Source organism: Adiantum capillus-veneris, chromosome 18 (genome assembly GCF_014529385.1).
Source record: "Adiantum capillus-veneris isolate H3 chromosome 18, ASM1452938v2, whole genome shotgun sequence".
Taxonomy (NCBI): Eukaryota; Viridiplantae; Streptophyta; class Polypodiopsida; order Polypodiales; family Pteridaceae; genus Adiantum; species Adiantum capillus-veneris.
Window position 1 is genome coordinate 57857648 of NC_140948.1, and position 72089 is coordinate 57929736.

General features: G+C 41.7%; 2 protein-coding genes across 3 annotated transcripts; both read right to left on the minus strand.

Annotated features, from left to right (window-relative positions):
- Positions 1 to 15149: 15149 nt before the first annotated feature.
- On the minus strand, positions 15150 to 43755 carry LOC147435717 (uncharacterized). The gene is made up of 2 exons (XM_086487772.1): positions 42754 to 43755; positions 15150 to 15254 (listed from the first exon to the last, which is right to left on the minus strand). The coding sequence occupies exons 1-2, from the start codon at positions 43753 to 43755 to the stop codon at positions 15150 to 15152; spliced, it is 1107 nt and encodes a 368-aa protein (XP_086343898.1).
- Positions 43756 to 64836: 21081 nt separating this feature from the next.
- On the minus strand, positions 64837 to 67383 carry LOC147435718 (uncharacterized). Of its 2 annotated transcripts, none has more exons than XM_086488692.1 (2): positions 65634 to 67383; positions 64837 to 65487 (listed from the first exon to the last, which is right to left on the minus strand). In XM_086488692.1, the coding sequence occupies exon 1, from the start codon at positions 66706 to 66708 to the stop codon at positions 65710 to 65712; it is 999 nt and encodes a 332-aa protein (XP_086344818.1). In that variant the 5' UTR covers positions 66709 to 67383; the 3' UTR covers positions 64837 to 65487; positions 65634 to 65709. The 2 variants fall into 2 exon arrangements, with proteins under 2 accessions (XP_086344818.1, XP_086344817.1); XM_086488691.1 differs by having other exon boundaries at positions 64837 to 65500.
- Between the last annotated feature and the right edge of the window lie 4706 nt (positions 67384 to 72089).

The window sequence follows — 72089 nt, forward strand, 5'->3', positions numbered from 1 at the left end:
TGATGAAAATTTATTATAATTGAAACCCCTCAAGGTTTAGGATAACTGATGATCAGCTTATTACATGGCTTTATGGATTGCGTATAAAATACGCCTAGGAGATGGTATTCACGTGATGCACTACTTCATTCGTGTAATAGTTTCTATACTCATTCTTGAGTGGATAATAAACTAAGATATCGAGCCGGAGTTCCACCTTCAGTAATCCAAAGGTTTTGACTGGGTTCGCTGGGATCACGTTGGTGACCTTCTCCAAAAGCCAGTCGTTGATGGTTTGATTGGATTTGTCTGAAACAATCTGGTCCAATCGTGTAGGCACCAAGTAGAATATCTCTATTACTCTCAACTCTTCTCCCCAACGTATCTTCTTCAAGTTGGTAGCTAGGCATCCTAGCTTCCGAGCGTTGATGTAGTAAACCCCTCTTGGAAATGTCCAATCAAGTTCCCATCCTCTATCAATGCGAGTGGAGTGTGGCGTATAAGCCTTCAACAGTATCTCCATGACATCTCGCCTGAACTGGTAAACTGGGGATCTTCGAGCTTGCTCATAAATAAGCTCAAACACTTGGAACTTCCGATATTCAAGCACGGGGTCTTCCTGCAACACCAATGCAAGGAATTCGGATCAACTACCTATATACTTTCAGTTCCTTTAAGATGTTCAAACGATACGACTTTATTTCCCAGCCTAACCTAGGCTATGATACCAGGTGTGAGGTCCCCACCTCGTAGTCACAACAACGGATCTGATGGTAAACCTGGTGGCCACTAGATCTATAGTGGAAGCAACAAAGTGGTCTAGGTTCATCTAGCGGACGATCTCTCATCACAAAGTTAATTGAGTTCGAGCCTACTAGCAAGGAGATCTAGCTCCACCTCACAGGGGAAGCGTGATTTAACCTATGTAGCGATCCTAAGACCCACCTTCCAAGAGGAGAGAAACCTCGAGTGCCTTTTTCCCCATGTTTGAGAGGCACGTACTCTCCAGATTTCACCGCTCTAGGGGCAATGAGTATTACTAATATCGAAGTAAGCACTATGGGGACAGAGAGTTCCCGACCAATCGGGACCACCCATCTCGTAGGCATTGGCAACCTGAGCCAAGCCCCCACTTTCCACCCCCACACTCACACTTCTTTGTGTGACCTAATTACTACCACAAAGGTTGTTCAACATAAAGATTCCTTGTTTAATTCCGAATCACATTGTTCGTTAATACAGCCCTTCAACCAGTATTGCAAACAACACCAAGACAGAATTCTAGTAAAAATTCTACTCAAACTTATTCATAAAAGTTCCAATGTTCTGGAGGTACAACATCCCCCCTCCAGCGAGAGTTCACTCCTCCCGTTGTCGCCTAGCTGCCCATACAACTAGGTATGTCCACCTCATAGAAAGCACGTCATGGACACTCCCACCGCATAGAAAGCAAGACGTGGGTTCCCACCACATAGAAAGCAAGTCATGGGTATCCACCGCATAGAAAGCAAGTCGTGGATTCAAGAGCCCTTAACGAGGAACTCTGCCCCTTGTGATCAGTAGGGGGGTCAGGACTGATTCAACATTGGAATTAGAATGAACATGTCGAGCTAAATTTTCCCTAGCAGACATTCTTTCCTATTGCAAACAGCATACCCATCAAACATTACCTTCCTACTTTCGAACTTAATGTACAATGATTTCAATGCCGAGGTTTCCGTCGGATTTCTCCAACATGTTTGGGGATATGAGCATTCCTAACTAGCGTATGCAATGTTAATTTAAACAACTTGAATAAAAATATAATCTACCTCTTCCACTTCCTCATCGATGGCCAGTGAGATGGCCGGTATTTGTTCCTCCATAGGAGCTTTCCCCTTTTCGTTGACATTACTCGTTCCTGCCTCGCGATCGTGGGCACCACCGAAGCACGTCCTCTTAACCGGGGCCATTTCTCACTACTTTAAATGATTAGCTTGGAGAAAGAGCTAAGGTTCGCAAGCATCATAACAATCCAATGGGTAGATTAGTGACATCAATTAATTTCTCCTATACGAGAGATCTAGATTTCTTTCATAAAGCAATCATTAAGGATGGCACATAATCCTATGGGAACCGGCTCTAAGATAATTATTCGGCTTACATGATTAAGAATAATTAGGATTTCACTATTGAAATTACCAGAGAATTGAATTAAGTATGATTAAACTATTTCCTGGCAAATAGACGATGCAGATTTACCTTAGGCATATGTGTGAGGAAAACCAATTCTTAGAGTCTTAATGACAAATTAATTCCTCCTTAATTACATCTTAATGCATAAGAGAATGAATTTAATTAAGCTTCATTGTTAATGAGTGATTAAAAGAGTGATTCTCTTCAATCTACACAATTACTAGCTTACCGATTAATTACTATGCTACCTAGAGAGAGGAAATTCTGATAATTATGTTCTAATCATTAATCGAGAGTGATGAATGGCTGATAATTCAGCTATGGAATGATGATTACATAATAGAATATGGATAAGGAGAATTTAGAGAGTAATCATAGAGAATTACGACTAGGAATAAGCATAATAGACGAGAAATTTTTATGGTAATGAAAAAGGATTTGCAGAAAGCATTAATTAAACCGTGGTTACCGTGATTAAGGGCTCATAATCCTCTCGATTCTCTGATCTAATCGAGCTTCTTGAGGCGAGAATTCGACAACACCTCCCTCCTTGCTTCTCCTTCAAAAGGTGTGTGTTCCGACAGCACCTTCCCAGAGTGTGTGTAGGTGTGTAAGTGTGTGCACTGTGTGTGTGTGTGAGCATATGTGTGTGTGTGTGTGTGTGTGTGTGTGCAGGTCTTTAAATAGGCCTCCTCAAGCTGAAAATCGATCTGGGTTGCTAAATGCATCTGGGAGCTTCTCCAGTTAAGCATGGCAAGTCCAGTTCCCTGCCCACCAGGTGTCAGGTTGGCTTGGTTAACTGGTTCTGAGACTGAGCTGCTGGCTTGGAAACTCTCCCAGTACTCCCACAAAGCAAGAGAGCGCCCCCTAGCTGCTAAAGCTGATTTGGAGTGGGCTGGAACCTGTTCCCACACAGTCCTGGGCCCCCGGTACCTCCCCAGGCAATTTTGAGAAAATTTGATTCTAGGCTAAAATGTGTCATACGAGTCGGATTTTGATGCTGAAAATTGCTATAGCAAGCTCTAACTAAGGCGTACTGGACTGAGTACCTGCCATATTTAGCAGCCCTCGGGGTCCGAAAATGCATTTTTTTGAAATTCGGGGTACGAGTGCAGTTTTTCGAGACGATCAAAACTAGACGGGTCGGGTGACCAAAAACTTACTATTTTTGGAATTTTTTTACAAAAATTATTTTAATTCACATTTCAAAGCTTTAAAACATTCTAAACATCATGGCACTGACAGAATTTGGAAAACTGCTAAAAATAGTAACTTATTCCATTATGTTCATTTTATGGTACAATGGTGCTCTTTTGATCGGGGTCAGAGACCTTACAATAGTTTTTCCATTTGTTTTCCATGTTTTGGCATGCTTTAAGCCCTACTGGGTAGGCTTCCAAGGCGGCATTAATAGGCTCAAAAATTTTAACCAAAATGGATCCTCTAGATTTCACGGTCGTTTCTTTGAATTCACTTCCAGTTTCTTTCAACTTTTTTTGGAATAGCTTTTTTGATTTCTCCTCGATTTCTACCCGTTGTTTTTGTTTTCTCATCTCATATCTTTTGCTTGTGGTCCTTTTGATTCTTTGAGAAGAAACTTTTATATTTTCCAAATCATCTGAGGAGTTGTGTTTCTTTTTCTTGGCCTGGGCTCTAGTGATTACCTTGATTGGGACAATCGGTTCACTCTCTGATGAGCTACTAGGTATCACTTGGACTACGTTTACTACGGTTTTACCCTTGTTCAAACGATTTTTTGGACAATCTTCCGGAAAGTGTTCTCCCTTTTTGCAACATTGTATGCAATAGGCTTCAACTACTTTGAGGTTTTTGTCAGGCTATGGACATTCATTTTTCCAATGATCATCAGCACCATAGTTATGACAGTTTCCTGTTCTTAGCTTCATCATGGGTCTTACCATGGGAGGTCTGACACCTTGATTAGCTACATAATACATTGGTGCGAGCTCTAACGGAGCATAAGTCATTGATTCTTCCATATGTGGTGGATGTGAATTATACCAATCTCCTTCTACCATTACTGTAGATGGACTAGGCTCTGCATAGGGTGTAACAGGCACTAATGCTTGTTCATCTATGACTCCTTCAGAGTGCATGTTGTTACCATATACATGTGGTAGTGATGTGTGTGAACACACTAGGACCGCCGGGGCATTTTTTCCCTCTTTAAGAGGTTTTTCCCCCCGTGCATTGTATATACACCCATCACTCTAGGGCTATCTATATTTCCATTGCACACTAAGTAACATACTCTCTATTGTGTGCCTTGATCTTCCTTCGTCTTCTCCAAGCTGTGTGTGTTTCTCTGCAACCCTAATTCCAACAATTGGTATCAGAGCAGGTCACGTCCTCCGGGGCTTAGTCGCCAGCTGCTCCAGCATACGCCTGCTCACTTTCTTTGATTTCAGTGAGCTTTGGCAAGCGTTCGTAGGTCAACAAATATTTTGGGTTTGCAGTAGAGCTCGGTCTGCTCAGAATTTTGATTTGGGCTCATTTCGGCCTTCATTTCCACTACAGGCAGTACTGTACATGCTATTTTGTCATTTTGTGTAGAATTTCTATCAGTGTCATTTTTTGCATAACAGGTGCCTTATAGTCTTCTACGGTTTGTGCTATATAGCACAGGTTGTTCTCGCTCCGTTTCTCCTATTTCGGGTAGTTTTCACATCAGGTGCAACATTTACCATGGCTGACAACAACAACACAGATGTGTTCAAGATGTTTGCTGTTGAGGACAGGTTGGATGGGGACAACTACCCTATGTGGGCTTATATGATGCAACATGTTCTTGTGTCAAAGGGTGTCTGAAACATTGTGCAGGGCATTGATGTACGTCATGGTTCTGAGGATGTAGGCGATGTTGAGGATGTTGCAGGTCTTGCTGCAAGGATTGCCGCTGTTAGAGTTGTTTTGCCTACGACAGAACAAGCTTGTTGGGATGTTAAGGATGTGCAGGCTCATGCATTGATTGCGTTGTCTGTGAAGCGCACCATTATTCCTCACATCCGTTCAGCAAAATCTGCAAAACAGGCTTGGGATATTCTAGCAGGTCTTTATGCAAGCCGCAATGAGGCTAAAATTGCTTTGCTGCGTAAAGAGCTAGAGTCGAAGATTATGCATGAGGAAGATGATATGGACACTTTCCTTGCTAGTGTCAAGGATATCAATGAGCAACTCATTTCTGCACGTGAAGTCATTTCGGACAGTTCCCTTGTGCAGACTGTTCTTGATGCCTTACCAGATTCCTACCAGACTTTTGCTAGTACTTGGAGACTCATGACCCAAGGAAATCCTGAAGTTGTCAAGTTTGATGCATTATGCACATTGCTGTTGCAAGAGTCACTTTCTAGAAAAAACAAGACTAGGAAGCGTGCAGTTGAACAGGATTTTATTGCTTCTCAAAGAAAGGGTGGTAACAGTAATGCAGCCACTTCTTATGGTTCTGCTGCGAGTGGCAAAAATTCTGTTCCTAATGCTTTTGCTGGCAGCACTTCGTCTGGAAATTCTAGTGATAAGGGCAAAAAGAAGATGCGTTGCCATTATTGTAAAGCCAATGATCACCTGATCAAGTCGTGTCCTAAGTTGAAGGCCAAAGAGGCTAAGAAGAAAGAGGGTGGTTCCACTGCAAATGCTGGTTCCACTACAAATGCAGCCATTGTTGAGTTTTCTATGAAAGGAGATTGTGTTGCTGATGTTGATGCAGAATGGGCTTTTAGCGTAGAGTGCACTTACAATCCTGCTGTCCATGATGCATGCTTGTCAGTTGTTGCAGATTCACATGTGTGGTATTTTGACAGTGGTGCTACAAAGCACATCACCTCACATCGTGAATTGTTTACCTCTCTCTAGTCTGTACCTCATGGGAATTCAGTCACTTGTGCCAACAACGCCTCTTATCCAGTTCAGGGAGTTGGAAAGATTGTGCTCACTGCTGCGAATGGCAGTTCCTTCACACTTGTTGATGCACTTTATGTACCTAGGATCAAGAAAATCTCTTGTATGTATCCGCACTTGCTAGACTTGGACTTGTAGTCAAATTTGTGGATGACAGATGTACAGTTCATGATCTCAGATTTGGTGATGAAATTGTTGCATCTGGGCTTTTTTGCCGTGGGCTGTATAAGCTCACTTTGTATGACAAGTGTGGACAAAATTTTGCAAATGATATTGCAAATTCAAGGGCTATTTCAGATGCAAAACTTTGGCATGCACGTTTTGGTCATCTGAATTTTGCCAGTTTGCTGCGTTTGCAGAAATCTGATATGGTTGCTTCTTTGCCGCCTCTTGAAGCACCTGTCAAACATGTTTGTGAAGGCTGTATTCTGGGTAATATGCAACGTTCTAAATTTCCAAAGAATGGTTCAGTTCGGGCCACATGTAGGTTGCAGCTTGTGCATGGTGATGTTTGTGGGCCCATGTTTGTGGGCCCATGCAAACTTCGTCCTTGGGCAATTACCTGTACTTCGTGACTTTCATTGATGATTACTCCAGGCATGCATGGGTATTTCCGCTTAAAGCGAAGTCCGAAGTTTTTATGTGCTTCAAACAATTTCTGGCTATGGCTGAAAATGTCTAGAAATGTACTATGGGCACCCTCTGTTCAGATCGAGGGGGGGAGTATATGTCTCATGAATTTAATGCATTTGTGGCTAGTCGTGGGATAAAACACCAATGTACCATGCCTTATACACCTCAGCAGAATGGTATTGCTGAGAGGAAAAACAGGCCACTTACGGAAATGACACGATGTATGGTCAAAAATCAAGCTTTGCCGCATTCTTTTTGATTTGAGGCCATCATGTGTGCCACTTATGTACTTAACAGGTGTCCTACAAAAGCTTTGCAGTCTATTACTCCATATGAAGCATGGCACGATAGAAAGCCTTCTATTGAGCACATGCGTGTTTTTGGCTGTTTGGCATATGCTTTGGTGCCACAAGTGCAACGCAGAAAATTGGATGATAAGGCTGCCAAATGTATTTTTGTTGGTTATAATGCTGAAAGCAAAATTTACAGGTTGTATCATCCGCAAAAAAACGTATTCTGGTTTCACGGGATGTAGTGTTTGTGGAAGATTCTATTCAGCCCTTGTTGTCATGTACTAGAGACAGTAATGTAAGCTCAGAAGACATTTATGACACTTTGTTGCCTCTTTTCAGTGGTGGAAATACGAATGTAAGTTCCAATGAGGCAAATGTACAGCCTATGGGGGTTTCTGAAAATGTTTTAGGTCAGCCTATTACTGATGCAAATGTACATGATGTACTTGATGAGGAAAGGGCTGAAAATGAGCAAGCTAGAGGTATGCCAAAATGGCTGGTGCACACTTTGCGTGACAGTAAATTGGATGCACCTTTGTCTAGTTGTACTCGTTCAGGCTCTCGCCATGCATCTTATGCATCAGATTGTTATGCTTTGGCTGTGTCTAGTTTACATGATGTTGAGTAGCCTCTGTCTTTTGATGAAGCACATAATTCAGAAAATTGGATCGCTGCCATGCAATCAGAATATGATGCACTTATAGAGAATGACACATGGACTTTATGTGATTTTCCTCCTGGCAAAAAGGCCATTGGTACGAAGTGGGTTTACAAGTTGAAACGCAAGCAGGATGGTGAGATCGATCGCCATAAGGCTCGACTTGTTGCAAAGCATTATGCACAGCAAAAAGGCATAGATTATGAAGAGACTTTTGCTCCCACTTGTCGTATGACTACTGTGTGTTTTCCATGTGCATTGGTAGCTCATTTTGGTTGGGATGTACATCAATCAGACATTGTTACTGCTTTCTTGAATGGTGACATATTTGAGGAAGTTTATGTAACACAGCCTCGCTGTTTTGTCATTGAAGGACAAGAGGACAAAGTGTGCAGATGTAAGAAGGCTTTGTATGGGTTGAAGCAATCTCCTCATGCTTGGTATGAGAAAGCTGACATTCATTTGGTTAAACAAGGCTTTTGTTAACAGTCCAACAGAAAGCACATTGTATGTAAAGCGTGAGGGTGTTGTACTTATCATTGTGGTTGTTTATGTTGATGATTTGTTGATCACTCGACCAAATGAGAGACATATTGCTGAATTTAAGGCTGATTTGAATGCTACTTTCAAGATGAAAGATTTGGGGCTGTTGCATCATTACTTGGGTATACAGTTTAAGCAGTGTGATGGTGGTATTGCCTTGTGTCAGAAAAGTTACATAGAGACATTGCTATGTAAGTTTGGACTTGAGGATTGCAAACCTATTGCCACTCCCATGGAAACAGGTTTGAAGTTGAGTCTACATGATGCTGGCGATCCTGCTGATGTCACTCTTTACCAAACTGTTGTTGGCTGTCTCATTTATGTATGCAACACGAGGCCGGATATTTAGTTTGCAGTCTCACAGGTCAGCAGATTTATGCATAGCCCAGGGTCTAAGCATTGGCAGGCTGTCAAGAAGATTTTTCGCTACCTTAGTGGCACTTTACATCTTGGCTTGTTTTATCCCAAGGGGGGATCATTGCCGCCAGACTTACATGCTTTTTCGGACTCAGATTGGGCTGGTTGTTTTGACACGCGAGTTTCCACAAGTGGTTTTTGTTTCATGCTTGGCAGTTCATGTATATCATGGTTCAACAAGAAGCAACCTACTGTGGCCACTTCAAGTTGTGAGGCTGAGTATAGGGCAGTCTTCACAGCTAGGGTTGAGTGTGTATGGCTCAGACGCCTTATGGCTGATTTGGGTGTTGGACAGGACACTGCCAACACTATCTACATTGACAGTCAGAGCGCATTGGCAGTTCCGAGGAACTGAGTTTTTCATGCTCGCACAAAGCACATTGAGGGGCATTACCACTATGTCAGGGAGAGGCTCTCAGCAGGAGAGATCAGCTTGGCTTATGTGCCAACACAGGACAACCTTGCAGATCTTTTCACAAAGGCATTGTCTCATGAGAAGCTTGAAGCTTTCCGCAAAGCTTTGGGCTTATTCCCCTTTGTGGACTGATCCTGTCCTCAGGGCATGGCACTTCCCTTTACTCATGTGCTAGCTCTCGTTCACCACATCACTCCAGGGGGGATTTGTTACTATATACATGTGGTAGTGATGTGTGCGAACACACTAGGACCGCCGGGGCATTTTTTCCCTCTTTAGGAGGTTTTTTCCCCCGTGCATTGTAATACGTCCATCACTCTAGGGCTATCTATCTTTCCATTGCACACTAAGTAACATACTCTCTATCGAGTGTGTTTTTTTTGTAAGCTTCGGATTTAGAGTTTTTCTAAGAAATTTAGATCTTTTCTAGTTTTGAGCTTTACATATAGACTATCTAAACATTGTCTTTTCTAAAATAATTAGATCGAAGAAATTTTTCACCTTGTTGCATGAGGTTGCTCTTCTTTTTTGATACTATGAGAATGTCTAAGGTATTGATATTCAATAAATCCCGTTGGAAGTTTTGTGAACCCTTTTCACCATCTATCATTGAAAACCTTATGAGGTTTGTGTCCATCCAATATAAAACCTTGATTTACACTTACTACCGTACATGAGACTATGATCACAATACGATGTATTAATTATTGAGACCATTGATCTCATGGCCAACCCTGCAACATTTAATGATTTTGGGGGGGTGGGGGACGGGGGGGAGGCAATCCTACACATGCCGCAGAAGAGAAGAGAGAAAGGTGTGCAAAATTTTTTGTGCTTAAGGATGGGACTTCCTATACATATTGTTTTGAAATGCCTATGTGAAGCTTAACCTTGTTACACATGAACAGAAGTAAGGTCTTGTCTCTCTATTGCCTTGTGGCTCTTTACACCCCAAGAATCCTACCACTAAAATTCTATCCATTTCCACCATTGTGAAATAAATATATACTACCAAAAAACATGTATAACAATATGCAACCAAGTGCATATGATACATTTTCCACTAGTGAAGCCTTTTTTACAAGATTCATAACATTAAGGCTAGCACCTACCAGAAAACTCTTCAATAACTAGCATGAACTGATTGGGATCAACCATATTATATAATTTACTAGAATTTGAATTCATTACTGTTCAAATTAAGTACTTGTTGATAAAATTGGAAACTACTTGAGAGTTGTGCATGGAAGCACCTAGTCCTTGAGCATGTACAGTTTGTTCCATGGAATCCTGAAGTCAAAACCCAACTTGAATTGCCTCATAAGAAGCATATTTGATACATCAAAACGAGTTTTGATAGGTGCGACATTGAAAACTTTATCCCAGATAGAAAACAATTAAGTACCATGAGAGTAAACGACTAAAGCATCCATCACTTTCCAAAAACAAATAGTCCAATCGGTATTAGTATGCAAACCGTGTTTGATGAGAGTAGCCCTCCTTGCCATGGCATGTGATTTTATATTCAAAATATTCAATCCTCCCATAGCATAAGGCAGTGTCAATTTATCCCATGCAAACATTGTTGATGCATCCCTCGTAGTATTCCAAAGAAATTTTGACATAAGAAAAGTACATTTTTGAAGCATTCTATCATACTAGTCAAACAATAGGAGAAAGTATAGAAAGTAGGGAATAAGAATTGATTGCAAGATCCTAAGCCCAACATGTAAAGGCCATTTATCACAATTCTGGTTAGCTATCTTATTGAGAATCCTATCAAGAACCCACTATTACAACATTTTTTTAAAAGGCTTTCCCTCCAAGGGGATAACTTGCCGAGAATCCTATCAAGAACCTACTATTGCAACATGTTTTGAGAGGCTCTTACTCCAAGAATCCTATCAAGAACCCACTATTACAACATTGTTTTAAAAGGCTTCCCCTCCAAGGGGATAGCTTTCCGAGAATCCCATTGAGAACCCACTATTGCAACATTTTTTTTAAAGGCTTCCCCTCCAAGGGGATAACTTGCCAAGAATCTATTGCCGAACCCACTATTGCAACAATTTTTGAGAGGCTTTCACTCCAAGAAGCTTCCAATGATAAGTGCATTATGTTATAAAATATTTCAGCGCAAGTGTTTATGTAGTAAACAAAACAAACAAGCAAGGGCATGAGGAAAAGCCTTATCTAGCTAGTTGTAGACACATTGATTTCTCTTTTGGAGGGGCCCTTGGACTTGATTCCAATTGACATATAGTGGTAGATATTTAAGGGATACTCATAGAAAATTAATATTTAAATTCTTCCTTCCTTGAGGTGAAACAAAACAATTGAATGAAAAAATTGTTGTGAGTGCTACTAACCCATTGAAGCTATATTGTGGTAGATAAGTTCCAAATACTCTAGCATCTTTTTGACATTTCTTGTTTGTTGGTGTGTTGTGATTCCATGTTTAATCTAGGAGGGGCACACCACCCCATCATACAAAGTTTAAAACTATGGGAATTTATAAGGTAGGATATTACATAAAAAGAATACAAAATCAAAGCTTAAACTTTTCCATGTCCTAAAAATATACATCTCTTTTCATAAGTATGATTTGATATTAAATCATATCATCTTCCTCTTGTCCTTTGAGTCCATTCCATTGTTTGAGTCCATTCCATTTATTGCTTAGGAGAGTCTTTGAACATATGCAAGGGATTCTCCAAAGTTTCTTTGCACCCAAATCAACTGTGTGTGCCAATCCCTTTGGCAAGAATCTCATTGCTACTAGGAATATATAGCCCACCACAACACCTTCGAAGTGATTATCTTCATTGAGCTTGGCCATTTTACCTCCCAAGTGTTGTTTATTTTTTTAGAGACTTCTCTTCTAACTATTTCACCCTCCACAATTTGATGAGCAGAGTTAAACAATATCTCTTATAAATTCCACAGAGCTTCAAAGACTCTCCTAAGCAATAGCCTTTTAGCTAGGTTCAAAACATGTTGCACCACCATCTAGTACACATCCTTCTAATAGTAGTTGTCGTCATCCTAGAAATGTGCCAGCTTGGAGACTCCTTTGTTTCCAGTGTCCTCACCTAGTCAAATTTTTATATATATGAGGTGTGCACCTTTAGTGGTGCATTGAGGTGTCTAACCACTTTGCCTTTTAAAATAATCCCCCTCGACTATTTGGCGGAGTCAAACTAGTCATTTTCAATGAGTAAAATCAATCTTGTTTTTTTGTTGCTGCACTTAGGGACTGATGTAGTTGTAAGAGTTGGCTTCTATGAAGTGCAGAGGATTGTCAACAAACAAAGTCATGAGAAATTGTTTATCCTCGATAATAATAGTCCCTGAGTCTCCCTTTTGTAGAATTGACTTTGAGTGAAGACACAAGTGGATGTGAACGGCTAGCTGCAAACTGTCGTGGGGCAAGCGGGAAACCTTGCTTGATTGCTCTCTTCACTTCAAGCATTCCTACCACACCGTGGCCAACACGACCAACAACTTAAACATGAAAGCAGGTACTAAGGAAATATTGAGTAAATAAAAAAGAATCATTAATGTCAACTTTCAAGAAATTAATGTTATCAAACAAGTTAATCTTTGATCTTTGTCCTCACAACCTACCTTCTACCTTTCTACCAAACTCAAAGCCTATTGTTTATCATGTGCAAGTAATATTTTTTGGTTCACTTGGGGTCTCTCTCTCTCTCTCTCTCTCTCTCTCTCTCTCTCTCTCTCTCTCTCTCTCTCTCTCTCTCTCTCTCTCTCTCTCTCTCTCTCTCTCTCTCTCATCATCATCATCTTGTGTAATTTTTTTATGGGATGCTTGGCATTTCCAACTCTCATGCCTCCTGGCATTGACAGGATCTTGAGCATGCAGTTGACTTGCATGCCTCCAATGCTTCCTCCTGCCCCTAATTGCATGCCGGCGGTTTGAACTGTGCAAGGAACATAAAGCATTTTTTACTATCACTAGAAGAACATACTAGGGTAGCGATCACGTATATAAGTCTGCCCGTGTGTGCATGGATGAAATTTTTTATTTGGATTTTGCATGAAAATACTACGAGTATGCAAAAAGTGTAGTTTAATTTGCAAAAAGTGGAGTGACTTTATTTAATGAAAAAAAGGCATGGTGATAGATGAGCACGCAGCTTGTCTGCGTGCGCGTAGACGGACTGCGTGCTCATCCTTCAATGTGCCTTTTTGTGTGTAGTTCATGTCACTCTAAAAGGCAGGTTGAGAGATGAGCACGCAGTCCGTCCGCGCGCGCGCAGACAAGCTGCGTGCTCATTTGCCAACAGCCTTTTTTCTTTAATAAAATCACAAGGTTTTTTTGCAATTTTTAGCTGAAGTCCAAGTTGAAATTTCCTTTTTCTTAATTTTTCAACCTGCTCAAGCCTAAGCCGAGAGCATTTTTCCCGCCCCATGTGAGTTTATGCCCACCTTATGACAAGATCTTTGCAGTGATTCCATTGTGTAGACGATCACAGTTGATCGTCTACACAATTGATCGTTGAAGAGTGGTAGCACATTGCGACTACTGATTTAGAACGTGGACATTGCTAGTGAGGTCTCGTCTCACATGCTGCAGGAACATGTGCTTGCATTGTAGCTACTGCAAGACATTTGCTTGATGGGGCTTTAATGAAATGTTTTTAATATCATGAGCTCGTTGGCCGTCCGCGCGTGTGCAGACGGGCAGTGTGCTCATGCCTCCTCATATGCCCCTGCCTTGTCTTGCTAGCATGCAACAATGTGTGACAGGAACTACAAAGCACGGTAGGGCTTCCTCATAAAGCCTTACTGAAGCCTCCCCCGAGTCGAGATCAGGAAAGAGTCACCGAGTGTAGGGGCGAGAGTTGTAAGCATCACAGAGCAGACTGCGAGGCAGGCACTAGCCTTATTCATCCAGGACCCTCCGCGAGTGCTGATCCTAGGTTTCTCAGCCACTTCAATGGCAACCCGAATCATGGTGTGCCAGAGGCATCGAGGCACTAGCTACTACTTGTGGTAGCAGGTGGCACAAAGGGGCTTGTCGGCCACACACATGGTTGCAGGTGCTAACGCAGGCTTGCCTTCTTGAAATCCAAGAAGAGGCAACCTTGAGAGAGAGAGTTCTCGGTCAACTAGACATGATGACGTGTGCTATGCTCATGGTGCCCTTGTAGGAAACTAACTAGCTCTTGCCACCAACTTGGGCTACCTTCATGTGTCTCGTGCTACCAGTTCTTGGTTGTAGCACGAAGGCCGCTACACACACAGCTTTGCCCTCCCCTTGCTATACCGCAGTCCCTTGCCTCATAACGTCATGATAACATCCACTGTAGTTCAACTTTAACCACCAACAATTGATCAATCACCACATAAAGAGATTTGCTTAAAAAGTGAACTAACCTATTGGAGTTCAACTTCAATAGATGTTATGGCAACATGACCAGTAATTAGTAGGACGGAGGTTTTTTATGCAGTAGTTCTCCTTGTCAGGTCTTTTATATGTGTGTGTGTGTGTGTGTGTGTGTGTGTGTGTGTGTGTGTGTGTGTGTGTGTGTGTGTGTGTGAGAGAGAGAGAGAGAGAGAGAGAGAGAGAGAGAGAGAGAGAGAGAGAGAGAGAGAGAGAGAGATATTCTGGATTGGTTGTGGAGCTATGTCGAAGCCATTGTGAGTGTAATGGAGACTGCAGCAACGATGGTGCAAGCTTTATCGATGGTGACATCTCCATATTGTTGTAAAGTGTGTGGGTCTGACTGGTGAGTTCTTAACCCTTATCACCCTCCAAAGTCTCGTTTGTGTGTGTGTGTGTGTGTGTGTGTGTGTGTGTGTGTGTGTGTGTGTGTGTGTGTGTGTTTCAAACTCCCCACCAATCATGATTGCAGCAGGTCTTTGCTTTAGAAAGCATATGTCACAAAGTCATTGCGCATAGGTAAGGATGTTAGGCAATGGTCATGTGAGGCTTAGGTGGTGGTTTAGGGTGGGTTAGTTGTCACTAAGCTTCGAGCACTTCTGACATGTGCAGGAATGGCGCACTAGCTGTAGTGGGTAGAGAGAGGACGACCAAGGCGCAACAGGTAGAGAGAGGAAGACTTGAGCGTTGAAGCTCACCGACATAGTTTGATAACTATGCCTGAAAACGCAAAGTTACAAAACTAAGCAGGTCAAAAGCTACTGCTACAGAGTCGCTGTCAGAGCCTGTCGTGAAAACTAAACCATCACGTGACCACACCTTTAGTTATCAAGTTATTTGAACAAATAACTAAGTCTCATTCTTGGTCACACGAAAAAAGGAGCATTAAATGACTTACTAAGCCTACCCTTTGTAACTATCAAGAATTTGGCATATTTGTGAAGTTCAAGGCATAGTTGGGAGGATGAATGGGTAACTAAGCCTCGTGTGACCATGCAAGAGTCTTAGTTATTTATCAAATGCTTTGTTTGTTCATAGTTGGCATAGTCATCAATAAATGATAACTAAGCCTCGCGTGACCATGCCCTTATGGAGGAGGGACACTCAAGCTTGCCCAAAATATTACTTCATGGGATGAGGGTGCAGAAGGATTGATTACATGGGGCTCTTGTGTTTGGAGTACTTGGTTCTACTGATCATAGTGTGTCAAAGTCCATTGTTTCTAAATCAACTTAAATCATCTAACATGCAAGTGTATGCTTGCTACTTGGGTTACAGGTACATTTACAAACATTTTTTCTATTCAATCATAGAACCTTTGTTTGATAAACCTTTAGTAGGACAAAAATACATTATTCTCTTGATGGATGTATGCTTTGTTAATAGATGTTGGTGACACTGATGACATTACTCATCACAATGAATTATGGTAGTGGCATAGAAAAGTGGATGACATGCACAAATGAAGACGATGTTATCCTAGTGTGAAATCATTTGTCCACACCATACACTAGACGGGTTACAAAGATAACATATGTATGTCTACTGGATGAAAAAATTTTAGTGACTTTCTATCTTGCATAACACTTGTGTAAGGTGGTAAAATATGCTAGAAAGATTGGGTTGCATCTCCATTCATGGTGGATGCTCATGTGTGATGGTGGAAATAACATCCTTGCACAAGAGAGAAAATGTGTTCATAGTAATGTATCTTCCAATTGGGTTGTTTTATCAAAAGCACGTGGGTGGTGGTGTGGCACACTACAATAGCAAGGCTAGAGAGTATCTTTCATCAGAATTGTTTCCTACCTTGAAGAGTTGCATCATAGCATTAGTGACACGTATAGGAAAGAACTTTATCCAGGGGGTGGAGATTTGTTTCGAGGAGGACTGGAGAAAAGTTTTACTTTTTTATGATACTTGCATAGAATCCCACATATCCAATCACGTATACCACACACATGAATGCACATACATGTACTATCCTTAACTTGCCTTATTATTTCTTCTATTTGGTTTCTCAAAACTTTCATTAATGAAGATGATCACATACCCAACATTTACTGGATACGGATGGTTGGGCTTTGCATGCTCGTAGTGTTTCATCATTTCCTTATGCTAGAGAGTGATTTTTTTGTGTTTTCTATATATTTAGAGAAGAAAGTATGTGGTACTTCCCCTTAGGAGGACAATTAGTATGTAGAAAAGATTCAATGACATAGCTTGTTTTTTTTCTTTGCATGCAATTACTAACACATCATAGGAATTGTGTGTTTTTTCTCTACTCCTCAAAGGTTTTTGGCTCGCTCAAATAGGCATTAGAGAAGAAGGGATGAAGAAGTTCCTTCTCAGGGGTTTAATCCCATGATGTAAAGTATTGACTCACTGAAATTTTCCTTGATATGCTAATTTATGAAAGATTCCTTTCATTTAAGGAACTCATTAAGGTGCATTTCATGAGGTTGTTTTGTTTTTTTTTTTAGCTTTCTTTTCATTGTACATTGGCCTTTCACTTGTTTAAGTAGGGCCATTTGGAACATATAAGGAATTTTGTTTATCTGTGTGTAATAGACAATACAAGTTATAGTATAACACAACATATCTAACATATGACTGCAAGCACTCATTAAGATCTACTCCCATAACTCATTAACATCATGGGGTTTAAGATCTACTTTACATCATGGGGTTTAATCCCATGATGTAAAGTATTGACTCACTGAAATTTTCCTTGATATGCTAATTTATGAAAGATTCCTTTCATTTAAGGAACTCATTAAGGTGCATTTCATGAGGTTGTTTTGTTATTTTTTTTAGCTTTCTTTTCATTGTACATTGGCCTTTCACTTGTTTAAGTAGGGCCATTTGGAACATATAAGGAATTTTGTTTATCTGTGTGTAATAGACAATACAAGTTATAGTATAACACAACATATCTAACATATGACTGCAAGCACTCATTAAGATCTACTCCCATAACTCATTAACATGTCATTGTAAGCACTCGTTAACATGTGACTATAGGCACTCATTAAGATCTACTCCCCATAGCTCAATAATCTGTGATTGTAGGCACTCATCAAGATCTACTCCCCCCCCGTCGGGGCTTCGATAGGCCTTTGTGAGTCATCACCTTACTGAATTCATAATCATGCACCTGTATCATATTTCTTGGTGCTTAGTGTAAGTGGTATGATTATTGTGGAGATAAATGGAGACACAATTTCTTGGTTGTGATCATCATATTTTTGTTGTTGAGTTCATGGTGTATTGCTTTGATGACTTTATATAAATCTACTAGAAATGCAGCCATGTTTGAGGTGGCCTTAGGTATACATTTATCCACAATATACTTTAAGAAATATGAAACATTTAAAGAGACTCAATATCCAATATGTTATCAAGAATATCTTGAGATTACATGTAATAGATCATTGGGCTTGAGCATTGATTGTCCAAATGATAGCTCCCGATCTTATACTTTCATTGTTTATTTGCCTAAATTTGATCAGAATGTCTTCAAATTTAATATTTCCATTCATACTTTGGCTATATCACGCTTCATAGGCATCATAGCTGCATACAATGAGTCATTCAAGCAAAGATGACAACACAAGGTACATGAAAACACTTTGAAAAACTTGGATACTTTAGCTTGAAAAATGAATCGCATGATGTTGGCCCTAAGTACTTATTGTTTTGCTATAATAAATTGTGCAATCCACAACAAAGTTTAGATTAGACACAATTCGTTAGTAATCCATGGCACACAATAGTTTCCTCATATGTTAAAGAGGGTTTTTAAGCACTGAATTAAAAAAGCTACAAAATTATGAAAAAGCTATAAATAAAAAGCTCACATTTTTATTTTCCCCCTCTCTATTGTGTGCCTTGAGCTTCCTTCATCTTCTCCAAGCTGTGTGTGTTTCTCTGCAACCCTAATTCCAACACATGTACTTTATAGGCACTGCATTATGTCCTGGATACGGAGGTTGTTGTCCCAACATAGGTTGAGGTCTTTCCATACCCATTGGTGGTCTTTGAGCTTGTGCCATATTAGGTTGATATCTATACATGGGTTGTCCTTGTGGCCGCATGGGCACGTATTGAACATTCCCATCATACTTTGGTCTGAAGTAGCAGTTGTGGGTCTCATGGTTGGTCCATTTACCCTCGACTTCACACCATTTTTGTGGCCTAATTGGTTGTGCCTGTGGAGGTATCCCCTGTCCTGGTCCCCTCATAGGTGCTTTTTGCATGTTGTTCATCATGTCGTTCATACTTTTTAGCATATCTTTGATAGCTGAGAGTGGTGCTGCACCAGCCGTTCCCACTTGTGCTAGTTTAGTGGATGTTGTTTTCTTACTTTGGTTATCCTTAGGGACATCTTCTTCATTGAAAATTTCACAATTTCACAATTTCACAATTTCACACACATGCTTCTAGGGTTGTATGCCCTAACCTCTTGTTCCAACTCAATACCATGGTCATCAATGCAAATAGCATACTCCTCGTTAGGGTCGAAGTAAACCTGGGCTCCATGACAGTTAGTCTTGTAAAAAGATAGTATATGATTATAGCGCACTGTCCTTCCGGTTTCTGAGTGAGTCGAGTAAGAAGACATTTCGGATGTTGATTTTGAAAAAGTGTCTAAGACTTCTTCAAGAATTGTGTGCAAGGAATTTCCTTGTTTCATGCTTTCTTCGGTGGATACTCTACTGGAGGTTTCTCCGAGTATACCCTGGTTTCCTAGTACACGACCAGATCTAAGGTTCATATAGACTTATGAAGCCATGGATAGAGTACTCACCTTTGGATTGACTTGTCGTCAATTTTCACTTGATTCAATTGCAACTTTTCATTAAGCCACTGATTCCTCATCTGCCACCTGATTCCTGTATAAATTTGATCGAGTTAGCTATTCTTCTATAAAGACAATAGAGTTTTTGCTACTCTCGTGATTGGTCTCTGTGTATCACTTCAAATCGAGCTATGGAAGTCAAAATTTGACTTTCAGATTCGACTTTAGCAAAAATTCAAAGGTTTGATCTGCAAATCGGAAACTGAGTGTACCTATACCAATTTTGATCCGATTGAACCCAAAATTTCTCTGCTTGACCTTGTGGTATACTCAAATTTGCAAATTTCTCAAGTTTTGAAGCAGATGTAAATAATCACGATTATTTACTCCAGCTATAATTTTGCAACTTTTTGCCCCAACTTTGATACAGATTTGTTAAGCACCTTAAGTTAAGATCACTAGCCAAGTTTTATCAAGTTTGGACAATTTTTGATCAAATGGTCAATCAATTATTTGTCCGCAGACTAACTTTGCAATTTGGTCACAATTTTCACTCCAGTGATCCAAATCTTACTGGGCTTATTACATCATGCTAAAACTAGTGGTGTGCTGACTTGGTCAAAAAAGTTGAAAAATGGGACAGATGTAAATAATCACGATTATTTACTATTGATAAATTTTTGCATCTTTCTGGTCAACTGAACATGTACACATGTTTATCACATCAATATAAACCTATGAATCAATTTTCAACAAGTTTGGACAAATTTTCCCCAAATTTACACTCAAGATTCGAAAATTCAGTACAAACTTTAGTTTTTATCCAGTTTTTTGCCAGTTTAGTGATCCAAATCTCTTGGCCATTTACAAAAGTTTTTTGTACACATGCAACGAGTCAATGGTATGAACCTTGGTCAATTTAGAGCAGGAAGTTAATAATCACGATTATTTACTTCAGCCTTGAAATGAACACTTTTTTGTAATTTTTTCAAAGACACTCCTTATATGAGCTATTTTTAAGCCTATGAAGATTAGCATAATTTTGAGTTTGCATTAATCTAGGTTCATAACTTTACTGCTTGTGTTAGCATTCATAAACTTGTAATTTTTGAAGGATTAATCTTTACAATAGTCTAAGTGTTTTTTTACTTTATGATACTTTAAATTTGGCCATACATTAAACTCTAATTTTTACAACAATTTACCTTGCATGCTCAATGTACTTCATATTTAATCTCCATGACTCAACTTGTGGTGCTTAATCAAATGATTTCTCTTTTTGACAGACCTACCTCCAAGACATACGATTACATGCCTTCGTGACTGCCTTCATGGAACACGAGGACGTGTGCCAAATTAGGAAGGGGGGAGTGTTAGCAGCGGCTAACAGTTGCACCAAGCAGGGGATATGCTATGGATGTACACAATATTTTCTATTCACATTGTATAAGGTCTTAGGCTCATTTGGGAGTTCCAAAGTTGTATATACTAGCCAAAAAGCTCAACTTAATCCCATAGTAGGAGGGTTTTGTGGTGCATGCCTTTATAAGGAACCCTTTTATGCAAAGAGGTCATTCTGGAATGGTCCTTTTGAGAACTCTCTCCCTAGAGTAGGTCTTGATGGCCTAGCCTTTGCGCTTAATGCCCATGCTTAGAAGGCTAGTGCTAATCACATGTAATTAGTGTAATCCTCTCTTAATTAATCTAGTTTTCATTATGTTGTCAATCATGGTTCTCTACTTTCCGTCATTGTTCTAATCTAACTCTTACTTATGCTAAGCTACTCCGATTAGTGGAGTCCTTATCTAACTCTCTCGATTAAGTGGAGTGGGTGTACTCATGATTGAGGGATTAGAGTTGTCCTCTAATGGTGTGCTTGTGTGTGTGTAGGTTTAAGAAGCCTTGAGCTTAATTTGATTATGTGTGACTTGATTTGGACACCATGATTGGCATGGTTGGGGTGGCCGATTTGAATGCGATCTTGTGTGCTTAATCGTCAATGCATGTAATGAGTTGTGCTTGAGAGACTCCAAGATTAGTGTGTTTCACTTCGTTGCTTGATGTGTGTAGATGAATGCTTGTATTGATGCTTGATGTGTGATTAACATTAGTTGATTTGGGATAATTTCTATTTGCATTGGAGGATACACGCTCTTGAATCCTCTCAATCCTTGCATCCGATGACTCTCTCGCACATTCTTTGTGTGATGCCTCCAAGCCCTAGGCGGGTCATGCTCTCTCTCTCTCCGGATTGATAGATTTTGTGGGAGATTGCTTATGCTATGGCAAGCCTCCAACATAAATCACATGTAATTAGTGTAATTCTCTCTTAATTAATCTAGTTTTCATTATGTTGTCAATCATGTTTCTCTACTTTCCGTCATTTTTTTTAAGTGTTGATCTTTTTTAATTTAACTCTTACTTATGCTAAGCTACTCCGATTAGTGGAGTCCTTATCTAACTCTCTCGATTAAGTGGAGTGGACGTACTCGTGATTGAGGGATTAGAATTGTCCTCTAATGGTGTGCTTGTGTGTGTGTAGGTTTAAGAAGCCTTGAGCTTAATTTGATTATGTGTGACTTGATTTGGACACCATGATTGACATGGTTGGGAAGGCCGACTTGAATGCGATCTTGTGTGCTTAATCATCAATGCATGTAATTAGAGTTTTGCTTGAGAGACGCCAAGATTAGTGTGTTTCACTTTGTTGCTTGATGTGTGTAGATGAATGCTTGCATTGATGCTTGATGTGCGATTAGCATTAGTTGATTTGGTATGATTTCTATTTGCATTGGAGGATACACGCTCTTGAATCCTCTCAATCTTTGCATCCGATGACGCTCTCGCACATTCTTTGTGTGATGCCTCCACGCCGCGAAGGACGTCAGCATAGCGAGAACTCACCTAACAAGATTTGTCAGCTAAGGACGAAGCTCGACCTGCAGGCGCATGGAAGCAGGCATAGGGTGTCAACCTACACTCGACCGACTCCTAACTAATTCCTACAGAGGTCTCTACCCAATGTCTAAGTCACAGCCTTCAAGAGTGCATAAGAGGAAACTTCCTACAACGCTTTCTAGAGCCGAACACCCATCAAAACAATCTCGAAACACCACAAAACTTGAAGGAGACCCTACTAACACCAATAGGTCACTCTCCCTAAGGTCTATGAACCAAAACCCCAACCCAAAACACCTGGTGCAAAATCACGTAGGATGTCTGGCCGAAATTTTCAGGTCTTTGTTTCCAAAATCTAAAGTACCTAATGTGTAGCTCTACTCAATGGAAACACGTGGATATGTTGCAATGCAAAATAGGACAACGTATGCTCATCGAATCACCAGATGAAGCTCGTAGATGGAGCTCGTAAAACCGGACCGTACGCGCGCAATGTAGGTATCGATGTGTAGCTCTCGTTGGGGGCAACACGCTGCACTTCTCCGCACTCAATTCCGACCACCGGTATGCGCATAGCATCAAGATGAAGCCCTCACTCTCTCGCGTACACAGTACGCTCACTCACAGACTTCAAAACTTTTTGACAAAAGGTTTTTTCATTAAGGTCAAAAAGTTGTATAAATACCTTACACTTCTCAAACCCTAAAGTTCCAAATTAAACATCTACTCAATCTAAATGTCAAAACTGGGATACAATCTGGAAACTTCTGTAAGCCCCAATATTTACAAGGTGAAATGTCGGGTTTTCTCAATAAATGAATAATTACAAAAAATGATAATCTGTCGAGCCGTCATTTTCCATAGGGTGTGTCCATCTTCTAACACTCCCCCCCTCCTTGCTCATGTCGTCCTCGACATGCCTGTTGAGATGCTTCTTCATCTTATGGTTTCTCGCATCTTGAGCAGCGACTCGTATCTTGCATGTAAATGCAGTAGTGTTGGGCCGAATATGTCGGTGCTAATGGTGAAGAAGCTGGTGCAGAAAGCCTCTTCAAAGGCCTGGAGGTGATAGGATGGCAAAAACATGATCCTTTGATACAATGCATGTATCACCTCCTTGGAGGGATGACCAAACAGATTGTATGCACATCTGTAAGTATCTTCAAAGAAGAAGATACTGTCTGTCGCTTGGCCCGGTTTGAACGTCTCGAAGACTGCCAAAAGGGTTTTACAGATCTTTCTCAACATAATGCAAGAAAGGTCAGGCGAGCCAGTGAACAATTTGATGGCGCCCATTAGGGTTTTCACCATGTATTGAACACTTATTCTCTCGCCTGCCTTCAAGCCTAGCATCTTCGGATAGTTTAGCCAAGTGGGTTGTCTTCTTTGTAGTAGCTCATGGGCCTTCCACGTCCGCATCCTTGGTAGAGGGCAGAAGCTTAGGTTATCTCTGATGATTTTGGGTGCCTGTACCAAATGGATTAGGTACTCTGGATACTTCGTCAGCCATGCCTTTCTCCACCTGGTCTGGGAGTTGACTATCAACTTTACCCCTTCAGGCTTGGAGATATCTGTTGTGTAGAGTAGCACTGTTGGCTCTTCTCTGATTCTCTTGTTGATTGTGGCCGCTTCGTACTTTAGCAAAGGATATGGGAGAAAGGGCTGTAGCCATTCACGCCAAAGGTTGTTGGAGTCTATCTTCTGAATGGTCATGGATTTAAAAACCCTCTGCTCCCATTCCAAGGGTTCCTTGGCCGTTTCTCTGATTTCTGCTTCTATGGCCTTGCGCAGCTTCTCTTCCTCTTCTTGTGTCAGATCTTGTGGCTCTTGAGAGGGTCCTACTAGGATTTCCACTTGCATGGGTGTGTCCATAGGATCTGCCACATTCTCTAGGTCTATGCCTTCCATGGCTCCTAGCCCTGTGCTTGCCTGCTCTTCTGCGTGCTGGCCTCTTAGCTCTTCTATCTGCTTTTGGAATGTTTGTTTCTCTGCTTCAGCTTGTTCTCCCATGTTCACGAGGAGGTCATTCAAATCGGCGTTTATCTTCTCCGTCTCCTCGAGCTTTCTCTTGATATTTTCTAGCTCATCTTGCATTGCCTTCTGATCTTCTTCCATGCGTGTTTGCATAACCACCGACCCTTATGCCATCATCAACCTTTGCTCCTTCTCTAAGGTTAACTCTTCCTGGAGCTCTTTCATTTGTTCTTCATAGATCTGGCTCTCTGAAGTGGTGTGAATCAAGCTAGTAGCTCTGACTCTGGAAGGAGATGCCCGAAGCCGCTGGATGGTTTGATCTTTAACTTTAAGCTAGTCCTTGAGCTCAAGGACCTCATCCTGGCTAGCCTCCTGCTCTATTTCTTCCTTCTCTTTGGCATTCCGCATTGATTCAACTTCCTTGGACTCCTCAACAAGTTGTAGGGTTAGGTTATCCTTTTCCCTCTCTGCATCTGTCAATGACTTGCTGAGTTGTCTATATTCCTCTTCGGCTCCTTGCAGTCTTTGAGCTGCTTCCTGATATTGTCTTTCCATCTCCTCGCATCTTTGCAATGCCTTTGCTAGACTGGCTTGCAGCTCTGCTTCTCTCTCTATCTGCCTTTGGCTTTGTTTTTGTAAAGTGTCGACTTCAAGCTTTATCTGCACTTCAGTGGATTTGAGAGTTGCCATTTCACTTTTTGTGGCCATTGACTGTGCCCTTAGCCCGGTTAGCTTGGTCATCACCACATCCCAATCATTGGTGGGTGGGTGCAGGTCCACTATATCAGTGGCCATCTCCTTTAGCTCCACTAACCGCAGGCTCTGCATTTGCTCTTTGGGCCCCGTGCTCGCCAAGTCAAATGCGAATGTGGAAGCCTCTTCTTTTGAATATCCGGCAGCCAGTAGGTCTAGAAATGTGTATACGTTGCTTCATTTGGCTCTGGCTGCTCACTTTTAGGCTTAGCTTCTTCTTTTGGTTCTTGCTCTTGGCTTTGTTCTTGCCTAGACTCCTCTTGATCTTCAGGTTTGTCTTGCTCTTCTTTCTATTGAGTTTGTGGAGGGCTACGAGGAGGTGTTGAGGGCGGTGGGCTTGACTCAGGGCTGGACAGTGGAGTTGTCGGCTTTTTCTTGAAATCCATGTCCGCCTTTGTCTTTCTCTCTCTTTCTCTCTCTTGGCTTTCCTGCTCCTCTAGCAGTTGCCGTCGGACTTGCTCCACTTCTGCTTTCGTAAATGGTACATGTGGAATATTTTCCATCGTGGCATCCAGAATCTCAAAATTCTTAATATAGTCGTCAAATCTGTCTCTGTGCACCCTTCAGGATGATCCCGACATTGCTTCTAGAGACGGCTTCCATAGCTCATTCAAATCTCCTTTGAGGGCTCTTTCGGCTCTGAAACTTTCCATTAGCCGCTCTAGCCGTGCTGCTTTCTGTGATTTTGTCTCTTTTACTAGCACTTGGACAGATTCCTCTTTCCCTTCTTTAGCTTTGGCTACTCTTCTTGCACGGTTTCTAACCGGCATTTCAACCTAGTGGCAACCCTTGGTGCTTTGGGATGTTCCTCTTCCTTATCTTCCTTGAGCCTCAGCCAATCGTTCTGTGATGGAGGGTCGGGCCATCTTCCCTTGGCGTGCAATGCCCCATAAATCACTTTCATGATTAACTCACCCGGCACGATGTATAAGGGCTCTACTTCTTCCAAATAATCCTTTATGGTCATCCTTTTCTTCTTTGCCGGTGACTTTGCGGCTTCCATAGATCCTGTTGCACTCAGTAGTCCGAAGTTAGCGTTTTTTTCATATCAGCTGAACTGAGTTTTAACTATCCAAATGACTTGAAAATTGAAAATAAAACTTAAAAGGAACTTGTGAAACTGTGCATGTGCTCACAGTACAATTCTGACAAAAATTTATCATCTAGACATCCTACGCGTAGGATGTTTTTTTCATCAGATTTTGGTGATACTTGACATGCACCTTGGCCTGTACATCATGCCTATGTGATTGGATTTGGATTTGGACATCAAAAAGTGGATTTTTGGGCTGATTCAGGCTTTAGGTCACAAATTGGGTAGAAAGTCCACAACAGGTAGAAAATGATATCCAAATGGGTTGAAAATTGATATATGGGCTCCTTGCACCATGGTAATGGCTCCCATGATGTCATTCTTTGCATAGAACGTCAAAAACATGCTTGAGACATCCTACACGTAGGATGTCTATTTCATCAAAATGGCTTGAGATTTGTTTTGTGGGTAGCTCTTGGCCTGTGGAACATGGCCATGCTCTTGGATTTTGATTTGGACAAGATATGATGTTGGTAAGACCCTGTTGTAGTGTTTTTGGGCTCAAAAAGTATATCTTGAAGGTGTTGGAGGTAAAAAATGATTAGAATGGATTCAAACTTGATATATGAGCTCTTGAAGATGATATGAAAAGATATGGAATGTAAAAATACCCCTTGTAGGTCAAAAATGTCAAACAGACATCCTACGCATAGGATGTCTACTTCATCAATTTTTGCAAGTGACCACACAGATTGGTTGGCTATGTGCTCATGAATTTTGTGCAAGTTTCATGTGATTTGGACAAGTTTTGGTAGGTCTATGGCCCATTATTGCCTCTATGCCCTAACTTTGCGTTTTTTCCTTCATATGAGGTCAATTTTGGTCCAAATGTGATGAAACTTGTTGGCTAGCATGTAAGGCTATTCAGAAAATGTGTGTGATGAGAGTTGTTGGTTTTTGTGCCCAAAAATGGCCTTGAGACATCCTATGCATAGGATGTCTCCTAATGATTTTTTTATGGAAACTGCTACTGGTGCCTGTCCTTAGTCACCCTGAGTCCCTTTTAAGCCTAATTTCAACAAAATAGTCAAATGGATAGAAAGTAACTCCCTGTGTGGATTTCAAAGACTCTGAGCCGTTTTCTGACTTTTGGAGTGCTTTTCGACGATGAAATTTCTTGATGTTGGTCTCCATAGACCTCACAAACATGAATTCTAGAGTGGTATAGTTGTAAAAAGTTGAAAAAAGCCAAAAGCAGGACCCGTTTTTTCACACAGTGTAGGTTATGAAATGTTGTGCAAGGACAATGTTAAAGATGGAATTGATATTCCAAAAAAATGTCGAGTTTTTTTCAGCTCATGAGACAACTTTCGAGATAGATAGCACCTAAAAATCCATTTTGAAACTCTTGACATAATTCAAGGAAAATGGTCACTTAACAGGACATAAAAGTGTCCCAGAACATAAAAGTGTCCCATTACCAACCTAGTGTTAATGATGCTAGCAAGGACTATGCTTGAAGTGAGAACGGATGGGAGTTTATGATCTAGAAGTGAAGTGCTTGAAGTGCTCTATCGACCTGTCTTTATAGCTCGTCAATTGGAGTTACGATGAATAAGTTATGGAAGTTTGAAGTTTGAGTTAATGTAGATCCGTACTGGATTGGGCAACTGCAGCTAAGGTGACAGAATTGAAATAAATGCATGAGCTGGAAATTCTCACTTTGTGGAGCGCGTCGATCTTTTCACATCAATGATCGGAGTTACGGCTGCCAAGATATTGGCCGTTAAAGATTCACCGGGGCCGATTCCGTACCAGTGTGGTTTGCTTCGTTGTTGTTCCATCTGGGAATTTTACAGCCTCAACAGGGGTCATATGCGTTCTATGCAGCTTGAGAAGTCTATAGGAATTAACAACTTGCCAATTGGAGTCCGAAGCTGTAAGATATTAATGTTTGAAGTCAATGACAACAACGATGATGTGGTACCAGATGACTTTTGGCCACAAAGTTTGAAACGGTGGCTTTACACTTCTTGATGAGTTATTTGTCAGAATGTCGTCACCTAGAGAGTGTTGATGGTGGGATTTACTCAAGTGCTACTAGAGAAAAATATTGTGCTTGGCATTGCATGGTCGATATATACGCCAAATTGGGTGTGCTTGAGGGGAACCGACTGCCCACTAATGGCCGCAGGCCTAAGATAAATTAAAAATTTTGGTCGCCCATTCTAAAGAGGACACACATTGTGTGTGAAGGGAAAATAAGAAGAGGGCATGGCGTTCAATAGCGAGGGGCAACAGAGAAAGGGAGAGATGATCGCGCTGGCAAAAGCGAAGCTCGCATGAGTTCGGAGTTGAAACAAAAAACGCCCATCTTGCCATGGCGCATAGGCTAGGTTCTATTTCCGCCGCATTCTGTGCACCTCCATCCGAGGCCAGCCACGTGAGCAGGGAAAGTTCATACGCCACATCACCGACGGCGCCGTCGGTGGGTAAAAAATGGAGTGTTTTCTAGCGGCATTCAACGAGGGGGTTAGGGCTTGAAACAGGAACGAGAGAGGAGCATGAAAAGGGATGCACGGGTAGGGCATGATGGGGGGTTATGGGAAGAAGACTCTCATGCTTAAGCAAAGGCAGGAACCCACTTTCTTGTCCTCGTTGAGCAAAGGCAAAAGGGGGTTTCTCTCTCTATCTCTCTCTCTCTCTCTCTCTCTCTCTCTCTCGGACAAGAAAAGGGACTTTCTCTCATGCACAAGCAAGAAGACTCTTTCTCTCTTGTTCTCGGTGACCAAGCAAGGACAAAGGATCCCTCAATCTTGACCTCGACTTTGTATGCAAGATAGCTGAAGGCGCTCGAGTGGGAGAGCTCGGAAAAGGGAAGAAGGGCAAGAAGAAGGTTGAAGAACATGAAGGCTTGTTAAGCAAGTTCAAGGGGAGGAGGGAGCTAGGAGAGCTCTATCTCTCTATCTCACGACTAAGCAAGACAAGGAGGCACCAAGGGCAATCAAAGTAAGGCAATTAAAGGAGAAGAGTGGAGTTTTTTTTGCTGGCAATTGTGGCAGAAGAAATTAGAGACAGAGACGGAGAGAGTTTTCTTGAGGGCTATTAAAGTAGGGAAAGTCTGACATAGAAAGAGAAAAGTTGTAGAATCCACAGGGTAGTTGAAGTAGTTGAAGTGGCAGAAGAGATAATTACCATCACCGTCATCGGCTAGAGATTGATTAAACATTTTGTTAAGCCTCGGTATCGTTAACGGTCCGGTTAATCCTGTAAAGCAGGAGCTTAAACTACTAGTTAGCAGATGATCCAAGTGACGGTGCTGTTAACAGCTCACCTTGGCTAAGGATTAATTTGTACTCAAAGAATTAATCAATTAATTGAAGACTATGGTGATTTTCAAATCCATATGTATCTATTTTTCTTGTTCTCTTTCTTGACACCTCTCACAGTCAGAGGCCCGACGGCGCATGCTCGGCTTAAGTTTCGAACACATGTTCCCCGATAGCATCAAGGCCACGACGGAAAATAGACATCATCGACTTTAAGTTAGGGGAGAGCTCTAGGACCTATGATCTTACATTGGATGTGGCAGAGCAAGGACCAAAGATTACATGGCCACAACTGCTACATCTCGCACCAAAGGTAAGGCGACAATGGTGTAAAATGGTAAGAAAGCTTAACACATCATTTCCCAACCCCTTATGTGGTCAAAAGTAAAATTTGACTTTCAGATATGATCTTGAGACATCATACGTGTATGATGTCTATGTGCTCATGTTTGGCCCAAGCTTGGTATATAGGCCTAAACCCTAATCCCTCCTCCCTTTTTCTTTTCCCGAGTGGTTTGCCATGTGGTAGGTGGTAACATTACGGTAGTGATTCTTATTATGTGGGTGCGGGTAAGGGTGGTTGATGAGTTTTTGTGGTGGAAAAGAAGAGGAGGACCCAAGGGACATGGGTGTAGGATTGAGGGTTTTGAGAGGGTACATAGGATAGGAGGGGGTGTTGGGGGAAGAAGAAAATTTAGGTTTTTTAGATAAAGGGAAAGGTTTTTTAAGGGCGGGTTTGGAGGATAATTAAAGAGGCGGTTTATTGGAAGTTACATAGGACGGTTGGGAACGGGGGTGGCAGTGTTTAAAGGGGGAGGGGAATGTTCTTGGGGGTAGAAAGGGTTTTTTAGAATATAGGTGGGTGGATTTTCGGAGGGGGGGGGGGGGGGGGGGGGGGGGTGGCGAGACCGGCTTAGGTGGGAGGTGGGAGGTGGGGCCTGAGACTTGGGCGGCAACAAATGGAATTTTTCCGTCACAACTTGTTCAACAAGCTCTTTGATGGTTTTCTCCTTGGGGAGTGAGAGTAATTCTTCTTCAATTTTGCTCATGATGTTCTTGTAGACAAGTTTAGTTGCATCCTCTTTTGTGGTGGCAAGGTGTGCATTTACAACATGGGTTTGAATATACAAGAGGAAGCTTTGGAGGGATGTGGTTTTCCATTCTTGTAGCTTGAGGCCCCAAGCATGCTTGGAGACTAAGGGGATAGCGACTTGGAGGAGCTTAAGAAGGAGTTCATTGAGCCATTAAGGTAGGTTTGTAGATCATTAATGAGGATGGTTTGTGCTTTTACAAGTGCTTTTGTGCAATCTAGTTGATATCTTATGATAAGGGAGGTAAACTTAACATTGAGAAGGGTTTGAGCTTGTATATCCTCTAGGGATAGTTTGGGTGGCTTCATACATAAGCTATTGGGCTCTATGATTACTAAGGAGATCTTTCAGGTGGTTAAGGAAGGTTTTAACTTTACCAATTTTACCATGAAGCTTCTTATATTCCAAAAAAAAGTTGAAAATAATCATGTCAAAGTCCCGAGGTTACTTGAGGTGTAGAAGCACTTCTTCATTGGTATGAAGGTCGGTCAAGGGAAGGCCACCATATTGAAGGGTTGAAAGCTTGCCGGCTTGGAGTGGATTGGTCGTAGGCAAAGAGGGGGTGCTTTCTTTATGGTTTAGTTTGTGGCTTCCTTTTGTGAGCACCGAAGAGAAATCAAACGACTCCTCCGGCAGTCGCTCCAATTCTTCCGTGATGTTCTCATAGGGGTTGGTTGTAGCATCCTCCATATTTATCAAAATTGGAGTTAGGGTGGTCGGGTGAGAAGCCGAAGTCTCCGCTCTTGCATACGTGGCAGCCGAAATGAACTTGGGGAGTGAAGGGCCAATATCCACCGAGGAAGAGAGATCCGAAGCGAGGTTGGCTTGCAGTGGTGGTGGAGCCGGGATGTTGGTATCCATTGCAATAGAGAGGGTAACCCAAAGTTTGTACGGTGTCTGAATGTGGAGGTATCGGGGGTCGTTGGGTAAGGGTGAAAAAAGAGAAAATATTTGCGCATCAATTTTGCATGAATGTGCCGGGGCATGTTGCCAAGGTCATGAATAGTTGCCGAAATGGGCAGGGTGAGTAGGGTTTATAGTGTAGGTGTCTGTGTGTGCTAAGGCGCAATTAAGGAGGTAGAGCAGAAGGCGGGGGTTTGCTCTTCGTTGGTAGGGGCGGTGAGGTTTAATAAGGCTTAAAGTGGCTAGCTTAAAAACTTGAAAGTGAAGCGATGAAGAAAGTGGTGCTGTGCATCCGGCTCGTGAGGGAGAGAGAGCGTGCGCTAGGCGATTGTTGTAGATGCAGCGAGCATAGCAAGGAGGAGATTGTAAGCATTGAGGCTGTATGATGAGGGTTAAGCTTATAGAGCGGAGATGTAACGGGGATTGTGTGGTGCTGAGGCTGAACCGCAGTAAGACCGTAAGCGGAGCAGATTGGGGTTGTCGTAGGCAAGCCGCAAGTGGAAATAAGCACAACGCTAAAGCTATGGAAGCCATAGCAAAAGTCGAGGTCCGACTATGTAGTGCTCTAGGTTAGTAGGAAAAGATAATGGTTAGTTTGTGCTAGGTAAGGAAAAGAGAGGAGCCCAACCGTGCTACCGACGGGACGCCCGATATCTAGGGAGAAGGGTGGAGAGACGTTGTTATCCAAGCAGGGAAACAGAAAAATAAAGCGACGTACGTTATCCGAGATGGGAAACAGGAAAATAAAGCAACATACGCTATCCGAGCAGGGAAACAAAAACAAAAACATGGTTTAACAAGAAGCTTGGTTTAAAAAGAAGAGAAACTCAAGCATTAAGGGTGTGGGCGTATAAGAGTGTAGCGGCGCAAAGCCATAAGGGGTACAATCTACTAAACTTTTTGCTTTGTCAGCTCTTGTGCTTGTAGTTTATTTGCAATCATTGATTAAGAATTGTGTACATATTTAAGCTTAACTATTTACTGATAACTCTACATCTACATAGGCAAAACAGTAGAAACTCCTTGAGGTAAGGCCGTAGCGTCGCTGTACTAGAGGGTATCAAAACAGACAACCTCTTGAGTTATGTAGTGTCTTTTGAAATGGAGAAGTAGTATCTTTTGAAACGGAGAAGTAGTATCTTTGATCTGTAGGGTAGATATTGAGTATAGTTGTATATATTCAATAAAAAACCACACTTTTGTGGAAAGTCAAAAAGGGTTAATAAAAGCTTACAAATAGGTCTCTCGAGAGTACAAATGGCGGTGTATTAGAAATTTAGAATTGGCTAGCAAAGCTCAAAAAACGAACGCGATCTCTGATTCTGCACAAAAGAAGGTGCTCATCCATGCCTTTGAATCTTTTATCACCATAGGCGTCGTTTTCCTCATCGAATGCCCATGCAGACACGATATACAACTTACACACAATATTGGACACAGCTTTGGTCAAGCCAGCCTGAAAGCTTCATGTCACTTTGTCCCTTAACACCTTGCCGTGCTCCTCCATATTGGTGCGGCTCCTTGTACGACGTCTACGGATGGCCCATAGATCTTGGTCTGCTTTTGTTTTAACAAATAGCAGGGGTGTGTGATATTCCCGAGCTAGACTTGCAATCTTGTAATCAATCTCCAAGAGCCAGATCACATGAGGGTTTGATTTTCAAAATGTTGGCAATGTGTTGCCAATTTTTCGGTTTCACATGGAGTGTTTCCCCTAAATAGTTGGCAACATGTTGCTAACAAGTTCCCAAACGGCTCCATGCCCAAGGGGTAGAGCAAGGCTTCCCGATCCCTTGGGGATCTTTGTCGTATGGTTTTTGTCGACTTTGGCTTCACCGGAGCTCCATTTGGCAATTTGTCGCTCTAGAAGCACCCGTGGTTGCATTTACATGTCTTCGATGACTTGTGGTGGTCTACCACCATAGGACTTGGTTGTTGATGGTCTAGGAAAGCCGCTTGTGAAGTTTGGTGGCAAACGGACATGCGGTTTTTCCGCGAGAGCTATTTGACTCTTTGTGTGTCTGATGCCGTTTCTGAAGTTTAGTGCCGCTTCGGGTCACCTTTTGGTCATGTGGGCTACATAGACTTGTCGAGCATGTCGAGATGCTCCTACCCATGAATTTTGGTAGCATTTGGGCGCCTCTCCGGCGATTTCCCATTTGGTGGCCTCTTGCGGGATTCTAAGAATTAGGGTTTTTCCCGATGTTTTTCTATTGCCTTTGGGCATCCAAGACTGGTCTCCTATGCTAGGATAAGCTATCGATGAAGTCTCATTGCTTTTGGGTTAGCCGTTAGGTGGCCACTTCTAGTTGTAGGTCTCTTCTGCCCGCTTTCTGTGTGAACACTACGCTAGTTTTCGCGACAAAACGACAAACATGCGCGAAAAGTTCAAGGTGGTGAGCCTACCTCTCATGTTTGAAGCCCGTCGGGTAGTTGTCCGCGTCGTAGAAGCTGCTGAAAGTTCCGTTCGCTCTAGGTGGCAGAAGCTCTCTCTCAAAGGTCAATAGTGGAAATGAGCTAAAAATGAAGTGAAAATTTCTTATAATGGAGGTCCCCGAACCACTTTTCATGAAATTTGACATGTGCTCCCAACTTCTTGAGAGATGCGGTTTAGGCTCAAAAATTTCTTGATTTGGACTCCATTTGCAGTGTTTACCAAAAATTTAGCATTTCAGTCAAAATCTGGCCAAAACACGCTTTCCGCTCCAGTCTCATAATTGCACCCCCACTGTACCATAGGTTTTCCTATAGTCACTGATTATCCCCATATTTTTTGTTTTTCATTACAATCGTTTTTCACCTGCTTTTTGTATTTTTGAAGTTTTTCTGCCGAAAATTAGCAAAATTAAAAGGAAAATAGTAAATCAAACCCAAAAAATCCCCAAAAATCATAATAAATAAAAAACATCACCACAAAACGTTATATACACTCACATGCAATTTTTATGGCCGGCTTTCTCCGTTTTACCATATTTTGTCCGAAAAATGGCTATTTCTACTTATATACATACACCTAGGGGCTTGATTTGGCGTTTGGCCCTGTATACCTATAGATTCATGTTGTATAAGGGCATATGTACTTGGGTTAGCCCAAAAAATTTCGCAATCAAACAACAACCCTTAAAAATAGTCGAAAATCATGCCCTTTTTTGCTCTTTCTGCCATTGGGTCCGCATTTGAGAATGCCTCCCCCTCTCCTAGCCGGAGTCCTCCCGGACGACAAGGTATCGCCTCAGAGTATTGGTCGTGCACGGGTTGATAAAATTGTGCTAATGCTTGGCCTTGTAATGTGGCCCTATTCTATGCATACTCGGCCAATGCATGGAAAAATTAATGTTGTGCAAGAGAAGGGTGTAAGCAAGATGCTTATTGGCATTCGCCGTCGAGGGTGCCTGTTTGGTGTTGATTTGTTGGGTAGAGTTTCTTTGCAAGTAAAAGTTGTAACTCTACTACTCTTTGTTTGATTGTCTTTCTTGCAAAAGTCGGTTGCTTTGCCGCTACTGTTGATATGGCCGTAGTCATCTCCTTGGAGAGAATTTTCATGGCGGAATTGGCCGTAGACCTTGTCTCTTTTGCTTTCCATTGGTAGCGTTTCTTTGCCGGTTTTTGTAGGTTTCTTGCTACTGCCTTGGTTGCCATTGTTTGGTTGTTGATGGGCAACCACATAAATCGGTTTGTTGGTTTTATATGCAGTTGTCTGCCTTCCGATGTTGCTTGTACTGAAGGGAGGTCCTTTTGCTTCGGTTTTAGAATCCAAATGCGAGTCTCATTTGAGTTATTGCTGAGCATTTTCTTTGGGATCCATATCTGTTTTATTCCCTTGTTTTTTGGTTGAACTATCTGCTTCGGTTGAATTCTTCCGTTGTATTGTTTTTTGTCTGCCATGTCATTTCTATCCTTCCGCACCCATATTTGTTTTTCTCTTTTTGGTAACTCTGATCTTTTCACTGCGGTCGGTGACTGGTCATACCTGTACTGAACATGGTTGGCAGTTTCCTGTTTGCTTTTTGGTGACACCCTTGCTTTTGGCTTTTTATCCAGTGATTGCATTGCCTGTTAGCTAATTATTTGGGGACTGCTGAGCAAAGGATATCACCTGTTGTTCTTGTGCCTGTTGAATTTTGATTGCATTCGCATTCCAATCTATCTGCACATTGTACTCTTTTTGCCAAGGTTGTCCCAACATCATGGAATGTTGTGTGCTTTCATCCTCCACCACATAGAATTTGTGTGGGTAAATATATTGATATACTTGTACGTGCAATATAGTCCAACCCAATGTTTTCAACAAATGTGATGTACTACTTTCCAGCACTTGTGGAGTAGGATGAAGTTGACCTGTGGGCTCGAGCTGTTTGTATAATCCGTAAGAGATCAAATTTGTTTGAGCTCCAGAATCAAGCAATGTCGTCGATTCCACTTATTGCTACCCACTTTGATTGCAATTATTGGCTCCACTGTGTCTTCTTCGAAATTCATTAGTCGAATGGCATTGATTCGCAATGGTGATCCACATTGTTGTTGTTGTCGTAGAAGCCTTCTTTTTGCAATGCGTTCTTTTGCTTCTGCTTGAGCTTCTTCTCGTACCCTTTGTTTCTCCTTCATTCGTTGTTTTCCTTGATGGAGTTGTTGAAGCATATCTTGTGTTAGTGGTAAATGATATTTCTTCAACTGACACCCACTAATCCAATTTCGCGTTTCTTCTCCTGCTAATGTAGCAATCTTGACAGCTCCGCTTTGTGATAGATCACTAATCACAAAGGGTCCCATCCCTCGCTTTTTAAGTTTCTTGGCATGTTGCTTCAAGGTATAAACAAGTACATAATCACCTGTTTTGAACTCTTTCGTGCGCACATTCTTGTCAAAAAACTCCTTTTGCCTTCTCTTTTTAGCATAGATCGAAGCTACAGCTCTCAAGCGAAGTTCATCTAGCTTTTCAAGTTCATCTATTCTTGAAGAGAGCTCATGCCCTATCCATTCTAAGCGTTTCGCTACTCGTAGAGTTGGAATTAAAAACTCTATGGGTAATATAGCATTTAGGCCAAACACCATGTTGTACGGTGTCGTTCCTATCGATGTTTTGTAAGCTACCCTGTATGCCCATAGTGTTGAGTGTAGTTGCTGATCCCAGTCAGTTCTTGACTCTGATACAATTTTAGTGAGAACTGTGCATAGTGTTTTATTTGTGGCCTCAGCTTGTCCATTTGCTTGTGGATGATATGGAGCAAATTTCCTATGTATGACCATGAATTCCTCTAGCAGATATTCAATGACTACAGATGTGTTCCACGATCACTGACAATTTCTATTGGTAAACCGTATCGTACAAAAACATTCTCATACAAAAATTGTGCAGTGGTTCGTGCATCTGCTTTTTTTGTTGTCTTGACTTCCGCCCATTTTGTGAGATAGTCCGTAGCCACAATGATATATTGGGTATGGGTGCGATATGCAGGGGGTGAAATAGGTCCCACAAAATCAATGCCCCATTTTGCAAATGCCCTTGCTCCCATCATTGGCCGTAGTGGCATCTCATCTCTCTTAATCGGCACCTTGGTGCGCTGACATGCGTCACAACGCTTTACAAACTCTTCAGCATCCATATGTAATGTAAGCCACCATATTCCTGCGGTTAAGACAATTTTTACCATCTTATCGCCTAAAAAATGGCCTCAACTTATTCCACTATGTGCATGTTCTAGAATCAGCAGGTATTCATTTTCACTTGCACAGATTCTAAGTTGATTGTCCTTTCCTCGCTTATAGAGTTGGTTCCCAATTAACTGAAAGTCACGAGCCTCCAGCTCTATAGCACTTTTTCGTGCTCTTGTTATGTTTTCAGGAAACGTCCTTGTGGTTAAGAAATCAATGATATATTGACTCCATGCAGGTGCAATGTTTACCTGAAATAGTGTCGCGTGATTCTCTGGTCGTTTGGCACTACATATAGTACAATTGGTAACATAAGCATGTGTGTCTCTGTACATAGTTGGCCAATAAACCCCTAACTGTTTCAGTCTCTGGTGTGTTTTCACTACTGAACAATGAAATGCACAATCTTGGACATGCGCTTCTTCAAGATAACACTCAAATTTCTCTTGATCTATACATAATCGTAGAATTTGGTCTGATCCGAGATGATACAGCCGTCCTGCAATCAATTGGTAGTTTTTTGTTTGTCGAATTGTTTGTTGTTTGGATCCGTCTTCTGTGTTATCAAACCTACCTCCAAAGGAAAGAATGCTAACAATTTCCTGAGACCATTTGGGTATCATTTCAATATTAAAAAGATAAGCATATGGTATGCCATCATCTACTCCTTCAGGAGCTTCTCCGTTGTGTATCCTTGAAAGATGGTCTGCCTGTAGATGAGTTTTACCCTTTTTGACTACCACTCTGAAATCAAACTCTAGCAATATAATAAACCAGCATACAATTCTCCCTGTATTGCATGGTTTATTTACCAGATACAAACTTGTTTGCGAGCAAATAATGCCGAAATTTCTTTACAACATAAATCATTCCTAACCCCTCTATTTTGGTGTTTGTGTAGTTCTTTTCCGCACTGTTTAACTGTCAGCTTGCATAACAAACTAGAAAATCCATTGTTCCGTCTCCAGGTTGAGCCAGAATACTCCCGATTGCATATGCAGAAGCATCAATGTGAACATGGAATATCTTTTCCCAATCCGGTGCTTTAAGTACAGGTGTTGATACAAATTTTTGTTTCAGATTTTGGAATGAAGTTTCACACTCCTCAGTCCAATCAAAATTGACTAGCAAACGATACAGAGGTTGTGCGATGACTGCATACATATATATGAATCTTCGATAATACCCGCAGTGTCCCATGAAGGATTGCACTTGTTTCGCATTAGTAGGCATGGGCCGGTCTACTATGACCTTTATTTTGTCTAGGTCTGTGGTTATGCCATTTCTTGAGACAATGTGTCCTAAGATGCGGCCTTGCCTAACCATGAAAATACACTTTTCCGGGTTAAGACAAATTCGATATGTTTTGCATTTTTCAAATACCTTTTGCAAATGGTCAATATGTTCCTCTCGTAGAAGAGGGTGTAAACAAAGATCATCCATGTATATTTATAATAATATTCTCAGGTATTCTTTGAACGCGTGCGTCATTAACCTTTGAAAGGTAGCTGGGGCATTAGTTAAGCCAAAAGGCATAACACGATACGCATAAATTTTCCATTCTGTGGCAAACACTGTTTTGTGTTGATCCTCTATTGCAATTGCCAATTGGTTGTATCCTGAAAACCCATCTAGAAAGAAATAAGCCCGTTTCCCAGCCACCCTCTCAAGTGCATGTTCTGTGATTGGCAAGGGATAATTATCCCTTATGGTGGCTACATTTACCTTTTTGAGGTTTACACACACTCGCAGTCTTCCGTTCTTTTTGGGGACTACCACAATGGGTGACACCCAATCTGTATGTTCGATTTCATAGATAAATTCAACATCCATCAGCTTGTCAATCTCCTCTTTTATTCGTTTAGCAAATGTTTCATTATATGTATAAGGACGTTGTTTGCTAGGTTTTGCATCTGATTTCAAAGGAATTGTATGTTGACATATCGATGGATCAACTCCTTTGAGGTCTTTGTAGGACCATGCAAACACATCTTTATACTTCTTGAGAAGTTGTGTTAACCGTTCTTCTTCTTTAGGCTCTAAATCTGTTGCTATATAGACCGGCTGAGGCTTCTCACCTGGTCCCGCGAGGTCTATCCGTTTTGCATTTTCCGGCCCATAGTAAGATTCTTGGTTTGTTCTTTCCCTGGCTGGTGGTGTCATTATGATTTTTTTGTTCTGGATGGTGAATTTTTGATAGTGTGATGGTACATTCATGTTTCCTTTTTCTGACTCCCCTTTACCATCACTATCTCCCTTAGTAGTCCATTCCTTTCATAAAGACTGTTTCAGTTCTTGGTATTTCTGTTTACACTCCATTTTGGTCCACTCTTGGTCTTTCGTTGTTTCTTTCTTTTATTTTTGAGATTTTTGTGATTTTGTTTTTGTTTTAGCTTTCCGTACTTGTCTTCTTTCCTCTCGCTTTCCTTTTCCTCAAACTTTTGAGAATCTTCCTGATATTTGATCTTTTACACAATCCCCTGCTTTTACAAGCATCAGATAGTGTTTACCTTTTATCGTGGGCATCAGGTTCTCTCTCGCTTTGTTTCCTGCTCGTTTTCTCCTATAGCATTCCTGGCGTCTAGGGTGCTGATTAGCAAAATCATAAAACTTGATATTCTCTGTTTTCCCCCCACGCTCACTTGAATTGTCTGAACACTCATTATCTGCATCATTATTTACTCCCAGATGCGCAGAGGAGTTATAAAACTCTTCTTGTTCTGGTGGTTCTACCATCTCATCTCCTCCTGGTATAATGCTTACCATGTAATAGGATAGCACATCATAGCCATCCTTATCGCAAAATTTTGTTGTTGGATTATGTGTAATGGTACAGACATCCAATGTTGCTAGTATGTGTTCCCATTCTAGAGGTTCCAAGGCATCTTCAGGAAAAGGTTTCGGAATATAATCCTTATCGTTAATCGCTCTTTCTAAGACGCATTCCTCTCTTTTTAAGCTCCCACAATGTGAAGCTCCGCACATCCATAGCTCTTTTTGTTGCCCTAACCATGTTGGGAGTTCCGATCGTGTGACTGTAGGTGAATCAAACTCTTCCACTGGTGTCTGGTTCACGTCTTTGTAACTATGGTCTTTTAAGTGAATTTTGGTTGTTGTGTCACTATGTTTGAGGTATATGTGGTCGTAACCCCAATCCTGGACCATCTTTAATTGTCGCATGAATGGTCGATGATCTCATAATTGTTCTTTTTGTCGAAATCAACTATTGCAAATGTATGCTCATACTCAATTCTGCATGAAGTGACAATCACTTTTTCTAAGAGTCCTAGAGGCTTCTCCATGAACCCATCTGCCAATTGCAATTTCATTCTGGTAGCTCTCAAAGCTGGTTTTCTCCATTTTTTCCAGATTTCCTTGGTGGCTATAGCAACCCCTGCTCCACTGTCAAGAATGGCTTTGGAAACTACTCCTTAGAATTCTACTGGTAGCGTGGTGTTTCCATATTCTCCCTCGCAATACTCTCCAACCTTGTTTAAAGGTATTGGCCTAGTATTTAGTTGAGGCCTGTCCAATTCTCTGATCCCTTCCTGAAGCTTCAAGGTGGGGTCTTTCACTCCAAATTTTTCTAGGCATTTGCCTATTGTGGTCCACATGTTTGGTCGTAACCTTAGGAGTTCGGCTAATGTGATTGTGCATGCCACCGGGGTGGACAATAACTCAATCAACCCTTGTGAATCCATCACTTTGTTAGAAGAAAGTCTTTGAAATGGAATTGCTCTCACCTCCGACTTGGCTTCATACTCTCCTAGGTAAGAGGGTAGAGTTTTCAGCGAGTCTGGTTGGCTGTACCCCAAACTAATTGATCCCTGGTCTCCTCCTTGTGAATGTATATCAAAGTTCATTTGTGATCTTGCCTCAAATTCTTCAATAGGAGGTAAGATCTCATTTTTCTCTTTTCTCGTGCTATTCATGTGGGAACTTGCCATGTTAGCTTCGTTGGCCTCACGGATTTGCTTCCACAGATCATCCAGACCGTTACAATCCTTACCCATTTCTGCCAATGTTTTAGGGTGGAACCGGTCACTTGCCTCATCTGTTGTATTTGGCACTATAATAGGCTCTCCCCTGGACTCATAGGCATTCGTGAGTCTTTCCTTCATTTCTACTTGTTCCTCTAAAGTTGGTTTGATAGGGGTTGGAGCTGGTACTTCATGTCCATTTGCAGGTTTACCAAGCGGGTTTTCTATCAAAGATTGAGCTATTTCAATCATCTTTCTACACATTTCCAACCTCTGTTTTTCTATTTCAGCATATGGATAAGTCATCCATCTTTGCTCTTGGGTTTGGTTTTTTTTTAGTCTGGCTTCATAAGATTTTAGAAGTGCATCTAACTGCTCATTTACCTTGTCTACCAGTATTGATCCTCCTGATCTTGCACTTTTGGGTTCTTCTATTTCCTTGGGTGCTATGGTTGCCGCAGTGTGTGAGCTTAGGCTAGCAAGATCCTCTAACCGCTCTAATCTATCCTTTGTGTGTTTTAACTCCTCGGAGAGAGCAGTTTGCTCTCGTTCTTTCCTGGCTTTCATACGCGCCTTTCTAGCTTTCCAAGTGCTTCTCTGATTTTTCATTTCTGAACTTGGGACGTCGGTTTTTGGCTCTTCAATTATGGGCTCGTTCATCATTCTTTGAGCTTGGGCTCGTGTCACTGCCTGAATAGGTATGATCGTCTCGTTTTCTGACCCTCCACTCGAAGGCACTGTTTCCAACATGTTCAAGGTAGTTTTTTCTCCTTTGCTCGGGTTCTTAGGGCAATCAGGAATCAAATGAGTAACTCCACACTCGATGAATATGCGTTGACTCTAATGATTTCATCATGAGGACAATCTCTTAGCCAATGGTCTCCACCACACTTGTAGCAGGGTCCTTTAGGCTGTGGAGGTGCTCCTTGAGCTCCTCTTTGTTGGTATCCATGTCTCTGTCCGCCCATGCCTCCGTTGGCTATGAACAACAATGTTCGTTCATCTAAGCTATATCTTCCTTCTCCTGCTGCTTGCGCAGCTGTTGGTGGTCATGCACCTCCCATCACGCTCCATAATTCTGGTGTTGAGGGTTCTTTTGGTGGATAGTAGACACGATTTTCCGCATATCCACTGGGATCGTCATAATATGCATGCATAGGCACCAAAGCCTTCTCTTCTGATTTGGTTACTGTTGGTGTGTATCTTATGCTGACTGGTCGTAATCCTGGTAGGGGTGGTTGTTGCCCCAACACTGGTTGTGGTCTTTCTACACCTACACGTCCTGGTAGGTTGCCTACTTGATACCTAGGCATCGGTGGAACTTGAGGAGAAGGTACCTGAGCTTGGGGAGCGTAAGGTCTCTCTCTCACATATCACTTGTTATAATAACATTCCTCTGTCCCATGGTTTGTCCATTTTTGTTCAATAGCACACCACTTGGGCTGTTTTGCCTGGGGTTTGGCGTACAAGTTAATCTTTTTTAGCACTTCCTCTACAAGCTGCTCCTTGTTTACAACTACTTCTCCTTTTGGTGTTGTCTTAGAAGACTTGCTTCCACTTTGTTGTGAAGATGAATCGTCATCAAGATCCTTGAACTCACCCTCTTTGTAGACCGCACAATTGTCTACAAGGTAAAGAGCCTCCTTGGTTAACTCATTCAATGTCATGCTCCTTTTCATATGTAAGTCCTTCTAGAGATCTACATTCCTTAGTCCTTGGATAAATATAAGCATAAGTCTGGACTGAGTTGGCAGTTCTTCCACAAGGCAGAACTTAACATATTTTTTAGTTGTAGGGCTGCCTTTCGCACAGATTCCCATCTTTCTGTTTGAATTTAGGATTTGTGAGACGGTATTATGAGCTATCCCCCTTTGTGAGAATTCCTCGATAAAATCGTCAAACACCTCCTCCATAGACTCAAAGTCTCTACGCTCCACAGAGTCAAACCAAGTAGCAGCATCATCCTCTAGGGTTAGTCCAAACCCTGCAAATTGGGTAGGGAAATCTAACACCTCTTCCACTCTAATTACACGCACAAAGGCTGCTACATTATCTTTTGGATCTCTGTTTCCTGTGTATTTCTTGTTTACCCATTTTTGCACTTGAGAAGGTCTAATTCTACGATGGTCTACAAATCTCATCATTGGATCTCCATGTCCCAATCTATATACCTCCTCTGGTCTTCTGTAGTAGGTTGGTTCCTCTCCCAGTGGTGTTCCTAAGCCGTAATTTCTAACAGTTCTTGCAAGAGATGGTTCATCTCTTCGAACTCGTTCTATGGGTGGTCTTCCAGGCTCCGTTGACCCTTGAGTTTTTGGCTTACTCTCTCCTTGATACCTTGAATAGAGTGGTGGTTCTTGCAAATCCCTTAGCCCTCGTGCGGCTTGATAACCATCTCGATTTCGGTCTTGCTCTAATGTTGCACTCTGTCGAAGCCATGCCTGGAATGATGGCTGAGTTGTTGGTTGGTTTTGGTTGTTGAATGTCTGCGGTCTGGTGGAATGTGAGGTCACGTCATATTCCTCTGAGAAGGGATTTGTCGACTTGCTAGGGGTGTAGGTGGCTCTTGGCACTTCATCGGGGGCATATGTTGATGCTCCTGGAACTGTTGCCTTTTCTACCTCCTCTAGGAAAATACGTTGGTATTCTCTCCCGTACCTATCAACAAAAACGATATCCTTCCCCATTGCAATTTCATAAGAGAATAAGTAAAGAACCTTGTCTGTGCTTAACTCGTTTGGATAGGGTTCTTTGCAAAGAAAGTAGGAGACTATTCCCTCACTCTCATGCTTGTAGATTCCCACGTTCTCATTATAAGTTGAAACCCTGGTTGTTTTCTTATCATACATAAAAATTGCTCCAGGTCGATCAATGTTTGGAGGCGGTTCTTGAGTTTCTGAAACCATTTTTCCCTTCACCATGTTATCTCCATATCTGTTGTAATCCTCATGGTTACTAACTATCAGATAGTGGTTCCCCTTTTTGTCTCGGAATCTATCTCCATCATCATAGACTCGAATTATCTCCAGTCTCTGAGCCGGACTTTCTTCAATACAAATACACTTGTGTCCTCGATAGTCAGAATAAACTAGGGCTCCCCTTGAGTTTGTTCCTTCTAAGAAGATCACAGTGAACTTGGATTATTCAAGGGATTTAGGGAGGTGCTTCCTCCTGGCATTGGTCCGTCATAGGTGAATCCTCCTGGTTGTTGACTACCCATCATGAAGAAGGATTTGTCTGATGAAGTGTCGGTATCACTACCCTCCTCAATAATCGGTGCTAGTGGATCTAGCCTTGCCTAGGTTACACTCTCCTCGGTGGACACTAAGCTACCTTGGTCATCTTCCACCTTCTGGTCTCTAAAAATGTATCTTCCTGATCTTAAAATCATCAAAACTTATCAATGCAACTTATTACAATTCCAACCACTCACATGGAAAAGGATCAGTCTCCGCCCAAATTCTTGCTTTGCTGCTTCTGAATATCAAAACTTATCAATGCAACTTATTACAATTCCAACCACTCACCTGGAAAAGGATCAGTCTCCGCACAACTTCTTGCTTTGCTGCTGCTGAATATATGTACACAAGCGTTTAATTTCGGCAATCGAATCAAAGCATTTAACCGCTAGAGGTTATCTTAGTAATGATTGGTATAACTGGAGAGTTAATCTCAACCACTACTGTATCTTATACACTGTTGATGTTCTGGATTAGGTCTGCTAATCTGGAACTGTACTTCCCTCGGATGTTGGTCAATTTACGTAAAAAATTTTGAATTCAGTCTTCGCTCCGTCAAATGGACAAACAAGGTCCAAATTCACTCCTGAAAGAAGTTCTGGAATCCTTAAGCCAAATGGTACCTCACAGTCTAAGCCCAGTCAAATTTTCTCTTCACTAAGCCCCAATAGACATCCTACGCGTAGGATGTCTCCTGCTCTGTTTTGCCTGGATTCTTGCACTATGGATTCCCCTTGATGTGCTGAGTCCATAGCTGTTTTTACTTTTTTATTTGGACACCTATAAGCCGGTCAATGGATCAGAAATATGTTCTGACAACCTGCTGCTGGTCTTGATCAGTCAAATCAACCCCAATTTGGACCAAAATTGACTACGAGGCTTGCCTCAGGCTATACAACACCTTGCTATGCCCACATTTAGTATCTGGCTTCAATTTCTTGCTTTAGACATCCTACACGTAGGATGTCTTTTTGCCCAGAATGGCTTCAAATGCAAAGCACAGGCTCCCCTTGAGGTGCTGATCACTTTGGTATGCTCAAAATTAAGTTTGGAGTGCAAAATCACACAGATGACATCCTACGTGTAGAATGTCTTTTTGACATGTTTGACCCCATGCTTGACCCACAACTTCCCCTTGATGTCAGCAACCCAGTGGTATGCTTAGATTTTAATGGTTTGGATTTCAAAAGTCCCCAATTTTAGCTGTTCTAGCCTTTTTCAGTCAAAAGTGCTAAAGTCTGCTTAGAACCCAATTTTCTCACATAAATGAGATGAAACCTCTCTCAGTCACTCAATATATCATGCAGATCATGCTCATGTAGTCATCCTATGGTTTTGGTCTTAAAATGATGCCTTGGCATAATTTGGGTAGGATGTCTGGCAATTTCAGTCTATCTGGCCTTATCCTGTCAAGATATGGTCAAATTTCCACTTTCCATGTGAAAATAGGGTAAACCCCACCTTCTGAACACACTGGTCAACTCAAAATTCCAAAATTCCCACCAGATTAGTCTGTAGACATCCTACGCGTAGGATGTCTCCTAGCTTAAAATTAAATTTTTTCCTGATAGAAATGCTCCTGATGCTCTATAGCTCTATCAGAAACACTCACCATAACTTTTGGACTTCACTTCAGCTTTCAAACACACTTTTGCGTCTTTTACAACCTTCTACCAAGCAAGTATACATGCATGAAGTGCTCTAGATCTTGAATCATGATGTCCTACTTACTCTACTCCTACTCATCATTGAAATGGTGATAATGGTGTTTTGGTTGCTTCCTGGCCTCTCTTGGACTCTCAAGCTCTCCTCTCACCGCTTCTACCACTCCAACTCCTACTCAAGAACTCAACTAATATCTAAAACTATCTCAGTCTACCTAAGTCGAAGGATCTAGGCCAGACACACGCTCCCTAGACTCCTTCTAGGACCTAGAGAGTGCTCCAACCTTTGATCCTATCTAAATGTAAAACGAGACTCTTGGCAAGCCAAAGAATCCCTATCCTCAAGGCTAGTCTCGGTCACCTACCTAAGGTTTTCATCCCCGGCAGCGGCGCCAATGTTGGACGGATACGCCGCGATGGACGTCATCACAGCGAGAACTCACCTTACAAGATTTGTCAGCTAAGGACGAAGCTCGACCCGCAGGCGCGTGGAAGCAAGCATAGGGTGTCAGCCTACACTCGACCGACTCCTAAGTAATTCCTACAGAGGTCTCTACCCAATGTCTAAGTCAGCCTTCAAGAGTGCATAAGAGGAAACTTCCTACAACGCTTTCTAGAGCCCAACACTCATCAAACAATCTCTAAACACCACAGAACTTGAAGGAGACCCTACTAACACCAATAGGTCGCTCTCCCTAAGGTCTATGAACCAAAACCCCAACCCAAAACACCCGATGCAAAATCACGTAGGATGTCTGGCCGAAATTTGCAGGTCTTCGTTTCCGAAATCTAAAGTTCTTAATGTGTCGCTTTACTCAATGCGAACACGTGGATATGCTGCAATGCAAAATAGGACAACGTATGCTCACCGAATCACCAGATGAAGCTCGTAGATGGAGCTCACAAAACCGGACCGTCCGCGCGCAATGTAGGTATCGGCGCGTAGCTCTCGTCGGGGACAACACGCTGCACTTCTCCGCACTCGATTCCAACCACCGGTACGCGCGTAGCATCAAGATGAAGCTCTCACTCTCTCTCGTACACAGTATGCTCACTCATAGACTTCAAAACTTTTTAAAATGACAAAAGGTTTTTTCATTAAGGTAAAAAAGTGGTATAAATACCTTACAATTCTCAAACCCTAAAGTTCCAAATTAACCATCTACTCAATCTAAGTGTCAAAACTGGGATACAATCTGGAAACTTTTGTAAGCCCCAATATTTACAAGGTGAAATGTCGGGTTTTATCAATAAATGAATAATTACAAAACATTAACCATCTACTCAATCTAAGTGTCAAAACTGGGATACAATCTGGAAACTTTTGTAAGCCCCAATATTTACAAGGTGAAATGTCGGGTTTTATCAATAAATGAATAATTACAAAAAATGATAATCTGTCGAGCCGTCATTTTCCGTAGGGTGTGTCCAGCTTCTAACACTCCACATGGTGGAGAATGTAGTGAGGAAAACCTAGAAATCATGATTGAGCACAATGCAATTTCCTTGGGGGTCCACCTTAAAATATGTAAAGTTGTAGCACATGAGTTCATCAAGAGGGTTTTTTAATTTCAAGATGGTCTTGGCGCCGAGCCTATAGTATACTGGGTAAGAGCCTAGCAAGTCTAAACCAATGGGAATAGAGACTAGAGAGCTCCTTACTTCACAAGATTCCCACAAGATAAGGGGTCCTTTATCTAGGGGTAGCGTCTGACTATATAAAGGAATGGTTGGGTGGAGCTTCACCGGGCCTTGTCTAGTCTAGTTTGAGGTCATGGGGTGTTATTCCCTCTCCTCCAATAAATAACGGTCTCCTCATCTTATACTGGATACACAAGGAATAGACTAAAAGTGTTTGTTTCACTAGTTAAATATATGAAGTCAATGTCTTCTTACGTGTGGATGTAGCCACTTTTATTAACACTAGATTGGAAAGAGGACACTATTATGACCTCTTAACCAAGCAATTTCCTAGAATCATTTCAAGGGATTCTAATAACGTCTTAGAGTGTTTTATATCCACAAAGATAGCTTATGAGCTGAATTTTTTTTTTTTTGAAATATGGATTCTAGCTCTAGAATTGTCTTTCATAAGCACTTTCTACCAGAAAACATGTGCTAGTTTTGTCCATTTTTCATAAAGTTGGCGATAAACCACCATAAAATTCTCCTTAGTGAGTCCTAGGGTGCTACATAATTGGCCTTGATCATTATAAAGGTTTTCTAATGCTTCTAATGCATGGATATTCTATGTACTTGAGGTTATGGGCTATTTATGAAAATTGTGCCATGCAAATTTATGGACAAATTTTACATTTTGATCAATCTTTTGGAAGTGTATATTAAATAGAAAAGCAAGTTTGATTGTGCATACAGACTCATCACCATATATTGCACCTTTCATGAGTTTTGGGAAACGAATATCCCCAATAGCTAATGATACAAAGTCGGGAAAAAAAATCATTCTACCAAAATCATAGTCATTTTGAGTTAGATATGTATTATGACCAATATTGCTCATTTCCTTCAATGGACATGGTTGATTTGTGTCTTAGGTATAGATCTATTCATGCAATGTCAATTTGGCTACAAGTACATACTTTTCAAAGAGATTGAGATGGCCACAATGTGGAAACCAATTTTTTCATTCGTGTAGTTTTTTTGTTTTGTAGTTATGTCTAGAATTATCATAAGAAAACATATTTGTATGTTTTTGATGCTTTGTGGTTGTTAGTATGAAGGTGAATTGCCAATGTGTATTGATAACATAAAGCATTTTTATGTGTAAATATGGATGTATGTGCAAACACTCATGATCTGAAAAATACAAAAATGCAACTTTTTTTGTACTTAATTTTATGCACAACCAAAAAAATAGAGGGATATAAAAAACTTATACTTACATTAGAAACCCATTGAAGGTAATAAGGAAGATAGACTGATCGCGTAAAAAATTCTCTACTACGTGGTGCAGCATGGGGTTAGTCATGAAAATATGTTTTTTCATTCAATCGCAGCACTACATTGGACTTGGAAGCTTGTCATGACCTAGGAATCAAGAAATATGCATGTTACTTGTTTCTCCCATGTAGAATGGATTCTTAGCATCAAGACTTAATTTTATGCACAACCAAAAAAATAGAGGGATATAAAAACCTTATACTTACATTAGAAACCCATTGAAGGTAATAAGGAAGATAGACTGATCGCGTAAAAAATTCTCTACTACGTGGTGCAACATGGGGTTAGTCATGAAAATATGTTTTTTTCATTCAATCGCAGCACTACATTGGACTTGGAAGCTTGTCATGACCTAGGAATCAAGAAATATGCATGTTACTTGTTTCTCCCATGTAGAATGGATTCTTAGCATCAAGCTCATGTAAGGATTCTTGAAACTTCACACATATACAAGAGGGGTATTGATTTTTTTTCCAAAACTCTAAAAGGACACTTTTATGTCTTGTTACATTACCAAACTAGTGTTCAGTGGTTGATATTCACAACATAGTACATGCACTAGTGGGAGAGTGGAGATGTGACATCGGTTGATTCATGAAAAGTTGGAACATGGTATCAGAAAGATTGTCCAAGAGAGAGCTAAGTAAGTTCCTCACTAGCTTCTACTTTAATTATATATTATATGGAATTCCCCATTATGCAATCAATTATTGAAAAGGCCTTGATTAGTAGCATCTAAAAAAATTTAATTACATTCTACAAAAATTTCATGAGATGCTCAATAATCAAACTAATTAGTTCTGTTAGTGGCCCACCTTACCATGCATTTATCCATATTGTCATTGAGAACGGGATGGGGTTTAGGAGTGCTTTTGAACTTGCTATATTATTATGGAGGCGATTGAGATTTTGACAAATATGTGTATGCCATGTATGCAAGACTTTTGGGTACGTAAGAGAGGTGTAAGAGTGATTAAAAAATTCACATTTTAAGCCATAAAAGGAAGAAAAAAATATTATAATTCTTGTCCTTCCATGAATCCTACATAAGACACTACAACAAAAAAAGGTGTTATCGACGCAGATATCGATGCGGAGCATCGCTATGTACGTCGCCATCCGCGTCGCTGTGAAACCAGTCGCTATTTGCGACGCAGGTATAGATGTGTATAGAGACGTAGATAGCGATAGACATAGCGACGCACATAGCGACGACCATAGCAAAAAATGTTTTTCTTGGGCAGAGGGCAAGTAGCCTGGCCTGTGCCCAGTTAAAAGATGGACACAGCCACAGCCAGACTTCCTGCCCTCTGCCCAAGAAAGCGAGCAACACCAAAATATCAACCATGCTCCCGCGGGCAAAAATTTTGGCAGAGTTCCCTTTGTTTTTACATAAAATTTTCAAAAAAAACCATAACATGTATACGCCTCCTACACGCTATCCATGTAGGATCTCACATGAGATTTAAGGCCAATGAAAGACAACCGTACCAACTGAAAAGCATAGCCATAACTTAAAAGCATAACCATAACTTAAAACCATAACCGGCTATAACAACTTTGATCAAAACCATAATGCAGATAACCATAACCATAAACAAAATTAACAATAACCATAAACATAACCAGAAAGAGAAACAATAACTGCCTATACAATGACAATGACAATAATCATAACCATAAGGGAAACAATAACTGTCTGAACACTAACTGTTTGTACAAAAAAGAGACACAGAAGCGTGTCTGTGTCTCACAAAGCATATAGATGAAATCTGGTCCACTAATGACTAGGCGTCGCAACCTGCACATAGGACAACTCACAAAATTAGTATTGATATTACTTCACATATACTGACTTAATTAAATCAACTCACACATATTAACGTCTCACCTCAAGCGATCAGCGAGACTGTAAGGCCTCCCAGTCTACAGGCTCTCCTGAAGCTTCAAGATCATTCAGTACTTCATAGATACCTCTGCGATATCCATCTAACTCCTCCTCGCATGATGGAGCTCGATGCATCACAAGATTCTGCGTTTATACAAAAATCAAAGTAATAAGAATACATGATTCATCGCGTTTTAAAAAACGCCATAGTTAAGATTGGATTAGAAACTCACAAACTCATAGCGAAAGGTGTCGAAGCCTCCGCTGCCAAGATGAGATGTCCCCCTAGTCATCTGTCGTACCTGCGCGGCCTCACGCTGCTGTCTAAACCGCGTGGCCGCTATCCGCTCATCCTCCCTGATCTGAAGCCACGTCTCGTGTGGGATGTCCGAAGGCTTCGACGAGCCGGTCCTGAAAGCCTTCCGAGCTGCATCTCGTCGATGTTTGATGGTGTCCCGTGCAACACCCTTGATCCACCGCGCCGAAACAACGAAAGAACCCGGAGCAGGCTGGTACTCTCTTAGGACGGTCTCCACTATGTAAGTGACTTTTTCCTTTTCTTGCTGATCCCAAGATGTCAGAATGCTGGTCGAAAACTGCACCTCCACGAGCTGGCGAATCCGCTGTCGCATCTCAGTCCCGACTCTATTCATGTCAACAGAACCATCTCCCCGTACAATATAGAGCTTGGAGGCACTAGGATCGTGTGCCCCCCAAGGTGTCCGAGGTGTGCCAAGAGGTGTGTCGAGAGGTGTGGCTGGGTAAGACGGGGGTCGTGAGCGAGGAGGGGTCGAAGCATCTGTGGACCCTCCTCCACAGCAACCACCACCTCCACCTGACGATCGCCGAGATCAGCGAGTACGCCTGTGCTGCGGAGATGAGGACGTACCCGCCTCTGCCCCACCCCTAGGTGTCGAAGCGGCCGTGATGGGAGAAGAAGGCATCGTACCCATAGGCATCCTGAACCCCGTAGGCGTCCCCCCCCTAGGCGTCGGACCCTCGGGATGTGAAGCCCAAAGGCGTAGTACCCGTGCCTCTGGCTACCTAGTACTGAGAAGCCTCTTCCATCTGAGCAGGCGTCATCCATGTAACGAAGCCCATGAATGCATCTGCACTCATGGAAGCGGGATCTGGAATCTCGTCTGCCATACTAAAGTCCTGCACAAAGAAAGTAAAATAAAGCGTCAGAACACAGTTGTTTAAATTAACTTTAAGTTTAATTTTAAATCAAAGTCTTCACACAAACACTTACAGGCCTAGGCCTCGACAAGTGATGCATCATCGATAAGATCTTGCACCGTATCATCGTCTATCTCTAATTGCAAACATAACTCTGCCCCAACTCGTTCTGGCAGATTGTCTTCATCCATTGCATCTTCATCTATAAGTTAGGTAGCTCGTGGGTAGATACTTCTCAATCATGCAAACTGCCTCAATGGAGTTAGCCCTTGCGACTGCAATAGATTCCTCCCGTATCTCCTTGGAAGAGATCCACCGCACTAGCTCTGAAATCTTGTATATGCAGGTCCGCACTTCCTCCGTTAACTTATGCCAGTCGTGCGATTTCAACCCTGACAGTTGATCGTCACGGGTGAATGCTGTCTTGAGACATCGCATATATCCTGTTGGCGTCCTGAACTCTGAAATCACCCTTTTCACTTGTTGCTCTTTGTTTTTTAGCAATACCCATGGAGCTCTTGGAAGTTTTGTTTGACCAGCTACATTGGTGAAAGGCCACAGCTCTGGCATCTTTCCAACCGACTTCAAATCATCTCGTGAAGCTCGATTGTCTTTCATTCCAATGATTGTCTTCCAGAGGAGCTCTCCCACATTCTTGAATATATGCATTGGATCCAGCAAATGGTTAATTAGTAGATCACCCCAGTATGGCAACGTATGGAGAATGGAAAAACGTTTCATTCCTGGAACAGGTTGCCCCTCATGTTGCTCCCATCGGCGACGCCACTCTTGTACATGCATAGGACGACATTCGACGCGACCAAGCTGGCCTTCGCGCAAGTGATGGCCATCTGGAAGATAACGGTGGTGGCCTTGATAAATTGTCTTTCGAAGAGAGGCAGAATAGCGCACATCCAAAGACTGCCCGCAAATTGGACATGCATTGTATCCCGAAGTTGTTAGTCCTGCATATATCAAAGCATGAATCAGGCCAAGGAAAAGGGCTTGCGAATAGTGAGAATTTTGTAAATCAATAACCATTACCAGAAGCTTCTCCGTATCCTGGCCAATCATGCATAGTCCACATAAGAAGTCCATGGATCCTTGCATGTTGTTGTCCTACTGGTTCAACCGCATCTGCTATGTTGATCCCATGCCATAACTCTTGGATCTCGTCAACTAGTGGAGCTAGATAAACATCCATGTTTTTTGCCTTGAACTTACCAGGTATAATCAAGCTTAAAATCAAATGACCCTTCTTGATAGCAAGCCACGGCGGGAGGTTGTAATTGATAAGGCACACAGGCCAAGTGCTCCATGACGAGCTTCTCAAGCCAAATGGATTGACTCCATCCATTGCCATGCCCAAACGCAAATTGCATGGTTCACTCTTAAAATGTGGCCAGGTATCTTCAATGTGCCTCCAAGCTTTCGAATCAGTGGGCACCATAGATGTGGCATCAGTGGATCTATTCGTAGAATGCCACTGCATCAACTTTGCAATGGAACCACAACGAAACATGCTTTTTATCCTAGGAATAATAGGGAAATGCCGCAACACTTTAGCTGGCACTGTCTCGCCAACTGCATCTTGTTTGTAGCGCATTGCTCTGCACTTAGGACACGACAGACAATCTGCGAATTCATTGCGAAAAAGAATGCAATCATTTGGACATGCATGAATCTTGTTGTAGTCCAAGCCAACTGAGGTCAAAAGTTGCTTTGCGTCGGGCCTGGATGGGGACATTTGATTGCCAGCCGGGAGAAGTTGCTCCTGCAATAACCTGTTTAAGCCACATCAAATTAAAAAGCTCTCCGAGCACATCACCGTTGCAATCGAAAAATCTCTTTTGTAAATTACGTACCTAAACAAAGCAGTGACGTTTTCATCTGACCACCCGTACACTGACTGAAGATTCAAAAACGCCAGACAAGTACGAAGCACAGATATTTTGGCGCCTTCATAGATTGGTTGACGTGCCAACTTCCTCAACATGTCTTCAGGAGATAGGCGCACGGCTTCTGGTGCTACTTCGTTCGCGTTCTCCTCGCTTGTCTGGAAGAAGGCATCCAGCATCTCCTCCATGCCGTCTTCTTCTGTCTGTAAGCCCTTTTCTGCTTCCATCAGTGGCTCTATATTGGTCGGACCTTCACGCATAATCTTTTTTCTCTCTCTCTCAGATGTAGGTGCTATGTCGCGGAAATCAATGCCCGTTCCATAGGAGTCGTATCGCAGATTCTGTACGGTTTCTCTAGCAAACTCTCCGTACTTGTGCACATGCTCATTACATATCCTATGCTTGCGCAGGATTTGATACTTGCAGAGCGTGCACGAGCATGCAATCTTTTCCTCCATGTTAGTTGATGATGTTGCCATCTACAATGATTATAAATGTTGTTTTAATATATATATATATATATACTCCTCACAATGTAAACTACCTCGCATTCTCTAGTCTTGCCCAATCTCCGTACACCTCGGTCCAGATGTGTACGGAGATCAGGACCACCGGGTCAAAATCTCGTCTTTATTGGTCAAATCCTATATGGGTAGACACATACGTGCACTCCCAGGTGTACATGGCAATGCATGTAACAGACAAAACCCCTTTGCCTCTTTTAGTTCCATAGTTTCTTCTCTGTCTACGTACCCTATCTCTCGTTCTTTCTCTCTCGATCTCGATCTCGCTCTCGCTATCTCTCTTTCTCTCTCTCTCTCTCTCTCTCTCTTGATCTCGCTCTCGCTATCTCTCTTTCTCTATTTTCCTATCGCTCTCTATTTCTCTATTTTCCTATTTCTCTGCCATAACTCCTAGAGCTCCACTTCCCTATCTCTCTCTCTCTCTCTCTCTCTCTCTCTCTGTCTATATATATATATATATATATATATAACTCTCTTTCTCTATTTCCTCTCTCTCTCTCTCTCTCTCTCTCTCTCTCTCTCTCTCTCTCTCTCTCTCTCTACTTCCCTATCTCTCTAATGATCGAACGAGCGACTGATCTAGGGAGATCTAGACGCCCACGACTGCGGAGGACTACACAACATCGACAGAGGCTGCATCAGAGGATCTAGCTAGGTCACTTTGGCTCGACATGCACAACGTCCGATCAGAGTACTGACCATGGAGGAGATCTACCTATCCCAACTACCTCGTTTGGCCGTTTATTCAACACCTAGTAGTTTAGGATTCCATAATATTTTATTTTGTCATCTTCTTACTCTGACTTTGTATCAGATCCATCACATTGTAACTTTCTTGTCTCATGTCTCATAGGTTACTTTGGCCTTTCGAAGACTTTAATATAACATTTCATTTCATTTCTCTCTTTAATTTTTTTTTCTTTAGTTTTAATTTCCTAAGCATACATTAATTCTCTCTTGATCTCTCTCTCTTTGATTACCTACACACACACACACACATTTCTCTCTCTCTCTCTCTCTCTCTCTCTCTCTCTCTCTCTCTCTCTCTTTCCTACACACACACACGATGTAGAGAGAGAGAGAGAGAGAGAGAGAGAGGGGTTGGTGAGGGTGGAGATGGACATAATACCTGTGCAGCAGGTTTCGGCCAAGACCCGAGCAGGTGAAAATGGCCCCTGCGCGCGGGTTTCGCTTTTTTCCCCCAAATTTTTTCGCGTCGATATAAGCGTCGCTATACGCATGGCAAATAAAGCCTTTCCACGCATATATCGACGCACATTGCGACGCGTATAGCAACGCGTATAGCGACGCCCGCTAATGTCGTCGATATACGCGTGGAAAGGCATGGCCGTCGATATAGACGCGTCGATATCTTCATTTAGTGTTGTAGTGAGATCTCTAGTTTGAGCAGAGATTGTACGCATGGAATCTATGCACTGAGCACTTTATCTAGATAAGTTACATCATATAGTTTTTCTTACTGCTAGATTTCAAACTTCAATTTGGATGAAACATTTGAGTTCAAATTAACTATTCATTTTGGCCTATTTGAATTCAAAATCTGTCCTTTGACTTGTTTATTTTATACTAAATGTTTGAATTATTTAAACTTCCAAATAAAGATGCATGCTCTCTTAGACCTCATTGTTTTCCTAACTGTCATTGAGATAGAGGAATGATAGTGTGTGTATGAGGAGCAATGAAGGTTGTGATGATAAAGGTGAGAAGAAAAGAACTTAAGATGAATATAGTGATTGAAATGCAAATGGAATCCAAATACACGTGCAAGCCAATTGTTGAGATAGCAAGTGAAACATGGTCATGAGATCATTCTCTCATGCATGTTGTTTGTAGCTCATTTCAATGTATCTTCTTTTAATTACTCTTCTATAGTCTGGCTACATGTGGTTACTTGCCACTCTTTTTTAGTGTAGCTGCATGCTCATGGAATAATTTCATACTATGAGAACTTGGGTGAACTCACATATATATCTCCACCCAAACTATGCTTATGTCGCATTCTACCTAAGTCCCTGTGAGCTATGTATGTCATCCAAGTGGCAAGGCCTTACCCTAGGGACCTCTCCCACATAACCATTGGTCAAGCCTTGCCCATAAGACCATTGAACTGAAACTATTCCTCCTTTTTGGAAAAGTTTTTATCCTCAAAAATAAGAAAGGAAAAATGATTTTTAATCACACTAATGTTATCCCAAGTGGCATCCTCTTCAAGTCTATCTTTCCACTTGATCAGAACTTGATGGCATTCATGATGTTCAGTACATAAAATAGAGGAATCTAGAATATGTTGTGGTTTATGAGGTAAAGTTGGTGACTCAATAAAATGGACCAAATCATTTGGGTCCACCACATTATCATCATTGCCTAGTTGTTTTCTCAACCGACTAATGTGAAACACTAGATGGACCAATGAAGAGGACGGTAAATCCAACTTATTGGAAACCACACTAATACATTTGATGCTCTTGAATGGACCATAGTAGCGAGGAGATAAATTTTGGAATGGACAAGTCTTAGGACTTATATAATATTTTGGTACACATAGAAAAACTTGATCACCTTCTTCAAAAGCAACCAGCTATCATTTTCCAATAGTGTACTTTTGATATCTATCTTACGCTAACATTTAAATGAGCAACATGTAACATGGACATATGATCTTTTAGAAATTCCTCAACTTGCTAGATCTTTTTGTTGTCTTATGCAACTAGAACTGGTGAACAAGGTTGAAAGTCGTACATCAACATAAATGGACTTTACCTTGAAGACACATGCTTGTCACTATTGTAAGAAAACTCCAAAATTGATATATAATCTTCCCAATGTAGCTTTTCTTTATTAGATAGACACATAGCATATCATCTATGACTTAAATTACTTGCTTGGTTTGACCATGAATTTTGGGATGATCAATTGTACTTAAACTTAACTTAGTACTCAACTTTTGGAATTCAGCTCTACCAAAAATAGCTATGGAACTTATGCTCGCATCGTGATCACTTACAATGTTCATGGGCAATCCATAAAACCAATAGAGGTTTTCCACAAATAACCTTGTTAATATGGATTCTTAAACATAATTTCAATAGGAATACCTTAGACACATCTTGGTAGTATGGTTAACCACTATCCAAATGGAGTCATGTCCACTTGTAGTAGTGAAAAGTCATACTATTAATCCATAGAGATACTTTCACATTTGCCAACAATGGGGATCTATAAAGGATGAATAAACCCTCCTAATTCCAATCATTTTTCTAAATATTAACTTGGTACTTTTGGCAGTTAATTACATAATCTTGCATGACCTCATGCATGTACGACAGCTTGTAGAATCGGCAACTTATGAGTGCATAAGTCTTTCTTATCCCAAGATGACTTACACTAGGACTATCATGACACTCATAATGGATTTGGTGCCTAAGGTCAATGTCCATTGGTATACATACTCTCCCCTTATGGAGAAAGTACCCCTCATCAATAGAAAAATGTTTCCAATGATTTTGTCACTAGTGCAAGTGGAATCTTGTGTAGAGTTTCCTTCCTCTCCCCTTGTGGAGTAAGTACCCCTAACCAATGGAAAATTGTTTCCAAAAGTTGATTTCTTCACTAGTGAAAGTGAAATATTGTGTAAAGTTGTCTTGAACACTGGCTTAAGTGTTGGCAAGCTCTCTTTTTGTAACATGACTTTATAGTAAGACCTATCATACTCGCAATTTTACTCAAGAGATTCTAAAAAATCACTTTGAATTTTTGTAAATGTAAGAAAATTTAACTCAATCATGTGACTTAAAGCATTAGCTACAACATTGGAATGACCTTTACAATATTGTAAGTTACAGTCATATTCTGGAAGTATTTCAACCCATCTGTCTTCAAATATTTCTTTTGTGCAAACCATCTAATGATTTCATGATAAAAACAACCATCTCAAATTAAGCACCATATGGGTAATGTTACCATTACCTCAAAGCATGAATGATGTCATAAAACTCACTCATAAAAAGAATAATTATGTTGAGCAAAATCCAACTTTTGTCTTTCAAAAGCAACAAGCCTCCCTTCTTGCAATAGCAATTTCCAATAGCTTTGTTAATTGGGCCGGTCTCAAACACAAATGGTTTGAGAGGATCAACAATAGCCAAAATGGGTGTTGTAGTTAAAGCTACCTTTAGTTTGTCAAAACTATGTTGTTTCTATTTACCCCAAGTGAAGGCCTTTTCTTGAGTTGTTAATCAATCCATCATAAGAACTTCTTTTTGAGCATATCCCTTGATGAGTTCATGATAATAGCCTACCATACCTAAGAAAATCTGAATATATTCTAGATTAGTAGGATGAGACCCTTCTGCGATTACATCTACCTTAGTTGGATCCATTTGAAGATGAGCATAAGAGATAACATCATCTAAGTAGTTGATTTTTGTTTACAAGGAATCACATTTACTTAGCTTGGCGTAAAATTTGTGCTCTCTTAGAAATTCAAATAGCAACATGAGGTGTGTGAGTGATCTTCTTATATAGCATTGTAGAGCATATTGTCATCAAGAAAAACAATGACAAATTTTCCCAATGATGGCATAGAATATCATCCATCGCATTCATGAAAGTGGCAAGAGAATCGGTTGACCCAAAAGGCATAACCAAGAATTCATAGTTTCCAAACCTTGTACGAGAAGAAGTCTTTGGAATATATGCTAAACATATATGTACTTGATGATAGATGATCATAATTATTTCTTAGAGAAAAAGTGATCTCCCTTTAGCTTATCAAATAGCTCATCCACCTTGGGAGAGGATACTTGTTCGAAACAGTTGGTACATTCAAAGCATGGTAATCTACACACATATGTATAGAGAATTCCTTTTTCTTAACCAAAATAATTGGAATCACCTACGACAAAGAACTTTGTTGAATGAAACCACGACTTAAGTAGTCAACAAGCTGCATGACTTCCATGTGACTGAGCTTGTAAAGAGGCTTACTTATAGGTTTTCTACCAGGAACGGAATTAATGCTAAGTTGCATTTACAATGGTAATCTTGGAGGAAGATTTTAAGTAAAAACGTCAAGGTGTTCTTGTAACAATTGTTGGAGTTGATATGTAGTGTGCTTAGAAACATGTTGGAGTTGATATGTAGTGTGCCTAGAAACATGTTGCGTACTTTGTTCATAAGAAGTCATAGAGAGAGAATAAGAGTGCACCGCTGAGGAATTTCCTCGATTAATGGAAACCTTTTCATTATCATGGAAAGAAGAACAATTTGAAAGAGCGTGAGGCAACTAGTAACACAAAAAGACTTCCTTTATTAATTCATTGTTGTCATACAACTCGAAAAATTTCATTGAACATATGAGTAGAGACTAAGGTAAAATATTCTTCTCTCCTAGTGACAAAACATGTCTACTATTGGCAAAGAACTGAAGGGAGTTATGGTCATAACTTTCAGCTAAAGAAGGAACTAATTTATGTGACAAGCTCTACTTAGAACCATATCCACACGACTCATATTCATAACTTGATAGTACAAGTGCATGATATTCTCTTGAACTTCTAGACAAAGATTCTTAACCTTGGTTTTCCATAACTCTTTGTTAGGCCCATTCATAAGGGAGAGAATATAATAGAGAAAACTATGAGTCTATGTAATATCAAGCTTCTTAACTAGGTTGTAGTTATGGAAATCGTATGTAGCACTATTATCAAAAAGTAAACATATTCATGTACCATGAATGGTACTATGCATGTACACAAGCTCATGTGGTTCAAAGGAAGGCTAACATATAGCAATCATCAATTGCAACACTTATGGACATTCTCCCTACAAGAAACCTCTAGTACAAAGTATTTTGACAAGGAAAGTAAGAAAATCAACTGCACCAGATTCAAGATCTTGCATATGAGTCATGATTGATTAAGTAATGTAGTTAATACAAAAGCATTAACACATTTTGATCTAGCATACTTTGCCTAGCTTAGAGATGATTGGCCTCATGCTGATTTTTTGAGCCATGCCATATAGGTTGTAATTTCTAGCAAAAGGAATTTACCATAGCTTAGCACCTCTTATCCGTGACAAATCCTTAAAAAGTTGTTGCAAAGCATAGAAGAATCCTTCTTGCATGGATCTTTAATTCCACCCAACTTGCATGCCATGCATGCAACTCTTGAAGCAAAAAATTGTATACCTGGATGTCGTAATCTTTTATGAAAAAATCGGATATCAACCTTGTGTCAATTGGATTCTTGCCGTACAAAAAAAAGAAACCTTTTGGCTAAAGATTACTTCTCTTATTTGTTTATGCCTCAACCTTCCACTTCGTTATGTTGGCGGCTTTGCTTTGTGACCAACATGAGAGAGAGAGAGAGAGAGAGAGAGAGAGAGAGAGAGAGAGAGAGAGAGAGAGAGAGAGAGAGAGAGAGAGAGAGAGAGAGAGAGAGAGAGAATTTGAGCATCTCATTGGCTATGATGTAAGGAGAGAGAACTATGGCGAGCTTCTTCCCTCTCCGTCTATAGAGCTCCTAAAATATCATCTTTGAGAAAGTGTGTGCTTTGACAGCTAGGAAATTGCCTACAACCAGTAATAAAAAGAGAGTATGGAGACATGCAACTATGGTAGCTACTTTTCCTCTGATGGCTCACAAATGCTTCCCTCGGTAGTCCCTCCTCGGATTTGGTGCTCACAACATCCGAAAGAGAGTACCTTAATCGCTGCCTTCAATGGTGGCCTGCATACCCACCTCGTCCTTGGTGCACTTAAGAGACAGAGAGAGAGAGAGAGAGAGAGAGAGAGAGAGAGAGAGAGAGAGAGAGAGAGAGAGAGAGAGAGAGAGAGAGAGAGAGAGAGAGAGAGAGAGAGAGAGAGAGAGAGAGAGAGATGGTCTTAAACAATGGTGCCAGCTCCTGCACCTAATTGGCGTGCATGCAAAGTACGAGAGAGAGATCCCTCTCCTCTTCCTCCCTCTAGTCGCCCTCCTCATGGCAGTCTCTGTAGTACCCTCACACCACCCCCATCCAGTGGTGTGCCAAACTTGCAGACAACTCTCTTATTTTTCATGCACCCTTAGTGGATAGAAATTCAATCCCTCAACCACCTTCCCATCGTGGAAAAAAAGTAGAGAGAGAGAGAGAGAGAGAGAGAGAGAGAGAGAGAGAGAGAGAGAGAGAGAGAGAGAGAGAGAGAGAGAGAGAGAGAGAGAGAGAGAGAGAGAGAGAGAGATTTATCGTCCTTAAGAGGTCACATGTGACCTATGGGACCAAAACATGCATACAAAAGCATAAATCCTCTCACCATGGAGAGGGCGGGTGGTTGTTACATTAGGGTGACAACCACGAGGTTGATATAACTATACAATTCCTAGTAGCTCGATGAAACAACCCCACAAGTACAAAATTACAAAACAGATCTAGAACAAGGTGAGAAAAGGGAAAAATGTTGAACAGGGATCTCATTAACATGATCACAAACATGCAAACAGGTTGATAACATTGAGTGATCACTTTTTAAAATATGGGATCACTTTAAATGTTCACGTGATCGTCCTATTAACCTACAAAACCACCCAAATTGGTAGTCCTATCGAGCTTTTCAATAGCCTAGTACACTCTTCGATGGGTTTTTGCCATATCCGAGTGGGCTTGCAACAAAAAAATAATGATTTTGGTGGGTTATCAAGTCACCATTCATCGGCTTAAATGTGATCATGTAAAGTGTAATTATGTGAATATGATGATAACACATTGTAATCACAAAATAAAGTCATGTGATCACGTGATTATTAAATCCTTGATGTTGAACAACTAAGGGGTGGTGTTCGACTATTGTAGAAGGCTTGGGAGAGTGGAAGTCCTGAATGACTGCCTTCCCTCCGTAGTAGACCGCCCATTTTCCTTTGGCTCATGCGGCATGTACTTTTCCGAGCTCTTTGCTTTTGTGTTTGAGTTGTAGTGGGGTGAGTTCCTCTACAATCCAAAACTTGGTGTCCTTTAAAAGGCATGATTGTTGTAGTAATTACCTGAGTCGACCTATTCACAAACTCAAGAATGGCATCCCCGCTTAGTATGGGCTTGTTAGGCCCTCTAGAGGTGATACATTCTAACCCATTGAAGGAAATTGATGTGCTCCAAAAAGTCATTTTTGGTCATTTCCCATGTTGGGGGTAGCCCGCCAATGCGAACCTTGAGGGTGTTCTCTTCTTGGAACTGGCATTCTTGGAGCTGGCATTCTTGGAGCTTTGTTATCACACACGTCTTCACTGTAGCAAGCGTCGTTCAATGGACTTGAGTGACCTTTGCTTCAGCTTCCTTCACTTTGGTTGTGGCAAGATCGGACATGGAAGCAAATCGAGCCTCGAGCTTGCTAAGGCGAGCTTTGAGGTCTTGGTTTTCTTCCATGGCCCGATTGAGGGACGCTTGGAGTTGTGCAATTCGATCTAATTTTCTTGGATCCGCTAAGACAACAACAAATCTTGGCCGTGTTCTCGCGGGAGTCTTTGGGGTGTTCCCCTTGGATGTCATGCTTCTGATTGGCTGGACTTCCTGTGTCTCCTCCTGCAAAGTATCCGACAGCTCTCTGCCCACGGCACAAAACAACCCAAAGCGAGAGATGTCATGAGCTTCGATACCAATGTGAGAACTTGAATGGCATATTTGTCTCCTCCCAACCTATTCTTATGTAGCCTTCTACCTAAGCCCCAAACTCTAGGTATGCCATCGAAGTGGCAGGGCCTTACCCTAGAGTCTGCGCCTAGAGACCTTTCCTAGTGAGCCATTATTTGGGCCTTGCCCACACGACCATTGTTCCACATACACCCATTTTCCTTGACCTAATTATATAATAGTTTAATGTACTCATGATCCTAGCACAAAGGATGAAGAATAGTCTCTCCTCTTGTGTGTTTTTGAATAAGTTATAGAATAGGTTTGCTTTGTATAAACAATGATTATAGCATGGTTATTTTGTTAGAGACTCATGATGAATGAGGGTTATCATCTCAGGGCCTCCACCTTAAACATGTTAGCATACTGTGGGAGCATCAAGAGAGCTAGGTGTCATGTAAATGGGAGGGCTTTTAGATCAAACACCCCTTAAATGCAAGTGATACCAAGCATCTCTAAAAGGTGAAAGCCCCCCCTCGAGAGCGAGGTTATCATACTTTCAAAGTATGAAAAGCTTTATGTTGATTGTTGTTATATATATAAATAAGATTCTTTAAATCTACCATCGGATTAGTTAACCCGATGGCTAGTGGGTGGCTTTCTGTGCTTGATGTTTTAGATCTTGAGGAGTTATAGAGATTATTGAATTGGACTTTAACCAATTTGATTACTTATTGTCGTTTAATATTTCACCTTTAGAATTGGATTGACCAAGGTGATCATATTTCACATTCATTGGCACTTACTTTGTTGGGAATGTTCTAATAATGTGCTTAATTAGCTGTCCTTTTTTGCATATGTTTCCTATTTTGTGTTTTGAGGTCCATCTATTATATGGATCCATGAATTTGACATGTTTCTTAAAACACCTCTCTGTGCCTTTATTTCCTAATTTTGTTGCAACGGTTTTAGGTCCATCTATTGTATCCATGAATTGCCTAATTTTATGGGTTAACATCATCAGTGGGATTCCAAGCAATGGCTTGAACCCTGTGTTTGCCTTTGCGGTTCAATTGGAGTCCTTGAGCTTATTTTGTGAGATCCATCTATTCCATCCACGTACTTGTCATGTTTCTTAAAACACGTCTTTCTGCATTTGTCCCTATTTGTGGTTTGAAGTCCGTCTATTTCCATGAATTTGGTGCAATCCTTAAAAAACCACCTCTTCCAATTCCTTTTTCCTGTCCACAATTTGTTGATGACCACCACTATATGATATCTTCTCTTCTCACGAGGTGAAAGGAACTCCCAAAGGTGGTCCTCTAAGGCAAGTATAATTTTCGGTGGTAAGTAGGGAGGCTATATATCCCGAGGAGGGTCATATGGAGAAAAAGAATGACAATTATTTAAGAAAAACAAAGGTTGGGAGGCAAGAAGGACAGCACTTGGCCCATGGTTGGCCCATTCTCATTTCAATAATGAGAAAATGGTAATATACTAGTCTTTGTACTCAATATCACAATTGATGATGACTTCTAGCTAGTTTGCCATTTATGCAAGCAATGGGGCTCAAGAATAGTTATAATTAGTCTTCAAGTGGGTACTATATATGATTAATTATCAATTAAACATATGTAAAATTATTGTGGGTGAGCTCTCACTCTCTATCTCTGTGGAATTGAATTATCTGTAGCCATGCTCTCTCTCTCTCTCTCTCTCTCTCTCTCTCTCTCTCTCTCTCTCTCTCTCTCTATCTATCTATCTATATATATATGTGTGTGTGTGTGTGTGTGTGTGTGTGTAGCCATGCTCTCTCTCTCTCTCTCTCTCTCTCTCTCTCTCTCTCTCTCTCTCTCATATTACACAAAAACAAGCCATGCGCAACCCAATATTACATATCATTAAATTATATAAACATAAACCTCATATTGATTAGTTTTCTAAATTAGGGCCGGCTGCAAAACATCATATATTTAATATCCTACTAACCTAGAATAGAATAGGAACCCGTATAGTATAATACATTAACATCAAATCCAAAACGTCACATTATACTTTGATTTCAATGGCCCCAGATTTATTCTGTATTTTCTAATGCAAAAATTAAGGTAAGAGTTGATGAGATGGGTTCATTGCAGGTTTCATGGAAAGCTTGGAGTGTTCTTTACAAAAGCTTACAGCAGGGTAGAGCTATAGATTGATGGGAAACTGAGGCTTAGGACTGCACTGGAGATTAATGTATTATAATCTTGGCCTATGCGATACTGAATGAAGTAGGTGAGTGTCATCAACCTGGATGCCCTATATTCTCCCTATAATGATAATGAGCTCTGTATTAATGAGACAACCATTGATGATGGCCTATTGATATTGAGCTTTACATGGTCACCTAAAGCACTAGTTGTAATTAAAGCTCCTTAATTAGAGTTGATGACAAGCTTTCAAGCTCTGCAGGTTTTCTTAGCTATCTAATTATGATCATATTGTCTATGTTTCTAGTAGCTCTAGTGGCCCAGTAAGAAGTTGTCCCACCTGGCTTCACATGCCTATCTAATTCCGAGCTCCCTCATCGTTCTGCATCCGCACCACCGGCCGCTTACATCATCTCTCACCCTCCACATTGGGATACCGTTTGCTCCTATCGGTGCTTCGGCTTCGACACCCTTCACACAAACTCTGTCATAACAATCCACCAATGTACACTAATTGCTACATGTGCCCCTCATGATCACCTTGTGCTCAATTGCAAAAAGTAGTCACACAAGCTACTACTGGCATTTTCTTTTCGAAAGAGAGTGTCGCATCTTACATGAAAGAAGAGAGCTCCTGCCGCCGCGGCGCTTGTGCACTCGACGAGGGCAGCTCGATGATGTCCATTTGCATATTTAGTTGCATCCGGATACAAGAAAGCCGCTAGAAGAGGACGATCCGGCCGGAGGTTCCGAATGAAAATTCGCATTGGTATCAGTCGCGTTCGAGCACGTTCCTGCGCCACTGGGTGGTTTCGGGCGCTTGCGTTTCTTCTTCTCGTACGCAATGCCGCGCGCCTTCGCTTGATGTTCTCTCACTTCTCGAAGGTAGAGTCGAACCTGCCGTGCTCCGAAGGGATTCGACTCTGGCTTGCCTCCGTTCTCCTCGAAAGCCGCACGCAAGCGCCCAATGAGTGCATCCAGGCTACCCCAGGCTTGACGAAGCGGACATTCGCAAGGGCCCGGCGGGTGTGGAAGCCCAAAATATGGGCACCTAGGTCCATGCACTTTGGTCTTGCCAAATTGGTCCAAGTATCTCAGAAACTGAAGCACATGCTCACCATTGCATCTTGACAAGGGCAAAGGAGGCTTGCTATTTCTCAAGTACTGTCCAAATGTGTTCCAATCACGCCGTTTCTGTGATTCGTATCTACTTGGCGGTGTCACTGGCTGAGTCGGTAAACAGCTGCCGCGAACACCACCATTTTGACATGGTGGTATACCACTACCAGATGCGGGTATCCGCACCGAATTACTGCTGCCGAATACCGGCATGCCGCCACCACTCTGTGTAGGTCCTGCCAGAATACCACCTGGATTAAGTGGTCCAATACTACTGCCTCCTAATATTGGGAAACCACCTGCTGATGATGCAAGTGCACCATTCACACCACTGAGATGAACACCATATTGATGATGGTCTCCAGGAGATTGCAATCGCGGCATAGGTGGAACGTTTGCGGATGCTGCGGCAGCGGTGGCGGGCTGATAGTCGCAGTTGATGTGATAACTTCCGACAGCGCCAAACTGGTCATGGTGATGCTGGTGCTGCATCATTAATGCATTAATCATGAATTGATCATTGGTGTCATGACAGGTATGATCAGAAGCTGAGAAGCTGCCTTCATCATTCATGGTGTCAGGGGGCAGGGCTTAATAATGATAGTCTAATTAATGATGATGGTATGTGAGCCACAAGCCTTGAACCCTAGCTAGCCCTAACTGAAGATCAACAATAAGGCTGTTGATGTGAAGCAACACTTTTGCTTGAGCTGAATGAAATGATTGTAGAACTATGCTTTCAAATCTGTGGGGTGTTTAGGAGGGGGGGGGGGGGGGGGGGGGGGCTTAATGCTGGTATTAAGGTGATTAAGCATTAATTAGCCTTAATGGCAGATCATTAATTGCAGGTAGTTACAAGGGTTTAACTTTAGAAACAACTATAATACTAAGGTTTGATATTGAGTGTGCAGCTGCAGGAGCTAGCCCAATAATAGCTATCTATTTCTAATTATATAGCCCTAGGCTTTTACACATGTATGTATGCATACCTGACCATGATCCCCTCTCTTCAAGGAATTAGCAAGGATGGAGAAAGACTGCTTATTGAAGCACACACATAGAAAATTCACATAAGTAACAGAATTTAAGGGGCTAGGGTATAACAGGAAAAGGGTGAATTTATAGTAATTATTTATAGGGCAGCTGAGGGTTAGAGAGAGAGAGAGCGAGAGCTTTGAGCTCAGCAGCAGAAGAGAGTTGATTGGAAGGTTTGGAGCTTGTGAGACAGAGAGCGAATCTATCTAGAGAGAGGGAGTGAAAGAGTACGTGTGTCTGTCTGTGAAAAAGAGAGAGAGAGAGAGAGAGAGAGAGAGGGGGGGGGTGTGTGTTAATGATGTGCGGGGGAGAGAGAGAGAGAGAGAGTGTGGGTGTATGTGCGTGTGGGGGGGGAGAGAGAGAGAGAGAGAGAGGGTGTATGACGTGTGTGTGTGTGTGAGAGAGAGAGAGAGAGAGAGGGTGTGTGTGTTGGTGACTCAATGGTGCGGGAGGAGAGAGAGAGAGAGAGAGAGAGAGAGAGAGAGTGTATGTGCGTGTGGGGGAGAGAGAGAGAGAGAGGGTGTATGACGTGTGTGTGTGTGTGTGTGTGAGAGAGAGAGAGAGGGAGAGAGTGTTTAAAGGTGGAAAGGGACAGGAGAAAAGGCAAGCGACAAAATGGGGTCGAGGTCCGCCCGGACGGGACGGAAGCGGCAGAGGCACTTCCACTCCAGGGCCCCGCCCCCTCGCCCAAAGGCGTCCTCCTACTCATCATCCTGTTAGAGAGAGAAGATAAAGAGGAGAGAAGAGGGAGGAGAAAGGGAGAGAGAGTACCAATGGTCATCCATTTCCCAAATATACTACGCTCACAGGAAGAAGATTGATGTGCATTATTTTGTAAGCAGCCGGACCTCCCTTTGCGCACTTTGAAACGATTTTCCAATGAGGGGCCTCTCTCCATAGGGGTATGTTCATACCGTTTCTCAACATTCACAACTCTTATACTGGCTATGTAGCCAGTAGGGATAGTGGGGGATTCTTATTCTCTTTTTTCAGAAAATATGGCATGACAAGCGAATGTGAACTCTGCTCCTACTTGTACTCGTGAAAATGGTGCTAATGAACTATCTATTATGAGAGAATGAGCTTTCGTCATTTGGAGGGTACTTGCCTCCTTTGAGAGGCAATCAAATTATTGGTGGGCTCAGACTCCACACCAGCCCTCAAAGTCTCTCTTGTTTTGCATGCATGCTTAGTTTACACTCTGAATGGACAAGCTTAAAAGTAACATCTGCCATCAATCCTTCAACAAATGACGATTGGCCACGTGGCTACAACGCTTGTCTTTATCCTTGTGGGGTCACAGGTTCAAGGCTTCCCCGTGTTTTGCACTGAAAAGGTCATGAACATGGTCCTTGTTCGGGGGAAAGAGGCCACCCGTTCGGATGGCGGGTCCAAAAACTAGCGCTTCCTTTCATTCTCCACCCATGCTGTCCCATGAAGGATGCACGCTCAGAGCTGGAGGGCTTGGACCAGCAGTTTGAACCAAGCATTAACCTCTTCCACTCCTAGTATCCCAACTCAAATATAGAGGAGAGGCACGACTTGCTTGCCTCCTTCTCCTCGCTCCCCCAAAGAGCATGGACGAGACTCAAATTTGAGAGCTTGAATCGAAGTCCAACCAAACCTTGTTTTTGTGGTTTTACTCATATTATGAATCTCGTCTCCTCTTTTTTCTATAGTTTTGAGTTTTCAACCCTCTAGTTTGATATCTCAAAGCCCTTGCACACGTAAAGAAGGAAAGCAGCTACATCCACAATTGAAGAGCTATCCATCAACACTCACTTCTTTGTACACATTGTAGGCAATTTCTGACCTTGGTTCGGGGAGTATAGTGACTCTGGCAGTTAATGTTAGAGGATTGATCAAACGGACGTCCACCTGGTCAGACACGTAGCCGAACACCACATTTGTACTCTATTAGTTTTCCGAGCTAGTGTAGTGATACTCTGTATCAATCCTGATTCCAGAGTAGTAGATCAATCCTTGATTTAGAATGTCCTAGGTATAAAGGTCAATATCTTTAATGTGAAAGGGGGCTTATGTTTAGAGAAGAAGGAGCTCTACAAAACGTACGTTCAAGCTACGAAGCTGCTAAACTTGCAATCAACTTTTCTAATGATTGGGTAATCAGTTTTCAATTCCGAAACTTGCATTGTCTTCCTCTCTCTTTGCTCTTTCCTTCAAGTGTAAGCCTCGTCAGTTTTGTTGTGGTTCGCGACTACGCGTTTGTGAGCCTTAATTACAAGTTTGAGTGCTTAAATCATTGTTTTATGACGTTTTGACCATAGGAGAGTGTTTTTAAACCATAGGGCGACATTTTTGAATAGTTTTATTGCAGTTTTCAAGACCTTTTTCATGATAGATCGTGATTTTGGTACCTTGTCGGCAGGATAGTGCTCTAGGTGTCCTAGACCTCCTCCTAAAGTTCCGTTGCATTTCGAGTCCATTCGAGTGCCAAAATGGCATGATGACCTAGAGTGGTGAGAAAGGACATAAACAGATTTCCCTGATCATTGAGTGATTGATTTGCTTGTCAAGTTGTTGCGCTAACTTGTTAGGTTTACTTCTTGAGATTGATAACCTCAAAGAGTCTCCATGCCCCATTTGAATCACTTCCCTGAGTATTGACATTATCTTAGTGCCTGATAACTATGCTACAAACGCTCCATCGCAGCGACCAGGTGTATGCCCGTTTGATCAGCCCTAAATACAACGTCCTAGATTGATGGTTTTATCATTCCAAGAGGAATATCCCTAAGTCACAAAATGTCACAAAATTTCAATGTATCAACGCCTCCATTCACTTGTGTGTGTAGCCTTTCCACAATGTTTCAAATTTCATATATCTTAGAAACTAGACACCAAAAATTTCCTAAAAGATTCGAAACACATTGTTTATACATTTTAATTAGTACAACGGTGCCGCCTCCAACGATGCTATGTGGATTTTCTCAGCTTAGACATGCCAACACTATCTACATGCTGTTAGGACAAGGGTCTTGTAACCTAAGAACTAGGATGGTCATGGACTACGGCCAAGGGTCGGGCTAGACAGTGTGGACAGGGGATCTCCGTCTAGGGCAAGGGGCTAGGAGCCCGCCTATATAAAGGGAGGTTAGGAGAAGGATCTTCAGGCTAGTTTCCCTAGTTCTTACACTGGTATCAAAGCTTAGGTCTCTCTTCCACTCTCTTTCTAGGCGTGGTCACTTTTGGCTCCTAAAAATAGGGCCTTTAGGTGAGAACCGTGGCCTTTGAAAGGCTTTTTCCAAAAATAGCCAGGGGACTGCCGCTAAATCGGGTAACTCTTCCCGTTTTGGAAGCGAAGCTATGGTGCACGATTTTCCGTGTGCTTGGGCTTGATAGTAGCGCCCTGGAAAGAAGGGGGAAAGTCGAAGAGCTCGGGGCCTCACAGTGCTCAAGCAATCCACACACAAGCTCCCATCTCCTCTCGTTGTCTCTGCGCACTGCCTACGTTGTTTTTGGCTTCAAAAAACGTTGATTTTCACATTGAAAGGCCAATTGGCAATTGGTTTTGAGCCTTGGCCATTGTAGGTGGCCCTTCCCACAAGCATGGCGTCATAAGCAAGAGCCTCTACATACGCGGTTTTGACCGGCAAGATTCTTCTCAGTTCTCGTGATCCGGTGGAAGGCAAACGACCACAAATTTTTGTTGAGCAGGAATAACTCAGTATTCCGAGCCGGCTGTAAACCAGATTTTGCAGTTTCGCACACCACAAATTCCAACCGATTTGCCGTTTGCATAAGATGCAAATCCAGTTATCGGCCACTATGAATTGATCGGTGTTTTCAAGTGCATCGTCAGTTGCAAGTCAATTGTTGATTTCGCGGTTTCTTGGGATTTAAAATCCGACTTAGAATTCGGCGTTCGGTTCAGTTGAAAACATAATTACCCAGTTAATTATCGCAACTTGCTATGAGCTCGTTCTAAATCAGAGTTTAAAAACATTTGCAAGATCATTCATCAAGTCTACATTAGACGACTTGCAACTTGCTGGACTGCACACGATGCTCGACTTTCTCGACACCTTCAATGTCATCGGCAATTTGAAGTTCCTCGGTGATTTCAACTCTTCACGAATTCTACCGTGGCTTGAAATTCACCTTCTTTACGACCGCCGACGAAGTTACCACGGCTCACCACCGGCCTCTGTGTTCAATACGGCTACGAGCTTTTTTGCACTCCAAGGTACTGTTTTCTCTTTTGTTCACACAACACAACTTCGCCATGAGAGGGGTTGTCAATCTACCAGTTATGACCAAAGAGGTCCAACATGTCCAAAATAATTCGGTTGTCGGAACAAATCGAGGCACGACCAACGTGGTTAGGAAGCGACTATCACCATCCGACTTTCAACGTGCAAAAAGTCAAAAATTATTTTTTATTTGCTTAGGAACGCATAAGAAAAAGCAATGTCCACATGTCTGACAAACGTAAACATGATGCATTAGTTAGTGATTCGACATAAACTCCATGTTTTGGTGCAAGGCATAGTAGTTATATGTTTTTATACGTACAGGTGACTTTTTCAGAGTATTGCCTATTTTTTTTCCATTTGGGTAGGATTATGCCCTAATTTCTTTTCTGAAATCATCATTTTTGGTACAACCAATTTCACGTGCAACACGGTTTCTAAATCGTGTTACCATTGACTTGGGGGGCAAGAGCAGTGGCAACCAAGTTTAGGGAATCTACATTAATTAGGACCTCATTTCATCGAATCACTACCAGTCCCATCGATGCAAGACATTTTTGGTAGTAACTTTTATGGTAGCCACGGGCTTCTACTTTTATATGCAAGGCATGCTAGAAAGGAGGAACGACCTCCGCCACTTCATGGATTACGCTATCACACTCAAAAATCTGTCACGGACAGAATCAGTGACGGATTGTTTAAAAT

What these genes read in the sequence shown, in the direction of transcription:
- LOC147435717 (XM_086487772.1), bottom strand. Translation starts at nt 43,755, where the DNA reads ATGGTTTCAGAAACTCAAGAACCGCCTCCAAACATTGATCGACCTGGA. An exon ending in ACTTTGAGTCTATGGAGGAG is followed by an intron (nt 15,255 to 42,753) that starts GTGTTTGACGAT and finishes TGATAACTAAAG; the next exon opens with GTGTGGTCACGTGATGGTTT.
- LOC147435718 (XM_086488692.1), bottom strand. Translation starts at nt 66,708, where the DNA reads ATGAATGATGAAGGCAGCTTCTCAGCTTCTGATCATACCTGTCATGAC.